Source organism: Sturnira hondurensis, unplaced genomic scaffold (assembly GCF_014824575.4).
Source record: "Sturnira hondurensis isolate 20B ecotype Veracruz unplaced genomic scaffold, ASM1482457v3 Scaffold0000440, whole genome shotgun sequence".
Classification (NCBI taxonomy): Eukaryota; Metazoa; Chordata; class Mammalia; order Chiroptera; family Phyllostomidae; genus Sturnira; species Sturnira hondurensis.
The window spans coordinates 1-51,096 of NW_028073071.1; the positions used below are offsets into that span (position 1 = coordinate 1).

The 51,096-nt window shown below is 40.4% G+C and overlaps 1 protein-coding gene, 1 non-coding gene and 1 pseudogene across 6 annotated transcripts; all 3 read right to left on the reverse strand.

Moving 5' to 3' along the window:
• Positions 1–14,178: 14,178 nt before the first annotated feature.
• LOC118983434 (U6 spliceosomal RNA) lies at positions 14,179–14,284 on the reverse strand. The gene has a single exon (XR_005065724.1). It is a non-coding gene; the product is annotated as a U6 spliceosomal RNA (small nuclear RNA).
• An 8,317-nt stretch (positions 14,285–22,601) lies between these two features.
• Positions 22,602–40,362, reverse strand: PRKAB2 (protein kinase AMP-activated non-catalytic subunit beta 2). 5 transcript variants are annotated; one of them, XM_037040901.1, is made up of 10 exons: positions 40,241–40,362; positions 39,806–39,986; positions 35,899–36,065; positions 35,018–35,111; positions 34,659–34,779; positions 28,715–28,848; positions 26,989–27,057; positions 24,023–24,059; positions 23,202–23,262; positions 22,602–22,972 (listed from the first exon to the last, which is right to left on the reverse strand). In XM_037040901.1, exons 2-9 carry the CDS (start codon positions 39,959–39,961, stop codon positions 23,222–23,224), a joined length of 819 nt encoding a protein of 272 aa, XP_036896796.1. In that variant the 5' UTR covers positions 39,962–39,986; positions 40,241–40,362; the 3' UTR covers positions 22,602–22,972; positions 23,202–23,221. The 5 variants fall into 5 exon arrangements, with proteins under 5 accessions (XP_036896796.1, XP_036896805.1, XP_036896785.1 ...); XM_037040910.1 differs by lacking the exon at positions 23,202–23,262; XM_037040882.1 differs by lacking the exons at positions 22,602–22,972; positions 23,202–23,262; positions 24,023–24,059 and adding exons at positions 25,373–25,707; positions 26,780–26,810.
• LOC118983437 (uncharacterized) lies at positions 22,607–22,709 on the reverse strand (annotated as a pseudogene).
• Positions 40,363–51,096: the final 10,734 nt, after the last annotated feature.

The window sequence follows — 51,096 nt, forward strand, 5'->3', positions numbered from 1 at the left end:
GAATTTCAGGGGAAATAGGGGAGGGATTTAGAGGAACAAATATAAAGGATATCTGGACAACAACTAAGAAGGGTGGAAATGGGAGGGAGAAGGGGAGTGTGGGGGTGGGCTGGGAGTAATAGAAAACTGTACTTGAAAAATAATTTTAAAAATTTTTTAAAAAAGAAAAATAAATAAATTTTAAAAAGTAAACGGATGAAAAAAGATATTTCATGCAAATAGAAAGGAAGAAAAACCTGGGATAGCAATACTTATATCTAGCAAAATCAACTTTAAGACCAAGAATATAGTAAGAGACAAAAAAAGGACCCTACATAACAGTAAAGGGAACAATCCATCAAGAGGCATAACCCTAGCAAATATTTACATACCCAACATAGGAGCATATAAGTATGTAAAGCAAATCTTGATGGACATAAAGGAAGAGACTGACAGAAACACAGTCATAGTTGGGGATTTTAAAACCCCTTTAACTTCAATGGATACATCTCCCTGATGAAAGATCAACAATGATACAGCAGCCTTAAATGACACACTAGATTAAATGGATATATCTTCAGAGCATTTCACCCCAAAGCGCCAGAATATACATACTATTCAAGTGCACCTGGGATATTTTCAAGGATAGACCACATGTTAGGACAAAAACAAACAAACAAAAACAAGTCTCAATAAATTTAAAAATATTGAAATCATATCAAGTATCTTCTCTGATAACAGTGCTATGAAACTAGAAATCAATCACAATGACAACACTGAAAACACACAAACACTCAGAAGCTAAATAACATGTTATTAAACAATGAATGGGTCAATAACAAGGTCAAGGAAGAAATCAGGGAGGCCAGGAAGATGGCGACAGAGTAGGATGGAGGGGATTCCAGCTCCCGTACACATGGGAGAAAATCCTGGCAGATCTGCTAAGGAACAGCACAAGCAACCAACAGTTCCCCAGCATTTATGAAATTAAGAGACCAGAGATTGTGATGGACTTGAAGGACCAGACAGCTGCAGGTCAGTGGGGTCCTGGGGACCTGAGTAAAGACAAGAGCTGCAGCGGCAGGGGCCAGAGCCCTCAGCCAGGAGGCTGCCACCAGGATCGGGGTCCAGAGGCATAGGTCTGGGACCAGTGGCAGGGGCATCTGCCGTGGGAGCCTGGGCTCCCAGCTGCCTCAGTAGGCGACCAGCACTGGGGGCTTCTGCCATGGAGGACTCTTCAGGAACCTAGCACCAGGCGGGGCTACAACAGACTCTTTGGGAGCCTTGGGCCTGCTGCCAGGTCCTTGGGAGAGAGCTGGTACATCACTTCCTTCCCTCCCTCCCGTCTAAGCAAGGCTGGGTAACACTGGGCAGAGACCTGTCTGCTTCAGTTTACAGAGAGGGTAACAAGGACAAAAGGTCATGTTCAACTGCAGACTCTGTGGTCACCAGCCCAGGAGAATTAAGAGGCTCATTGTCATCACCAGTCTGGTTGGGGATTGGGCTGGGCTGAGAGGCAGGCTTTCTGGAGAATTTTTTTTTTGGAAAGTGGACTGAGGTATTCTCCTGTGACACAAACAACTTGGAACCGCATAAGACCAGAGTTGGACCCAAAGAGGGGGCATCCCAACAGTAGAGACAGAGATACAAATTTCACTTTGCTATAGCAGAGAAGCCACAACTTGCTGCATATTTGTATTCTTTTTTTCATTATTCTCACTTCTTTTATATTTTAATAGTATCTTTGTACTCCTCCTCTTTCTGTATAGGCTTCTTTGCCTTGGCTGGTTATATTGTATCATTTGACAGGTTTCCCCTTTTCTCTCCTCCACAATGTATTGCTAATTTTCTATACTTCATACCACTTGTATTTCCTTTGGTATACTACCCAAAGTTCTATACCCCCTATTCAGACAGATCACATAGATACTGTCATATGATTGTTGCTCTAATATCATTGTAAATAATAGCTGTTCTATACAACTGTAAATACTTCACAACACATCTCCCAGATCTTAGTCCACTTTACAGGTTTCTGAATTCTATTACTGTAGTGATTAACTCTATTTGCTCACATGCTACACCTATTTACTATTCTTTACTCTCACTGTACTTCAAAATCTGACCACCTGCAACCTCACTGCTTTCTAGATCCAACTCACAAGCCTTCCCTCCCCAACAAAATACTTATCTTTTGTCCATCCTTTCTTAAAAGTGGGAAGTTGGTTTGAAGACTATGGTCAACAGTATATATAGCCTAAAGATCTTCTATCTCTTCCCTACCAGCTGTGATTGTAAATATCATAAAATACTCTTCTTCTGTCATAAACCATTTTGCCTCCCCCTCCAACTGATCACACACACACACACACACACACACACACACACACACACAGGAGTAGGTGGAAGCGGAGAACACCAAGATACCAGAAAAAAGACTGCACCACTGAACTTCACAGGTATTCTACCACATAAGTTCACACCATAAACCCAGGGAGTCAGAACAGATCAATTTAAGAAGCTGAAGCTAACAAGAAGAGTTTCACAAACAATGGGAAGACAAAGAAACAATCCCAAAATGAAAGGAAAGGAGGAAGCCTCAGAACGAATGTTAGATGAAATAGAAGCAAGTCAACTATCAGGTATTGAATTCAAAGTGTTGGTTATCAGGAAATTCAAAGAGCTCACAGTGAGCTACCAGAAACTACGGGGGAGCTACAATGAACTCACTGCAAACTATATCAACATGAAAGAGGAAATAGAAACTATCAGTAAAGGCCAAGAGGAAGAAATCAATAGATACCTTGAAACAAATGAAAATGAGGACACAACAATCCAAAATCTGTGGGACACAGGGATCTTAAGAGGGAAATTCATAGCATTAGAGGCCTATTTCAAAAAGCAAGAAAAAGCTTAAATAACTAATCTACCTTTATAGTTAAAGAAACTTAAAAAGAACAACAAACAAAGCCCAAAGTTCGTAGGAGGAAGGAAATAATAGAGATCATGGCAGAAATAAATAAGAGTATAAAAAAGTTAATCCAAGAGTATGTTCTTTGAAAAGATAAACAAAATTAAGAACTTTTAACCAGATTTACCAAGAAAAAAAGAGAGGGGACCCAAATAAATAAAATCAGAAATGAAAGAGGAGAAATAACAAGTGACACTGGGCTCGGGGTTAGTGGACCCGCTGCAGGGACAAAACAAGCAAACCCAGAAAGGCTCACAAGGCAGCTGGCTGACCATGGACACACATTCATGTGCAGATAAACCAGGCAATAAAAAATGGGCAGTGAGACAGACCACGTGGTTCAGGGTCCCAGCAAAAGGAAATAAAGCCTAAAAGCACCGATTGGAAAAACTTCCAGGGGTTGAGGGGCCAGAAGAGGCTCCCAGTTTCACAGGAGAGTTTGTTGGAAAGACTCACAGGGTCCTAGAACATACACAAGCCCACACACCCGAGAACCACCACCAGAAGGGCCCGATTTGCTTCTGGGAAAAGGAAGAGGGGACCAAAATACCAGAGAGAGCAGAACACCATTGCTCCCTCTCTGACCCCACCCCCAGTCCCAACCCAGTAACTGGGTTGACCTGCCCTGGTGAACACCTAAGTCTTTGCCCCTCATACGTAACAAGTACATCAAGATGAAAAAAAAAATGACCCAAACAAAAGAACAGATCAAAGTTCCAGAAAAAATACAACCAAGGAGTGAAGAGATAGACAACCTATCAGAAGCACAGTTCAAAATACTGGTGATCAGGATGGTCACAGAACTGGTTGATTTTAGTCAAAAATTAGATGAAAAAATGAAGGCTACAGTAAGTGAAATGAAGCAAAATGCACAGGGAACCAATAGTGATGGAAAGGAAACTGGAACTCAAATCAATGGAGTGGACCAGAAGGAAGAAAGAAACATCCAACCAGAAAATAATGAAGAAACAAGAATTCAAAAAAAGAGGAGTGGCTTAGGAACCTCCAGGACATCTTTAAACATTCCAACATCTGAATTATAGGGGTACCAGAAGGGGAAGAGAATGAGCAACAGGTGGAAAAGTTCTTTGAACAAATAATGGAGAACTTCCCCAATCTGGCAAAGGAAATAGACTTCCAGGAAGTCCAGGAAGCTCAGAGAGTGCCAAAGAAGTTGGACCCAAGAAGGAACACACCAAGGCACATCATAATTACATTAGCCAAGATTAAAATGAAGGAGAGAATCTTAGAAGCAGCAAGAGATAAGGGGACAGTCACCTACAAAGGAGTACCCATCAGACTGCCAGCAGATTTCTCAAAAGAGACCTTACAAGCAATAAGGAGCTGGAAAAAAGTATTCCAAGTCATGAAATCCAAAGACCTACAGACAAGTCTGCTCTATCCAGCAAAGCTTTCATTTAGAACAGAAGGACAGATAAAGCATTTCTCAGATAAGATCAAGTTTAAGGAGTTCATCATCACCAAGCCCTTATTGTATGAAATGTTGAAGAGACTTATCTAAGAAAAAGAAGATGAAAAATATGAACAGTGAAAGAACAGCAAACTCAGTTATTAACAACCACACCTGAAACAAAAGCAAACCAAGAGGAAGCTAGATCAGGAGCAGAACCATAGAAATGAAGAACACATGGAGGTTTAGCAACATGGGAGTGGGAGGAGGAGAAGGGGGGAGAAGGTACAGAGAATAGTATCATAGACGGTAGGTAGAAAATGGACAGGGGAAGGGCAAGAATAATATGGGAAATGTAGAATCTAAAGAATTTGTGACACATGAACATGAACTAAAGGGGGCAATGAGGGGGGAGGGTGTGCAGGATGGAGGGGAATGAAGGGGCAAAATAGGACAGCTGTAATGGCATAATCAATAAAATATATATTTTATTTATTTATTTATTTATTTATTTATTCATTTTAAATATATATTTTATTGATTATACCATTACAGTTGTTCTACTCCCCCCTTCCTTCCCCTCCCCCTGCACACTCCCTCCCCCACCATTCTCCCCCCTTAGTTTATAACCACGTATCTCAAGTTCTTTAGATTCTATATTTCCCCCACTATTCTTGCCCTCCCCCTATCTATTTTCTACCCACTGTCTAGGCTATTTTCTGTGCCTTCTCCCCACTTCTCCTCCTCCCACTCCCCTGTTGCTAACCCTCCATGTGTTCTTCATTTCTATGGTTCCACTCCTGATCTAGCTGTCCTCTTGGTTTGCTTTTGTTTTAGGTGTGGTTGTTAATAACTGTGAGTTTGCTGTCCTCTCACTGTTAATATTTTTCATCTTCTTTTTCTTATATAAATCCCTTTAGTATTTCATATAATAAGGGCTTGGTGATGATGAACTCCTTGAACTTGACCTTATCTGAGAAGCACTTTATCTGTCCTTCCATTCTAAATGAAAACTTTGCTGGATAAAGCAATCTTGGCTGTAGGTCTTTGGATTTCATGACTTGGAATACTCCTTTCCAGCCCCTTCTTGCCTGTAAGGTCTCTTTTGAGAAACCTGCTGACAGTCTGATGGGTACTCCTTTGTAGGTGACTGTNCCTCTAATTTGTGACTATAATCAACCAGTTCTGTGAGCATCCTGATAAACAGTGTCTTGAATTGTGCTTCTGAGAGGCTGGCAATTTCTCGGTTGCTGAGCGTTATCGGCTCTGGGACTTTGAGTTCTTCTTGCGCCATCTTTTGGGCTATTCGTGCCTGTTCAGTAGCAGGATCAGAGCCCTAGGTGTTCACTAGCGCAGGGCAACTAAGTCGCTGGGTTGTGATGCTGTATGTGGGGGTGGGGTCAAAGAGGGACTATAGCATCGCGTCTGCCGCCTGCCGCCGCGGCCCTGACCGGTTCCGCAGCTGCTGCCATCACCGGGCCTACGCGTTTGGTCCCACTGCACGAGAGTGTGCCACCGCTGTCAGCCCTCGCCCCCTGAGGCCTACATGGTCCTTCTCACTGTGCGGGAATGTGCAACTGCGGTCAGTCTGCCCCACACCCCAACTGGTTCCGGGCTGCCTGCTCGTCTGGGTCAGGGGACCTGTCCTGCCCAACCCTGCTCGCTGCTGGCTCCGCCCCTCTTACTGTCCCATTGAACGGTTAGATGTAGTCGGACTTCCGTATAATTCAATTTTCTGTCCTTTGGCTGTGTCTTTGTTTCTCCAAATCTTGTTGTATTCAAACTTGGTTGTGGGAGAAGGCACAGTGTTTCCACCTATGCCTCCATCTTGGTGGAAGTCAATAAAATATATTTTTTTAAAAATGGGCAAACGACCTGAGTAGACATTTCTCCAACGAGGACATGCAGCTGGCCAATAGACACATGGAAAGATGCTTAATGTCACTAATCATCAGAGAAATGCAAATTTAAACCACAATGAGGTATCACCTCACATCTGTCAGAATGGCTATCATCAATAAATCAACAAATAAGGGCTGGCAAGGATGTGGAGAAAGGGGGACCCTTTTGCACTGGTGGTGGGAATGCAGATTGGTGCAGCCACTGAGGAAAGCAGTATGGAGGTACCTCAGAAAATTAGAAATGGGTCTTCCTTTTGACCTAGCAACCCTTCTTCTGGGAATATATCTGAAGGAAACCAAAACACTAATTCAAAAGAACATAAGCACCCCAATGTTCACTGCAGCGTTATTTGCAATTGCCAAGATATGGAAGTAGCCCAAGTGTCCATCAGTAGATAAGTAAATAAAACAAATATAGAAGAAAATAAAAAAAGAAGAAAATAAAAAAAGAAGAAGAAAAGAAGAAAATAAAAAAGAAGAAAAGAAGAAAATAAAAAAAGAAGAAAATTTTACCCTTTGTCATAGTACAGATAGACTTCGAGAATATTATGCTAAGTGAAATGATGCAGGCAGAAAAAGACAAACTCTATATGATTTCCCTCACATGTGGAATCTAATGAATAAACTGAACTAACAAGCAAAATAGAGAAATAATCATAGATAGTAGGATGACAGCTAAGGGAGGGGGTAATGTAAGGGACTGAACAAAATGGAAAAAGGACTTATGGACAGGGACAACACTGTGGGGATTGCAGGGGGAGAGCAATAGAATGGGACTAAATGGTAATGAAAAAATACAAAAAAGATTAAAGTAAAAAAAAAGGAATATCAAAGAACTGTGGGTAGCTGCTTTGAAAGGAAGTCTCCAAGCAGTGCCTGTTGTGCCCGGAGGGAGATTTCAGCTTCATTCTCCTAGAGTGAGCAGAGTTCATCATCACCAAGCCCTTAATATATGGGCTTGGTGGAGGGGAACTCTGTGACCTGCTGGTGTTGTACAGCATGCCCAAGGACAGCAGATGAGCTGAACCTTGCACCCTGCCTGTCTCACCCTGCATGGACCCAGACTGAGTGGAGGAGGGGAGCCAGGCACCCCACAGCTTTGGTGCTGCATACACAAAGACAGTAGTAGGGGGAACTGTGTGTCCCATTTGTCTGGGACTCTGTGCAGAGATTGACTCATACTGTCAGGAGCTGAGTTGCTGATTTGAGCCTGGCAGCTCATGGAAGACCTGGGCCAGAGGCCAGGAAACTGTGAATAGTGTGACCCAAACCTGGTCCCCATTTTCTCAGAACCAAAGGAAGGGAGAAAAGTGAAGCCCAGCCCCCTCTTCCTGTAGCATCTAGGAAGACCAGCATTACTGGCTGAACAGGTTTAAAGTCAGCAGGAGGCTTATTATTATCTTTTTTAAAAGATTTTATTTATTTATCTTTAGAGGGAAAGGGAAGGAGAGAAGGAGAAATATCAATGTATGGTTGCCTCTCATGAGTCCCCTGCTGGGAACTGGCCTGCAACCCAGGCATGTGCCCTGACTGGGAATTGAACTGCGATCATGTGGTTCGTAGGCCCGCACTCAATCCACTGAGCTACACCAGCCAGAGCTCTTTTTTTGTTTTGATCCTCTCTCTTCCTGCACCCCCTTTTTCTTTTCTTTTCTTTTCTTTTCTTTTCTTTTTCTTTCATCTAAGTGAGACGATAAGACACTAATTACAAAGGGTCTAGAGACAAATCAAAAGGGGGAGTACAAGGCTAATCCAAATAAATGAGAAACTAAGACAAATGTCACTTTGCTATCCCACAGAGCTGGCATTTTATTGTGCATATGTATTATTATTAGTGTACAATTATTTTTAACACTTTTATTTTACTAGTATTTTTTAAAATTTCTATTCCTTATGTTTAGTTTTCCTTGATTTATTTCCCTGTTTAATTTCATTGCTTGACTGTTTTTCCTTATTCTATTTCTGTATTGTATTTTAATTTTCCTTCTTTCACTTTACCCATATTCCAATAACACCCAATGCTCAACTGAGGACTTTTTATTCTGTTTATCCAAGTCATTTATTTCTTGTCATATTATTGTTGTTCCAGTACTATTATAAATAATTGTTGTTCCATACAATTGTACATACTACACAGCAACCTTCCAGGATCTTAGCCCACTTCATGTCAATCCTGAGCGTTATTATTGTTGTGGTTAACTCTATTCTCTCTCATACTACATCTACTTTCTATACTTTACTCCCACTGTATTTCCTCATCTAATCTTGCACAAGCACTCTGTTTTCTGGATTCACCTCACAATCATCCTTCTCTCTAACAAAAATCTTACCTCTCTTTCACCTTTTATAAAAAGTGGTTAATTGGGTAAAATATCACAGTTAATAATATACTTATTCAAAGAATCTCCTATCTCTTCTCTACTTGCTGGTACTTTAACCCCATAAAATACTCTTTTGCTGTTTTAATCTATTTTGCATACCCTTTTGCCACTGAGCAAATATGAGAATACGTGGGAACTACAAACATCAGTATACCTGCTAGAGGAGAAAAACCAACAATAAAGAAACCACCAAAAAGTACAAACCCAAGTAGAACAAGACAGCCCACACAAACGAAAGAAAGGGCAAACCTAGAGCATCGAGTCTTGAAGATCAGAAACCATGCCACTGAATCTCGTGGAATTCCTACCATATAAGTTCACCTACAAAGACAGCTAAGAAAGTGAAACATCAGGAAGCAGAGAAACAAACAAAAAGAGTCATCTAAAATGGTGAAACAAAAAAAGAACATGCAATCAAAAGGAATGGAAGATCCCCCACTAAAAAGCTAAACAGAATGGAGGTAACCAAACTATCAGATATAAAATTCAAACTAATGTTGATAAAGATGCTCAAGGAGCTCACAGACAACTATAAGAAACTGAGTGAGAACTACATGAGCATGAAAAAGGAAATAGAAACTACAAACAAAAACCAGGAAGAAACGAACAAAACATCTCAGAAATAAAAAACACATTAGAGGGAATTACAAGTAGGCTGGATAAAGCAGAGGATTGAATCAGCAAGCTAGGGGGCAAGATAGAAAAAATCACCCAGATGAAGCAAGAAAAGGAAAAGACATTCAGAAAGAATGAACAAGTGGTAAGGGAACTGCAAAACAACATGAAATGTAACAATATCCATCCAATAGGGATAAGAGAAATAGAAGAAGAAGAGCAAGAAATAGAAAACCTGTTTGAAAAAGTAATGATGAAAAACTTCCCTAATTTGATGAGAGAAAGAATCACACAGATGAGGAGACACAGAGAGTCCCAATCAAGAGGAACACAAAGAGGCCCACTTCAAGATACATCATCATTAAAATGGCAAAATTCCAAGATAAAGAAAGAATTGTGAAGGAAGCAAGGGAGAAACAGGAAGTAACATACAAGGGAGCCCCTATTAGGTTAACAGCTGATTTTTCAAAGGAAACTCTCCAAGCCAGAAGAGAATGGCAAGAAATATTCCAAGTAATGAAAGCCAGAGGCCTGCAACCAACATAACACTACCCAGCAAGATTCTCAATTAATTTTTTTTATTTTTCATTTTTATTTTAATTATTGTTCAAGGACAGTTTTCTGTCTTTTACTCCCATCCCAGGCCTTCCCCCGGTGCTCCCCACCTCCCTCCCATTTCCACCCCCCTTAGTTTTTGTCCATGTGTCCTTTATACTTGTTCCTGTGAATCCCTCCTCCTTTTCCATGAAATTCTCTCCCCTCTACCCTCTAGTCCCTGTCAGCCTGTTTGGTATTTCAGTGTCCTTGGTTATGTTTCGCTTGCTTGTTTGTTTTGTTGTTTAGCTTCCTGTTAAAGGTGAGATCATATGGTATTTGTCTTTTACTGCCTACTTATTTCACTCAGCATAATGCTTTCCAGTTTCATCCATGCTGTTGGAAAGGGTTGTAACTCCTTCCTTCTTTCAGCTGCATAGAATTCCATTGTGTATGTGTACCATAGTTTTTGGATCCATTCATTTACTGATGGGCACCTAGGTTGCTTCCAACTCTTCCCTATTGTAAATTGTGCTGCTATGAACATTGAGGTGCATAGGTTCTTTTGGATTGGTGTTTTAGAGTTCTTAGAATATGCTCCTAACAGTGGAATTGCTGGGTCAAAAGGCATATTCATTTTTAGTTTTCTTAGAAAATTCCATACTGTTTTCCATAATCGTTGTACCAGTCTGCAATCCCACCAACAGCGAACTAGGGTTCCCTTCCCGTCCCCCCGTCACCTCTCCAACATTATTTGTTTGTCGCTTTGTTTATGATAGCCATTCTGACTGGTGCAAACTGGTATCTCATTGTGGTTTTAATTTGCATCTCTCTGATAGCTAGCAATATTGAGCATCTTTTCATGTGTCTCTGGATCCTCTGTCTGTTCTCCTTGGAGAAGTGTATGTTCAAGTCCTTTGCCCATTTTTTAATTGGGTTGCTCGTCTTCTTAGAGTGGAATCATGTGAGTTCTTTGTATATTTTTGGAGATTAAACCTTTGTCTGAGGTATCATTGGCAAATATGTTTTCCCATACAGTTGGTTGTCTTTTTATTTTTATGCCGTTTTCTTTAGCTGCGCAGAAGCTTTTTATTTTGATGAGATCCCATTTTTTTAAATCCTTTCCTTTATGACCCTTGCTCCAGGGCACATATCAGTAAAAATGTTGCTGCATAAAATTTCTGAGATCTTTCTTCCAATGTTCTCCTCTAGAATTTTAATGGTTTCATGGCTTATATTTAAGTCTTTTATCCACCTTGAAATTATTTTTGTATATGGTATAAGTGGGTGCTCAAGTTTCACTTTTCTGCATGTAGCTGTCCAGTTCTCCAAACACCATTTGTTGAAGAGGCTATCTTTACACCATTTTATGTTACTGCCTCCTTTGTCGAATATTAATTGCCTGTAAAAACTGGGATATATTTCTGGGCTCTCTGTTCTGTTTCATTGGTCTCTGTGCCTGTTTTTATGCCAGTACCAGGCTGTTTTGATTACAGTGGCCTTGTAATATAGTTTGGTATCAGGTATTGTGATCCCTTCTACTTTGTTCTTCTTTCTCAAAATTGCAGCTGCTTTTTGGGGTCTTTTATGGTTCCATATAAATTTTTGAATTGTTTGTTCTATATCTGTGAAATATGCCATTGGTACTTTAATAGGTATTGCATTGAATCTATAAGCTGCTTTGGGTAGCATGGACATTTTGATGATGTTAATTCTTCCAATCCATGAACACAATATATGTTTCCATTTGTTTCTGTCTTCCTTGATTTCTTTCTTCAGTGTTGTGTAGTTTTGTGCATACAGGTCTTTTACCTCCTTGGTTAGGTTTATTCCCAGATATTTTATTTTTCTTTTTGCTATATGGAATGGGATTTTTTTTTCTTGATTTCTGCTTCTGCTGTTTCATTGTTAGTATACAAAAATGCCTTTGATTTCTGGATATTGACTTTGTAACCCGCTGTTTTGCCATATCATTTATTAGTTGGAGCATTTTTTTAGTAGAATCCATAAGATTTTCCATGTACACTATCATGTCATCTGCAAACAATGACAGTTTTGTTTCCTCCTTTCCGATTTGGATGCCTTTTATTTCCTTTTCTTGTCTGATCGCTGTGGCTAAAACTTCCAATACTATATTGAGTAGAAGTGGTGGAAGTGGACAACCTTGTCCTGTTCCTGATCTTAGTGGGAAAGATTTTAGTTTTTACCCATTGAGTATGATGTTGGCTGTAGGTCTCTCAGATATGGCCTTTATTATATTGAGGAATGCTCCCTCTATTCCCACTTTGCTGAGTGCTTTTATTATAAATGGGTGTTGTATCTTATCAAAAGCTTTTTCTGCATCTATTGATATGATCATGTGGTTTTTGTCTTTGCTATTGGTTATGTGATGTATTACATTTACTGATTTGTGAATATTGAACCATCCTTGCACCGCTGGGATGAATCCCAGTTGATCATGATGTATGATCTTTTTAATGTGTTGTTGGATGAAATTCAACAATATTTTGTTGAGGATTTTAGCGTCTATGTTCATTAGCAATATTGGCCTGAAGTTTTCTTTCTTTTTTGTGTCTTTATATGGTTTTGGAATTAGGATGGTGCTGGCTTCATAAGAAGAGTTTGGGAGTTTCCCATCATTTTGGATTTTTTGGAATAGTCTGTGAACAATAGGGGTTAGCTCTTCCTTGAATGCTTTGTAGAATTCTCCTGTGAAACTGTCTGGTCCAGGGCTTTTTGTGTTGGAAGCTTTCTGATTACTGTTTTAATTTCATTACACGTTATTGGTCTGTTCAGGCTTTCTGCTTCTTCTTTGCTGAGTTTTGGAAGATTATATTTCTCTAGAAATTTGTTAATTTCACCTAGGTTTTCAAATTTCTTGGCATACAGTTCTTCATAGTAATTTCTTTCAATCCCTTATATCTCTGTGGTGTCAGTTGTAATCTCTCCTCTTTCATTTCTGATTGTGTTTATTTGGGTCCTCTCTCCCTTTCCTAATGGCTCATCGATTTTGTTTATCTTTTCAGAAAACCAGCTCCTGGATTCATTGATCCTTAGAATTGTGCTTTTAATGTCTATGTCATTTAATTCTTCTCTGATCTTGGATATTGCCTTCCTTCTACTTGCTCTGGGCTGTCTTTGTTGTTGTTCCTTGAGTTCTTGCAGGCGTAGTGTTAGGTTGATTGTTTGAAATGTTTCTATCTTGTTTAGGTAGGCCTGTATTGCTATGAACTTCCCTCTCAGGACTGCCTTTGCTGTATCCCATATGTTTTGGGTTGTTGTGAGATCATTTTCATTTATTTCCAGAAACTTTTTTATTTTTTTCCTAAATTCATTCTTGACCCATTCATTGTTTAACAGCATACCATTCAGTCTCCATGATTTTAGGTGTTTTGGGTTTTTTTCTTTGGGGTTGGTTTCTAATTTCAGTCCCTTGTGGTGGGAGAAAATGCTTGGTATGATTTCAATTTCTTGAGTTTGTCAAGGCTCATTTTGTGTCCTATCATGTGGTCTATCTTTGAAAATGTTCCATGTGCATTTGAAAAGGATGTGCATTTAGCTTCTTTGTGGTGAAGGGCTGTCTATATATCAGTTAAGTCCATTTCATGTAGGCCATTGTTCAATGCTACAATATCTTTTTTGATATTTTATTTGGAAGATCTGTCCATTTTTGACAGTGGGGTGTTAAAATCCCCTACTATAATTGTGTTGCTGTCAATATTTTTCTTGAAGTCCTCTAGGATTTTTCTTATATATTTGGGTGCTTCTATGTTGGGTGCATATATATTTACGATGTTAATGTCTTTTTGGTGGATTCTTCCCTTGAGTATTATGAAGTGACCTTTTGGGTCTCTCTTTAAAGGCCCTTTTCTTGAAGTCTATTTTGTGTAATATTAGAATTGCTACCCCGCTTTTTTTTTTTCATGTCTGTTTTCTCAGAAAATTTGTTTCCAGCTCTTCACTTTTAGTCTGTGATGGTCTTTTGTCCTGAGGTGGGTCTCCTGCAGGCGGCATATATGTGGGTCATGCTTTCTTATGCATTCAGCTCTTCTATATCTTTGTTTTATTTTTTTTAAGATTTTGTTTATTTATCTTAGAGGGGAAGGGGAGGAGAGAGAGAGTGAGAGAAACATCAATGTATGGTTGCCTCTCATGCGTCCCCTGCAGGGAACTGGGAACTGGCTTGCACCCCAGGCATGTGCCCTGACTGGGAATCGAACCGCGATTGTGTGGTTCGCGGGCCTGCGCTCAATCCACTGAGCTACACCAGCCAGGGCTCTTCTATATCTTTTGATTGGAGTATTTAATCCATTTATGTTTAAGGTTATTATCGATAGTTACTTATTCATTGTCATTTTTGTACACGAGTTCCTCTCTGTCTCTCTCAAAAATATGGAACGCTTCATGAATTGCATGACATCCTTGCGCAGGGGCCATGTTTATTTTCTCTGTGTTATTCCTATTTTGGTATATGTGCTGCAGCAGCAAGCACTCCATCCATTTACTTTTAATCTGTGTGTACCTTTCTACCCCAGATGGATCTCTTGAAGGCCGCAATTAAATGGGTATTATTTCCTTATCCATTCAGCATCCCTATATCTTTTGGTTGCAACATTTAAGCCATTTACATTTTAAATGATTTATAATAGATATATATTTAGTGTCATTTTATTATTAGACTATTTTCTTCTGTTTGTTTGCTTGTTTTCCTCCTCCTCCTCCTTCTAACAAACCCTTTAACATTGGTTGTAGTACTTGTTTGGTGCTAACAAACTACTTTAGCATTTTCTTGTCTGGGAAGCTCCATATTTCTCCTTCAGTTTTAAATCTTTGCCTTGCTGGGTAGAGTAGCCTTGGTTGTAGGTCCTTGCTCTTCATCACCTGAATATTTCATGCCATTTCCTTCTGGACTGAAATGCTTCTGTTGTGAAATCAGATGACAGTCTAATTGGTGCTTCTCTGTATGTAACTACCTGCTTTTCTCTTGCAGCTTTTGGGTTTTCTCCTTGTCTTTAAGCCTTGTCATTTTAATTATGATGTATTTGGTGTAGGCCTCTTTGAGACCAACTTGTTTGGGACTCTCTGAGCTTCTTGGACTTGTATGTCTCTTTCCTTCACCAGATACGTGAAGTTTTTAGTAATGATTTCTTCAGATAGGTTCTGAGTCCCTTGCTCACTTTCTTCTCCTTCGGATATTCCAGTGATGCAGATGTTGTTATATTTCATGTTGTGCAGAATGTTTCTTAAGCTCTCCTCATTTTAAAGTACTTTTTTCTGTACTTCCTAGGTGTGTTTTCTAGTTTGTTTTCCCACCTACTGATTTGATCCTCTGCTTCATCTAACCTACTGTTTTTTCCTTCCAGTGTATCATTTATTTCAGATATTGCATTCTTTATTTATGACTTTTCTGTTTTTATGGTTTTTTGTCTTCTTTCATGCTGTTGAGTACCCTGATAATCATTACTCTAAACTCTCCAATAAATTGCTTGCCTCTATGCATCAAGTTCTTCTTCTGGAGAATACTCTTGTTCTTTGGTTTACAGTCTGTTTCTTTGTCTTCCTATTTTGACTGCTTGTTTGTAAATGTTTCAATGTATTAGGTAGATCTGCAAGACTCTGGTACACACATAAGTCAAACTATGCCTGTGACTGGTTCTGGGCAACCTGTTTGGAGCTATCAGTGATTCAAAGTGTGTGTCTACCTCTGCTGGGCCTAGATGTGTGCAGAAAGAACCAGCCTGTGCACAAAGGCTGGCTTTCAGCTGACCAGGTCTGGAGGTGGGTCAGCTGAAGCCTCAGAGCTCCCAACAATCTGCCTTTGCCTGCAGGCTTTCTGTAGGGTTAAAGAGTAAAAAGTCTTCCAGTTGTACTCCTCAGCAGCAGGGCTTAAGCACCACAGGGTGGGGCAGAGTTATTCCTGCTGGTGGGACGGACTATTGCTTCCCTTCAGGCTGATGCCACTTGGAGCGGATTGCTCTGCCTGTGAAAGATGGCTCCTGCAGTATGGGGAATGACTTAGCACAGGGATCTTGGTGGCTATTCCTACAGTGCTCTCTCCAGCCACCAGCCCCAGACTCTCCTCAAGTGTCTCTAACCCACTCTGTCCTTCCTCTGCTGAATCACAGGGTAAATGGCTGCAAATGGAATTTTGTGTGTTGGTTCTCTCAAAGGCTCTCTGAGTCTCCAGCCATTTTCCCTGGCAGACAGAAACCCCACTGGTTTTCACAGTTGTGTTATTTGGGTTCCTTTCCCCGTTCTGTTGCTATAGGCTGATGAGCTCAGCTTGGGGTTAAAAACCCCACGCTTCTCAGGGTGAAACCCCTGGACACTTAAATATCCACCCAAGACTTCAGCTGCGGCCTTTGGGTGTCCGTGGTTATAAGGCTTGTCCTCGGCTAGTGATCAGTTGGTTATTCAGGATGATTTTTCTATAATTTAGTTGTAATTCCAGATTGGTCCTGCGAGAAGGTTAGTGTTACTTCTACTTACTCCTCTGCCATCTTGGGTCTATGTTCAATATTCTTACCTGATGCTCTCATCATAAGCTATCACTAGTAGAAGGGTTTTGGAAGCTGTAATGAGGGAAATTAGTTTAAGAGTAGTTGATAACTCTGTGAGAACCTACTTTTAGGTATTAAAATATCATACAGTATATTGACCTTAGGTCTTCTGATCTCTGACAAAGAATCTTCCCCTCCTCCTTGGAAAGTCAATGAAGAGAAAATTCTTAACTCTCGTATTCTGAGAGTCTCCTTCAGAATACGACTGACAGCCTGAAGAATTCTGATAGAAAAGTATGAAGTTTATCTTCAGACAATGTAAGTGCCCTGGAGTGAAGGAATAGTATGGCAGATCCTGGCCTGCAGGATCTGCCTGGACAGGCTTTTATTGCTTTTCTGGGTACTTTACATGGAGGGTAGTCCTCATTTACTATGCAAAGGTTAACTGAAGGGGACTACCTTTTACAGATAACAAAGGAAAGAATGTTGCTAATTACTTCAAAGAGAAGGATGTTGCAGATCAAGGGGGAAAGTGGTTGAACAGGTCACACTCCATACTTGGGAGGTTTAGCTCAGATTTTAGGAAGTTGCAGTAAGCCCTTTCTGCCTCAATTCAGGGTGAGGGAGTTTTACTGAAAGCAAGTCTCATAGCAGTCCAGGTACAATGCAGGTTTGATTCCCTATGGGAAAACCTCTATGTGGGCGTAGTCCTGCATGCCACTTGCTCCCCTCTGGTTTTCCATGTGGTGGCTGAGCTACAATTCCACACTGAACTACTACTGTGAAGTAGTTCCCTGTAGGTTAGGGAAAAGCAGTGGTACTCTAGACCTGTATATATGCTGCTAGATGAACAGTAACCACACAGGCTGGGGAGGAGACTGACAATGTCTCTGAACCATTTGTCAATGCTGGGGAGTGGGGGGTTTGAAAGGGATACAACTAAAGACCCCTAGCCAACTTAGCAAAATACAAATGCTTTAAAAAGCATGCACTAAACAATGGAAGTTTGAGCCTTGATATAATTCTGGTGCTATTTGTTTCAGTGATTTGGGGTATATATTTAGAACATTCTATGCCAGAGGCTGAGTCCACATGACATCTACCACTCTCTCTATATAATCTTTAGGCATATCTTGGCCTGCTATTAACATTTGAGGCTAACTGTTTTGGTCTATTTCTGTACAGGTCTTCATTACCTGTAGTAGTGTATATCTCTATTTCTCTCAACTATCTATATTCTTTTCACCCTTCAGTCACTCCCATAACATCATTCTCCTCTCCCTGAAGGAAACTTAACTCAGTTCCATCTTTAAAGCAGAAAATATAAAGGAGCCTGGCTGTGCTGTTTTTGGAAGTCCAGAAGCCAGCTATGCACAAACTTTGTAAAACAAAGGGATATAAAACAAAAAATCTTAACAATCATGGCCCTGAACAAAGCCATCTGAGAGTGATTTACTGTCAGAATGAAATATGTTTTCTCATATAGTGAAGCATATATCTGGCAAAGAAAGAATGACAGTGGTCCTCATCCCTGAATACACATAAGAATCATCTGGAGAGTTTACGTATCTTTATGCCTGAACCCCTTACCAGAGATTTTCATTTGACTGGAGTAAAGGTAGTAGACTGGGCTTCAATATTTTTATGGACCCTGCATAGGTTACATGAATGTGTAGACAGGGGTGAAAACATTAGTCTGGGACCTGAACTAATCCAGTCCTGGATAGCTAAGTGTGCAGTTCACAGAAATGCTGAAAATCAAATCACTGGGTTTGCACTTCTCTAGTTACTGTCAGCATACCTTGGAACAAAGAGAAAAAGTGGCAGATGTAAAGATGATGTCACTTGTATCCTACCCCCGACTTCTCTCTTTATTCAAATGTGTCTGTATGGCAAGTTACATTCTTTAGGTCTGAGATTAACAAGGCAAATAGATCTTGATAATGTAATTAGTAATCAATGAAGACTTCAAACATTGCTGTGTAATACTTTTATTCAATAGCTTTATGGAAAAAGTCACATTTCTGTATGTTACATCACATAATTTTCAGACATGTCAGTGTACAGTGACAAATTACATTTGAATAAAAGTTTTAAAATCCATTCTTGAATGCTACTCCTCTCTTAAGTATTGAAAAGCAGCTCCACATGTCAGCACGAAGGATACAAAAGCACCATTTAAAAGACTCCTACATCTTAATTCTCTTCATATTATAGTATTATTTTCCCTTTGTAACAGAGCTTCACTCATTCAAAATACTTCAGTGTAGTAACAACCAGCATCCTCAGATTTACCAAACTTCAAACAAGTCTCACATATGGGGCCTGGTAAGGAGATTAGGCCTAACAACATGAGTGAGCTCAGCTGTTCTAAAACCCAGGCCTGGGTAAGGTTGGATGTTCTGTAGACAGAAATAGAAAAGTGAGATGATCAGTATATAATGCAATACTTATGGTAGTTATCCCTTGACCTTTTAACTTGACTACAAAATCCAGTGTTTAGTATTTCATGCCAGTCTTGCTGCAAAAGCACTGTGCTACACACAATTAATCTCTAATTGATGTTGAATCTAATAAAAATTTTTATTTTTAACAAAATTTATTCACTTCAAAGCACGATTGAGAAAAGCAAATCAAGACAAAGTCCAAATATGAATCCTAGATATTCCATTACTAAGAATTGGATTTCATAAGTAGCAGACTAGATTGTTTTTTTTCTTGAAACCTTTTTAAAAATAATTTTAAAAGATATTTTTACTTTTTGCATAAATCACAGCCCTTCAAGTTCCAATTATGATTGATGCTTAAGAATAGGCAAATGCCCAGATCCAGAGTTTTAAAAGACCTTGACCCCTAACCCTCCAAAGTCCTCTATCCCATTGGTAACTGGAATCAGCAGTTCTCTGGTAGAAGACAGTAAGAACCTGGCTTTAAGGATGAGTCAGAATAGTGTAGGAACAAGCTATATACGTGCTAGTGAACCCATGCCTAAATCATTAGAACATGAGGATTTAGAAATCTCTGAGAACAGAATGTATTTCAGACACACACAGACTACTGCATATCATTTTTACTTGAGGTCAACATTTCAAAAGCCCTGTTTTCCAAGTTAAAAGCAGGGATTTCTATCATTAGTACGTCTCCTTCATTTATAACCCAGATTAATATAAACCCAGTCTGAAGTAACACTTCTTTGCAAATTTAACTTCATTTTAGCAGCATACATGGAGTACTAACACTTTTCAAAGGTTTTACCTCAGACTGATTAGATCTACAAGAGACTAGAAATAATTGAAGGAAAGTGAGTGATCCAGTTTGTAGGATTCTCTCAGAAAGTTCTCTTGGATTCTTATTTTACAGGATTTCCTTACCATATAAGCATTGTTTTAAAAAGCCAACACTATTAAGCCAAGTATGCCCTTCACAGGTATTGCCTATAGTGATTAAATACCATTCAACTCTAGCTTCATGCAAGCTAATGACTATGACTGTAAGTTCTCCATACCAGAAAAATGACTTAACATTTATTTTAGGTTAATGCTTGACTTGAGACCCTGGTAAAGTGTGCCTGACAAATGAAGTTAAAGCAGAATATAAAAAAAGGGTAGAGAACAGGAACAAGAGTAAAAGGAAAGATGTTTTATACAGTAAATTCTGTACAATGGGATCCAAGGACACTAGTATGTTATGCCTGGTTTTAAAAAGCATAGTTCTGAGTTACTCAAGTTATTTTCTTAGTATTATTTCTCAGCTAAGTAATTTTTTCCCACAACCCTCAAACCATGATGCAGTTCTTTAAAAAGGTTAACCATCCCAAGAGCTATTTTTTTACTCTTCTGACTCTGAAACTCCTATAACTCCCCAACACCCCCAGAAAAAGCCAAAATTTTTTCTTGCTTTTATGCATTTTCAAAATCTGCCAAACTCTCTTTTGCAGAAATAAACTATCTCTTTAATCAATATAAAAGAATGGGTGAGTTGTACTTCGGGCTACCTTCTTCCCTCCCTATTTACCTTCTAAAGCAGTTTCTTGGGGACAGACTGAAAGTGTGATAGGGCTTCTCAGGGCCATGGGATGTATTAGCAGTATAAAGAAGGAAAAATACTGAAGGAGTTGTCCCCTAGTTCTTCCTATCACCTTCCACACCAGCTAGTAGACTCCCATTTCATGTCTGGCTGAGAGTCCCTTAGAACTGGGGAAGCTGACACTCTCTGGCCATTTCCCAATTAGAAAGATGTGAAGGTCATTATCATCAAAACCAACTGTCATTGCAGCCAGACCCAATTCAATGGAGCCTCTGGCCTGAGAGACACTGAAGGGATCTCTTTTCCTGCCCCACTCTACTGATATGCCTGTGTGGAGTAAAAATTGTAATACATGAACTCATAGGCAATTACATTTCAATACTGTTGGCAAATGTGTGTACAACAAAATCATTTATGCAACATCCAAGATTTTTAATCCTCCTAAATGGCCCACTTATTAATGGGTATTAGAAAAAAAAAACAAAATTCTAGTTTAAGTGAAGATGACGTATATCCTAAGAGTTGGTTAAAACAGGATTTGGCCTGGATTTTTTAAATGGCATACCATTCATAAAGTGGTTGGGACCATAAGTTCTCCACAAAAGCTTCAGAAAGAGGCCTGTGTGGCTAAAACAATATTTACTCTCAGCAATTAAGCACCAAAGAACTTAGCAATCTGCATTCCCTGCAAAACAACCCCACACCCTGCTGCCTCACAAAGGGAATCTAAGACATCTACATACAGGAAGACAACTCTGTCAGCTTTGTATGGGAAAGTAGGAGGCAACTAAACTGACCTGTGGGTGCCCTTTCAGTGTGGCTGGGCTCATCTTAGCAGTCAAGGTATCAAGTTTGCCATTCTCTCAGGCATCAAGTTTGGCCTCCTTCAGTGTTAAATGTTTGAGTCACATTTATCTGTAATGGAAGAGGCAGATACCTAGAAAATGTTCTATACACCCCAAGAGTAGGTTGAAGAACTACTTTTCATTCCACAAATGAAAGTCATTGACCCCAATTCATCATCAAACATGTCCTTAAAAAGGAGGCAGAACAAAATGATTCTATTAGCACTTAGTGCAGAGAAGCACTACTTTTCATGGTTTAAAACACCAAGGGGGCCCTGGCTGGTGTAGCTCAGTGGATTGAGCACAGGCCTGGGAACGCATGAGAGGCAACCATACATTGATGTTTCTCTCCCTCTCTCCTTCCCCTCTAAAGGTAAATAAATAAAATCTTTAAAAAACAAACAAACAAAAAAAACACCAAGGGTATGTTCTTGCTTCTTCTCCTAATGAATCTTTAACTTGAGGGAACCTTTTAGGTGTATCAAATGAGCCTGAATAAATCTGTATCTAGAATAGCATTTAATGTAACAATGTGCACAGGGTCAACTACATTAATGTAAGGTTGTAAAGGGCTAGACTAGGGAAGAAAATCCTGAGAATCATTTATCAAGAGCCTGAATTCTATGCATTCTCTTAAGACCAATGAAGAGAGACATTTTTAATTGAAGAAAAATGTAAGTACATAAAATCTTCCAAAGATGAAAGACATGCAAATTTTCCTTGGTTCACTCCTACCTTGAAAGTTGTCTGCTTTGAGAAAGAGAACATGGAACAGGGCCAGGCCTATGGGAAAACCCGTGGGAATGTTCCAATATACTATCCTAAGCTATGGCATCAGACTAAAACAAGAAAAGACCTGCATTCCTGCCTTTTTTATAATGCTGAGCAAAGTGGTTAACAGGTAGCCTGGGCCTGTGCTGGGATCAAAAAGGAGGCTGACAGCCCTCGTCTCCAAGGTGGGTCAGATATCACACAGTCGTTGAAAGGGGCCATTTACCCAGTGATTTTTTTCTGTTAGGGGAGGGTCAGGTATAAGACCTGAAATAGTTTATCAAAGCAAGAATGTGAAATGAGAGGAAAAGGTACTTATGGGCATCTGGTATTATAAAAAACACTGATTGTGCTACATACTCTGGGAATACAGAAAAACCATGCAAGCAAAGCAGCCCCTGCAAGCAGGCAGCTAGCTGTAAGGAGGGCAGGACTCTAGCACAAGCCCATCCCCTGGAAAGCCAAGGTAGCAGTGATAGATTCTCCACCCATCATGGAACCTGAGTTTGCTCTCCATTCATTGTAGGAAAAGAGCTTCCTTTTACGAAGGTTTTTCCTGCAGCTTCCCTAAACAGTTCTTGGTGAGTCCCACAGGCAGACAGAATACATCCAGCTAGACTTCCATTAACCTCCTTCCCATATGCATATATCTATGTAACTTTTTTTAAAAACACTGTCTAAGTCTGAATAATGGCTTGACCCATGGAGGAGAGAGCGCCAGAATAGGTTAGACTCTGTTGCTATAGCAAGCTCGAATTGTGTCAGACAGTATATATGTAACTTTTTACTTAAAATAAATTCCAGGAATTTATAAAACTCTCATCTTCAATCAAATGCAAAAGCAGAGCATCCTACTTAGAGGCTCTGAAACACAATTATCAGCTTGCAAGCAAATCAGCCTTCCAGTCTCAGGTAGACAAGGGAGATGCTTCTGAAGCCTGGGAGGCAGGAGGGATTCCTTCAAATGGGCTTGTACAGCAGAGTAGTGACATACTTCTTCTTGTAGCGATGGGTTGCGCTAAGGACCATCACACTGTCCTGCAAGGAAAAGAAACATGCAACTAACTCATTAGTTCAGGCAGTACACAGTTCTTCCCAGCCATCAGTCCTTCACTGTTGCTTACTTTTAAGAGTCATGGTTTGATATTATAGAAAGAGGATGGTTTTGGAGTTAAATTAACTTAAGCTGATTCTGAATCCTACTGTTTGTGGCCCTGAATAATCCACATAACATCTTTTTTCTCATGATTAAAAAGTTAACACCTACCATTAAGGTGGCTCTGATGATTACATCTGAATATCTGACACAGTACCTGACAAAATATGTGCTGAAAAAATATTAGTCTCCCATTTCACATCTGAATATTGGGTTTAAAACTGACAAAGAAAAAAGAAAGAAACATTCTGGCATCCACTTCTGGAAGGAAGTCTTAAATACAATGATAAGAGGGCAGTGATCCTTTTAAAAAACCATTTCCATGTCCTGAAGCAGGTTTGATTTCCATGTAAAACCAAGAATGAACTTAAAAAGTCTTCTCTGATCAAGAGGAGACTCAGGAATCCTCTCCTATCCTTGAATAGAGTGGACCCCAAAATCTTCCTAGGAAAACAGCCCAAACAATCTGCGTCAAGGACGAGGTGAATTACTATAATCAAGACCAGCATGAAAAGTATAGGGGACAATTTCCCAGGTTTGTGACAGGTCACATGTATACCATAGGAGAAGACAGCAGGCCTGTGAACATCCCTTGATAGCCAAGGAGCAATTACAGGAGGCAAAATTAAGTCAGATCCCAAAGAACCCAAGAATATCCAGTTGAGAACCCAGTGCATCTTCCTATTTTCCCCAATACTGTTTATCCACAGTGAATGCTTCCCAGATTAACATTCTGTGATCAGAGTATGGTGACCATAGCCTAAATATGAAAGAATCAAGACAGGTAAAAAGTTCAACTGGAAGGGTCTGGTAGAAATGAGGAGCAGGTAAGAGAAAGACCTACTTTACTTTGAAAGACCTGGCATAATCTCTAGGAAAGAACGTGGAATAAGAGCAGAGGAATGGACTTCAGTCCTCTCTCTGGTACTTACTAGCAATTTGAACTTCTCTGAGCCTTAGTTTCTTTATCTATAAAACAGGGGTTAAAAATAATACTTACCACACAGGTTATTATAAAAAATAAATTCAATAATATATATTTTGAAAATACTCTTAGTGATTTCCCTTATCTGATGCACACTTAACAAAAATAAGCTTAAAAAGATGACCAGGGCCCATCCTAGTGGACTTATTCAGAGTCCCTGAGGACACAGTCTCTGAATCTGTACGTTTACAAACTTTCCAGGTGATTCTGGTGATGATCATCAGCCTAGTCGGGTAATTGTAGAGCAATATAAACTTCATTCCAATAGCCAAACCACAAAGACATTACTAGACTGAACACATACTTTCAACCTAGATTCTAAAGCACAGGAAAACCAGGGACTCTAGGAGGGGACACAGTAAATCTGATCATGTTTCTCCCAGACGTAGTACATATAGAAGAGATGCATCCACTCAGGTACATGTGACTGAGGCACCAGTAAACAGCTGTGTCCACCTTTAAAAAAAATGGAAGCCTTAATATCACATTTAAGCATTCTTTGAACTGGAAGCTAAACTTGCTTATTCTGCAAGTGAAATTTTAGTGCTATGAATTCAAAATTAAGTAGATAGTAAAAAGGTTATAGCTACCCATAAAGAAACCAAGGAGTGAAAAAGTTCAATCACAGGGAAATTCAGCTAGCCTAAGATCTAAGACTAATAAAGATTAAGATCTTTTTAAATTAAATTTATTGGGGTGATGCTGGTTAATAAGATTATACAAAGTTTAAAGTGTACATTTCTATGATACATGATCTGCACTGCATATGTGCCCACTACCCAAAGTCAAATGATCTTCCTTTACCATGTATTTGACCCCCTTTACCCTTTACAACACCCCAACCCCCTTCCCTCTGGTAACCACCATACTACTTTCTGTTTCAGTTTTATATCCCACAAATGAGTGAAATCATATGGGTTCTTAGCTTTTTCTGACTGACATTTTACTTAGCGTAATATTCTCAAGGTTCATCCATGTTGTCACAAATGGCAATATTTCATCTTTTCTTATGTCCACTCTCTATATGTACCACATCTTCTTTATCCAATCATCCACTGAAGGACACTTTGGTTGTTTCCATGTCTTGACCACCATGAATAATGCTGCAATGAATATAGGGGTGCATATATCTTTGCAAATAAATGTTTTCAAATTTTGGGGTAGATACCCAGAAAAGGGATTGCTGGGTCGTATGGTAACTCTATTCTTCATTTTTTTGAAAAGCCTCCATACTGTTTTCCACAATGGCTGTACTAGCTTTAATTCCCACAGTGAGTAAGGGTTCCTTTTTCTCCACAGCCACTTCAATACTTGTTATTACTTGTCTTGTTGATAACAGCCATTCTAACAGGTATGAGATGGTATCACTCTGTAGTTTTGATTTGCATTTCTCTAATAGCTAATGAAGTTGAACACACTGTCATATATCTGTTGGCCATTTGTATGTCTTCTTGGGAGAGGTATCTGTTCAGGTCCTTTGCCCATTTTCTAATTGGATGGTTTGTTTGTGTAGTGTTGAGTTACATGAGTACATGAGTTCTTTACATATTTTGAATATTATCACCTTATCAGAAGCTGTTGTTGGCAAATATTTTCTCTCACTGTGTTGGTAGCCTTTTTGTTTTGCTGTTGTTTTTTTTTCCCCTTGTGATGAGAATTTTTAAGGTCTACTCCTTAGCAACTTTCATTTTTTTTTAATTTTTTAAATTTATTGTTCAAGTACAGTTTTCTGTCTTTAACTCCCATCTCAGCCCCCCCCCCCCCGGGGCTCCCCACCTCCCTCCCATTTCCACCCCTCTTAGTTGTTGTCCATGTGTCCTTTATACTAGTTCCTGTAAATCCTTCCCCTTTTTCCCCTGAAATTCCCTCCCCTCTCCTCTCTGGTCACTGTCCCCCTGTTCTCTATTTCAGTGTCTTTGTTTTTATTTTGCTTGTTTGTTTGTTTGTTTTGTTGTTTAGCTTCCTGTTAAAGGTGAGATCATATGGTATTTGTCTTTCACCACCTGGCTTATTTCACTCAGCATAATGCTTTCCAATTCCATCCATGCTGTTGCAAAAGGTAGGAACTCCTTTCTTTCTGCTACATAGAATTCCATTGTGTATATGTACCATAGTTTTTGGATCCATTCATTTACTGACGGGCACCTAGGTCACTTCCAGCTCTTGGCTATTGTAAATTGTTGCTGCTATGAACATTGGAGTGCATAGGTTCTTCTGGACTGGTGTTTTAGGGTTCTTAGGATATAATTCAGCAGTGGAATTGCTGGGTCAAAAGACAGGTCCATTTTTTAGTTTTTCTGAGAAAATTCCATACTGTTTTCCACAGTGGTTGTACCAGTCTGCAATCCCAATGACAGTGGATTAGGGTCCCCTCTTCTCCACAACCTCTCCAACACTTGTTGTTTGTTGCTTTGTTTATGATGGCCATTCTGACCAGAGTAAAGTGGTATCTCATTGTGGTTTAAATTTGCATCTCTCTCATAGCTAGTGATTCTGAGCATCTTTTCGTGTGTTTCTGGATCTTCTGTATGTCCCCTTTGGAGAAATGTCTGTTCAAGTCCTCTGCCGATTTTTTAATTGGGTTGCTTGTCTTCTTGGAGTGGAGTCATGTACGTTCTTTGTATATTTTGGAGATTAAACCCTTGTCTGAGGTATCATTGGCAAATATGTTTTCCCATATAATTGGTTCTCTTTTTTGCTGTTGGTTTCTTTTGCTGTGCAGAAGCTTTCTGAGACTAAGATTTTAAAAAAATAAAATAATAATACTCACTAGTTAAAAAAAGCTCTCTATAATTTGACAATTACTGCCAGCCTCAGCTTCAGTGAAGCAGCAGAACAAGTAACCACTGGAGAACATGCTACCTGTCCCTCCCATTTAGAGGAGCACTCTGAAGAGCCAGCCCCACCACTTACCTTAATGGACAATGCATAAAGATGGTTTAGCATAACATGATTGGGCTCAGGGAGCAAGGCTGGGTCACACTAAGAGACAAAAAAAATGATGAATGGAGTTAAATGCACAGTCTTAAATCAAGCACTTTACCCTTCTTCCAAGCCCTTTGAGATCATTGAGAAACTCTAAACTAGTATGTATTATTTCTTTTAAATACTGAACTCACCCTTGTATATATCAATAATACATTCTCATTACAGGAAATTAGGAAAATTCTGAGTCAAGGGTAGAAACTCTAAGCCTCAGCATCTGTTCATCTTCCTTAATACAGCTAAGACAAAAATCCTTCCCACAACACACAGAAGATTCAGGTTAAGAGAAAAGTAATCTTAATAGGAATCAAGTGAACTGACTAGAGACAGAGATTATTTTTTTAAAAAACCCTTATACTTCTTTTCTATATCTTCAAATGACAAATATTCTTTATCTTGTGTTGGAATACAAATCCCCAAAATCATTTCTCATAATCCATAGCTCTGGGCCTGAATTATTTGGACCAGAAAGCAACTATGAATTTTGACATCAGTCACAACTCACACTTAGTAATGATAACACACACACACAAGATCTGTCCAGAAGGTACCCAGTCATGTACTATGAAATATGGAGACATTCACTGAAGAAGATACAAGATACAAGGAACATTGTACACAGGATAATGATGCCTCAGTCCCCTTCAAAGTAGGCACCTTGGGACCTCACACAGTTCTCCCAATCACCATCAGCTGCCCTGTCATGTTATCTCATGAATGGTCTGAAATCTTTTCCCTTTCAAGGATGATTTTAGTTCTGGGAAAAGGCGGAAGTCACAGGGTGCCAAATTTGGGCTATAGGTGGGCTGAGTCATCTGGGTGATTGGATGTTTCACCAAAAAAACTCTGCACAAGATGTGACGCATGAGTGGGTGTGTTGTCGTGATGAAACTGCCAATTCCCAGTTGCCCATAGCTGCGGCCTTCTGAATTATCCAAATAGTTTCCAAACTTAATGCAAAATTTGATGCAGATTCATTGCTGTACTCAGTCATTTGGAATGCAATGGCCACACAGTATACATGCTCACTCAACAGCATCTACTGCCCCCATTAGTACAGTGAAGTTGTCATTGTTCATGTATTTGCATTCCAGTCCACAATCCTTGGCTGCCAGGTTACATCAATGTTGTGCAATCCATTCTTATTATATTAATGCCTTGACTTTTTCCACATGTGCGTTTGTGTATGCGTGTATGTACATACATAGTTTGTTCAGAAAAAGTCCAGCATTGTGAATGGTGACTCAGCCTGGCTACAGCCCAGATTTGGTATGCTGTGACTCCTTGCTTTTCCCAAAACTAAAATGACCTTTGAAGGGAAGAGATTTCAGACTATCAGTGAGATTCAGAAAAATATGACAGGTAGCTGATGGTGATTGGGAGAACGGTGTGAGGTCCCAAGGTGCCTACTTTGAAGCGGACTGAGGTGTCATTATTCTATGTTCCATGTTTCTTGTATTTTGTATCTTCAATGAATGTCTTTTGTATCTTCAATGAATTGTCTTTTTCATATTACATGGCTGGTACCTTCTGGACAGACCATATACACATACACACATACTTGTAATAATCCAAACCTCTAGGGCTACTCAACTTTAGCTCAAATGGTTCTAGTGACCCCAAGATGCCCCAGCAATGCTCTCAGGATACTCACAGAAATATTAGTGTCCTTGTTAAGAATAACTTGAAGAAGGTGAGGAGGTAAGATGGGTGGGGATTTTAATCTCTCCTCAGGTCGAAACACATACATTTCTTGCCCATAAGGCCCTGGGGGTGAGCTAGAAAGATCTGGAAGACATTTATCCAAATATAAGGGAAAGTTGGAGAACAAGTAAAAAAATGCATGAATAAAAGTCATTATCATGGTAGCAAATAATAAATATACAAAAGTTATAAGAGTCATGGATCATGAAGTTGTGACATGTTGGGTCTACAACTGTAAGGCAACCAAAAAAAAAAAAGTCTGAATCGCCCTGAACACAACCAAGAAGTTCCTCAACGTGGCAGTATGGTATGGAGGATAGAGGAGAGAAGAGATAAAAGATGTAGCTTTGGGGAGTACTCCATTATAGCTGTATGAGTGGGCCAAACCCTGCTACTGCAGTCAGTTTCCCCATTCATAAAATAAAAATAATCTCTGGCCTATTTCACAATATTTTTAAAGGAATCAAATAAGAGAATAAATGTGAGCCCTGGCCAGGTGGCTCAGTTAGTTGGAGCATCATCCCATATACCAAAAGTTTGTGGGTTTAATTCCTAGCCAGAACATATATCTAGGCTGTGGGTTCAATCCCCAGCCTGGGTATTTACAGGAGACAACTAATCCATGTTTCTCTCTCTCTTTCCCTACCCCCAATCCCTTCCTCTCTCTCTAAATCAATTAAAAAAAACATATCCCCTGGTGAGGATTAAAGAAAAAAAGATAATAGATGTGACAATGCCTTGTAAACTGTCAATATGGAAAGATTAGATTTCTTCTTTTTTATACCCAAGCAACAGACAACAAGGTTATAAATTCTAAGACTACTGATACTACCATGATTTCAATAAGGACAAAATTACGAACAATGTAGTAGTCATTAGGGAAATGCAAATAAAAATGACAATAAGATACTACTTAACATTTATTAATATGGCTATATAATAAGACTGACAATAATAATAATTGTTGGCAAGTATGCAGAGAAACTGGAAGGAACCTTTGTACTATTCCCATTGCTCAGGAGTATGTAAAATGGTGCAGCTGCTTTGAACAACAGTTTGGCAGTTCCTCCAAAAATTAAACATAAAGTTACCATATGACCCAGAGACTATACTTCTGGGAATATACCCAAGAGAAATGAGAATATATGTCCAAAACTTGAACACAAATGTTCATAACAGCATTATTTATTACAGACAAAAAGTGGTAACAATCCAAATGTCATCAGCTAATGAATGGAGAAACAAAATAATATATCCTTATAGCAGAATTTTATTCAGCTATAAAAAGGAATAAAGTACTAGTACATATTACATCCAGGATGAACATACTAAGTGAAATAAGCCAGATACAAAAGACCACATAGTGTATGATCCCAATTACATGAAATGTCCCAAGTAGGAAAAACCACAGAGGCACAAAGTATTCACAATGTGGTTTCCAGGGGATATAGGAGGAAAAAATGAGAAGTGACTGCTGATAAGCACAGGGTTTGTTTCTGGGGTGATAAAAATTCTCTAGAATTAAGACAGTGGTGATGGTTATATAACTCTATGCATACATGAAAAATTACTCAATTGTACACTTCAAAAGGATGAATTTTTGGGGGGGAGGGCTAGGAATATAAGACAGAAAACTGTACTTGAACAAGAATAAAAAAGGATGAATTTTATGGTATGTGAATTATATCTTAAAAATTGAAAAATGCATTATGCTGAGTGAAATAAGCCAGGTGGTGAAAAACAAATACCATATGACCTCACCTTTAACAGGAACCTAAACAACAAAACAAACAAGCAAGAAAAATGTAACCAAAGACATTGAAATACAGAACAGGCTGACAGGGACCAGAGGGGAGAGGGGAGAGAATTTCAGGGGAAAAGGGGAAGGATTCACAGGAAAAAGTATAAAGGACACATGGACAAAAACTAAGGGGGATAGAAATGGGAAAGAGGTGGGGAGCGGGAGCACTGGGGGTTGGGCTCGGATGGAAGTTAAAGACAGAAAACTGTACTTGAACAATAATTAAATTAAAAAATGCTTAATAAGCCCCTGGCTGGTGTAGCTCAGTGGGTTGAGTGTGGGCCTGTGAACCAGACGATCGAGGTTCAATTCCCAGTCAGGGCACATGCCTGGGTTGCAGGCCAGTTCCCAGCAGGGGATGCACGAGAAGCAACCATACATTGATGTTTCTCTTCCTCTCTCCTTCCCTTCCCCTCTAAAGATAAATAAATAAAATATTTTTTAAAAGTGCTTAATAAAAAAATGTATACAGACAAAAAAGGAAGAAATATACAATAATGAAAAGAACTACAGGGCCAAGATGGAGGCATAGGTAGAAACATTGTGCCTCCTCACACAACCGAGTTTAAAGACAACAAAGTTTTAGCAACAAAAACGCAACCAAAACACAGAAAATTGAACTATGCGGAAGTCCGACAACAATGAACCGTTCAGCCAGACCGGTAAAAGGGGTGGAGACAGCGGCTGGCGGAGCGGGGTTGCACGGGAAAACTCAGCCAGACCGACCCAGGTGCGTGGATGATGGTTGGCAGATCCCAGGCATGGGGTTGCAACGGGCAGACTCAGTGAGGGTGCAAGGCGGCAGGCTGACCACGGTCACACATTCGTGTGCAGATAAACCAGGCAAAGGAGAGAGCAGTGAGACAGACCCCCAGGCCCCAGTGGTGGGAAGCAGCTGAGGGGACTGCCATTGCTCCTCTTTGACCTCGCCCCCACATACAGCATCACAAACCAGCAACTGGGTTGCCCCGCCCTGGTGAACACCGAGGGCCCCGCCCCTCATACATAACAGGCACAAATAGACCAAAACTTATGGCTCAAGAAGAAATCAAAGCCCCAGAGCCAATAATTCTAAGTGACCAAGAAACAGCCAACCTATCAGATGCGCAGTTAAAAAACACTGGTGATCAGGATGGTAAGAGAACTGGTTGATTTTAGTCACAAATTAGAGAAACACATGAAGGCTAAACTAATTGAAATGAAGGGAAATGCACAGGAATCCAATAGTAATGGAAAAGAAACCGGAACTCAAATCAAGGGAGTGGACCAGAAGGAATAAAGAAACAACCAAACAGAAAAGAATGAAGAAAGAAGAATTCGAAAAAATGAGGAGAGGCTTAGGAACCTCCAGGACATCTTGAAACGTTCCAACATCTGAATTATAGGGGTACCAGAAGGGGAAGAGGAACAGCCATGAGTGGAAAACTTATTTGAACAAATAATAAAGGAGAACTTCCCCAGTCTGGCAAAAGAAATAGACTTCCAGGAAATCCAGGAAGCTCAGAGAGTCCCAAAGAAGTTGGACCCAAGAAGGAACACACCAAGGCACATCATCATTACATTAGCCAAGATTAAAAGGAAGGAGAGAATTCTAGAAGCAGCAAGGAATAAGGGGACAGTCACCTACAAAGGAGTTCCAATCAGGCTGTCAGCAGATTTCTCAAAAGAGACCTTCCAGGCAAGAAGGAGCTGGAAGGAAGTATTCCAAGTCATGAAATCCAAAGAACTATAGCCAAGATTGCTCTATCCAGCAAAGCTTTCATTTAGAATGGAAGCGCAGATAAAGTGCTTCTCAGATAAGATCAAATTCAAGGAGTTCATCATCACCAAGCCCTTATTATATGAAATGTTAAAGGGACTTATCTAAGAAAAAGAAGATGAAAAATATGAACAGTGAAAGGACAGCAAACTCACAATTATCAACAACCACACCTAAAACAAAAGCAAATCAAGAGGACAGCTAGATCAGGAGCAGAACCATAGAAATGAAGATCACACGGAGGGTTAGCAACAGGGGAGTGGGAGGAGGTGAAGGGAGGAGAAGGTACAGAAAATAAGTAGCATAGACGGTAGGTAGAAAATAGATAGGGGGAGGGCAAGAATAGTATGGGAAATATAGAATCTAAAGAACTTGAGACATGTGGACATAAACTAAAGGTGGGGGAATGATGGGGGAGGGGGTGTGTAGGGTAGAGGGGAATGAAGGCGGGAAATAGGACAACTCTAATGGTATAATCAATAAACTATATTTAAAAAAAGAAGTATAACCTTTTGCTTAATAAATTTTAAGTATTTTATAATCCCTAGTAAAAAAGATTTTGATAACCAGATCAGTATAATAACTCAGATTTCAGTTGAATATGAGAGGCAAAAGAAAAGAGTAGCAATAATACCGTTATGTTAAACAATACCTTAAAAACACACAGAACTTTAAACTTTTCAAAACAGTGTTATCTTGTCATGTGATCCACAAAACACCCCTAAGAAATACTACTGAGAAATTTTTTGTTTCCTTTTCATCTAAAGCAAAAAAAAAAAAAAAATGGTTAAGTGATTTGCCTAAAGTCACATCCACAGTTATGATGGTCATAGAGTGAAGAATAAAACCCACTGTGTCAGATTCTAAATAAAATGTATTTTAAACCTTAGTTCAGTGGATCAGCAAATTGGGTGAAAATGGAAGAAAGAAATATCAAAAGTATGCTAGCCCTCTCTCTCTATATTATTATGATTATATGCCTACTATTTATTGGCTGCTTTGCCAAAATCATGTAATGCAAAAATTTACTCACATGTGGCCTCATGATTTAACTCAATATTTTAAAACCCTTTTTAATCACTGGCCCACCATTCAAGAAGAATATCTAGCTTTACTTTCTGAGCTTATATAATGAACACAATAGTTTTATAATGTTTCTAAACAAACAAAAATACTATTGACTATTCTTTTGGAAACTGCTCTGAGATTCTAATATGCCCCATTTAAGGTACTTTGTCTTGTCAGCTGGGAATCACTGAGAATATAAGTCTCCAGTTTTACTCATAAGGAACTGAGAACCAAAAAGGTTAAAGGATTTGTCTGCAATGGCAAAGCTAGTAAGGAGCAGATGCAGGCGCTGAACCCAAAAGGGAGAAGTATGCTCACTAGGAACACAGTGCACACAGTTCTGTAGACAGTTCTCACCTCTACTACAAAGTAACAAAATGGTAACTGTGAGTGTGGTTAGCAAACCGCTCCTCTACTGAGGCAGCAAATGCAAATAGAGATGAAGGCCTTGGAAAAACTAATATTGGAAGAAACCAAAGGATACAGATCTTTTACTCTCCCAAAGAATGTTTTCAAAATCAAAATACAAAATTTCAGTTAACATACACACAAAAGACTTGTGGGTTTTTTATTGCCCGCCCTTCCCTAGAGACTGCCACAGCTATGGGGTCCTATAACACTGCAGGACTGCCAACTGAGCTAGCAATTGGAAGGGTGAAGTTGAGGCAGCTAAACAAGGCAAACCAGACAATACCCAGCCTCTGCTGGATGATACCACCATCAAGGTCAGTGAAAACTTTGAAATATTATTAGAAATAGCTTTCTAAACTGTAGGACATAACCCATTAGTGACTTAAACAAGAAAGGATAAAATAGAAAATAGAGTGCATCACATGTAATAAAGGCAACAACTGTTCTGTAAGACTTGTGTTACAGTTGTGTGTGTGTGTGCTGGATTGCAATGTAAAACAAAAACCTTCCCATAACCTAGTAACCTTTCCTGGTTAAAAAATTTGAAATCAAATACTCTAAACTGAGATTTTTTTGGTCTCAGAGAAGGAGACCTAAGTGTTTACTGGATTATATAGGATGGGGCAAAAAGCAAGTTTACAAGTGTTTGTATGGAAAACAATACAATAATTAATTAATAAATAGTAATATAAGAATAAACTCTGTGTGTTTTATGTACTCACAGCTGTAAACCTACTTTTAACCCACCCTGTGTATAATTCAGAAGATTTTTCAGGACAAAAAACAACCACCCTTGAGAAGGAACATGCATTATTAGAGAAATACATCAAGAAAGAGTAAATATTACAAACTTACCTCGACAAGATGTCTCTGAGCTTTCCATTGAATCTAGTTTTAAAGCATCAAATACCTCAAAATCAGATTTTTTGACATGGATCAAATTGTTAATTGTGCCAAGCTGACTGGTAACAACAGGCTGAAACAGTGAATGGAAAAAACTTATGAGTCCCTGTTTCAAATCCATCTCTTCCACTCAACTCTCCTCTTCAAATAAGATCATACTCGCCACCTCTTTTATCAAGAGAAATCCTCCAGTATAGGAAAGCTGCTGCCTATGGATCGATCCTGATAGTAATGAAGTTTGACACAAAGGGGAATAATAGCTAAGAGGAGACCGTGAAGTCAGTGATTACCCTCAGAGATCTAGGTCTTACCTCTGACGGATCATGAACCCACTGTCCATCCACAAAGAACTTGTATTGGTGCTCTCCCTCAGGGAGGTCCAGGATGGCCACAAAGTCATTATGGCTACAGAAAAAAACAGAACGTTAAACAGTCCAAGTTCCTATCAGAAGACAGAATGTAAATGTAGAAACCATGAGGCTATCAAAATATACCAATTATCTTTCACATTGGTAAGCAACTATATCCCCTGGAGTAAAAAAGTAATGTATAAACCCAGTTTCTTTTCCTATATCATGTTCAGCATGTATTTGCCACCCCCTCCCAATAACTTTAATTCTTAACTAAAATCTAGAATAGAATAAAGATGTTATTCTCCCAAAATGGTTCACCTTAATAGAACTATTTTGCTTCAGCAGAACAGATCCCTCACAAGTGTAAATAAGGTATCAGTAGGTTCAGGATACAAAAGTGGCTCCAGGTACCCTTCCATATTTTGATAAGTATCTTCTGGAAAATTACATACTGATAGGTAGGCCTTTCTGATTACCAGGTAAATAATTTATTACTGTTCTGCAGGCAACAAATAATATTACTACCTAGAACTTCACAATATATTTTTTAGTGTAGAAATCAGAGCAACTAGACTCAGCTACTTATAGAATACTTGCTACAAGGATAGAAAGGACTTGAATTAAGAGTCCTAAAAAATGTACCCACAAAGCTATAAATGTCTCTGAGTGGTTAAATACCTAAGTGGTAAATAACCCTGACTCACTATGAGGTTAAAAAAAAAGTTGCAGATATAGTCACTGGTCACAAAATGCTCATGTCCCTAGCAGATGGAAAGGAGTGATCCAGCCAGGTCTCTACTCCTGGACTCTGTAGACTCAATCAAAATGCTTGTCTTCACCTCTTAATCAGTGGAATCTTGGTGCTCCAATTGTTGAAGGACCCAGAGATGAAGACCTCCTTGCCTCCTTCAGACCAGCGGATAACAGTGGGCCGGGCCTGCTGTGTGGGCTTTACGGAGTCCTCCAAATCCTGCTGCCATGATACAAACTCTTTGTCCCCAGGGAGCTGTAAGAAGGATTAGGTCATCCCTAAATTGTGACCCAGGAATTCTTAAAAGGTCACTCTACTCCTTAGGGCAGAGAGGGGTGCTAGGTTTCTGCTAGGAATCAATGAGCCCTGAAATTAGCAACTAAATAAGGTTTTGAACACACTAGAGAAAAATAACTCATCTGGGACCAAAATGGTCAAATGGCTTATGTTCAAGGGCTGCCCAAGTCACGTCCTAACTTCCAAGTCTATTTCCTGTTATCCCATTCACTCACAGGTGGGCAATTATGATATGCCTCTGATTGCCTATTAATAGAAAAAAATGTAAAAACAAAATATGGTTCTATAAAAATAATTAAGTTAGCTGTATATTTTTCACATGCAAGTATGAAAAGCTCTCAATTATTTTTGGAATGGAAGTTAGAGACACTGAAATTCACAACTCCAATTTAGCTAATAGGTTACAAAGGACATTAAAAACATAAAAACTAAATAATTGGTTTCTTAAGTTTTTGGTCGTCATTATGAAGCCTATCTGCTCACCTATGTCAGGTTTATACTAATTATTTCAAGAGTATGAATGAAATTTCTGGAGCCTAAAGGAACATCAGATCAAAAGTACAACTTCCTTCAACAAAAACAGTTCCAATATTAAACGAGGTCTGCAGGATGCTAAAAATGGACTACTTATGTAGTTTCTTTTCATTACCATGTTGGGAAAATTTCCTGGGGCAGAGAGACTGACGAGGCTGACAATGCCATCATTACATCAAGAGTTTATTAAAGGAACTTAACATGAGGCTCATAGCTTGGGCATCAGCAAGATATGGTAATGTGGATATATTCCAAACCTGATAGAGCAGACGCTAAAGACTTATACAGAAAAGAGCAGAATGGATAGAGTTACTGGGGCAAGAGCTGCCCCAAATAAGGGAAAACAGACTTAGTGTCTGCCCAGGGCAGGGCAATGGCCTATTCCAGGGACCAGCACATCTGGGGCATAGGGCAGGGGTTGATCAGAAAGCCTCTGAGGGGATTTACAGAAAGCAATCTTTGTTCTGGCCTGGATGGAGGTGGATCTAGCTCGCAGGTCAGACAGAGGTTATGTCTGGAATAGTCTCTACGCCACAAACCATTCTTTACAAGAAGAATTAGTAAGCTATGGCCAGTGAGCCAGATACTTACATGAAGTTTTATTGGAAAATAATTATTACTTACTTAGTATCTATAGCTACTTTCATGCTACAGTGGCACAACTGGGTAGTTTTAAGAAACTCTATGGTCCATACAGTTTAAAACACTTACTATCTGGCCCTTTACAGAAAAAGTTTGCTGATCTCCACTTTGCATTGGCTTAAATATGTTGGTAAGTAGGTAAAAAACACTGTACAGTATTGAGTCAAAATATTAACAAATAAAATAATGTGGGTTTAAAAATAGGACTGGCTTATTCATTTGGGCTTTATTTTCAAGATGGCTGGGGTATTCTCCCTTCCACACTGCCACTCAGTATTCCTTGAAGCTGCACTCAGACACTAATCACAGCATAATCTGAGGTAAACACAGAAAGAGAATTAAAGGGACTTTCTCACTATATAAGTGGCTTAAGAGAAAACCTGATCTCCATATTCTTAAAGCAATGCACTCTTGTCCGACAGGCTGCATTACAAAAATTTCTACATATGCCTAAGAATAATCCTCAGATTATAATTAGATATAGGGCCTGGGAATCTCTTTAAGTTTCCCATATAATAATGCTATGACATATTAAACACAGAAAAAAAACTCATCTTTAGAGATACATTCTAAAATATTTAGCTAAAACAATATTTGGTAAGTCTAGAACTTGCTTGAAAATAATTGGTGGGATAATAAATAAATAATTGGGTATAAATGAAATAAATTCATTCATGAGTTGATCATTGTTTAAACTGGGTGACAGGTATTTAGGAATTCATTAGACTCTTCTCCCTATACTTTGAAACATGAAAAATGTTTTAAATTTTCCATAAAGTATTTAAACAAATCTCAGGTGATTTTAATGTGTGAACAGAATTGAGAACCGAAGAAGGCAGGCATTGTAAGCAACACTGGCCTCACTACCACTGTTTCTATCAGTTACTTTTATGATTTAGGATTTACAATTTAAAATTTGAAAGCTACAAACTACTGATATGCCTAGCTTTGGAAAGAAGCCCTTCCAGGTAGGACATACACTTCTGTGTTAGCAGGAGTACAGCTAACTAGCAGAAAGACTGTTTATTCCAAGTTAAATAGCAAAGTCATTAGGAAAAGAGACAAAACAATTAGAAATTACAGTTTGAAATGTTTAAGTAAAACAGTGAGAAAAAAGTAGAAATAGTTTGAGAACTATAAAATCTTAGAGTTGGAAGAGACTTTAGGAATTATCTGAACCAATTTTATTATTTCACAAATGGCAAGAGTGAGATAAAGGAAAGAATGATCCAAAATAGGCTCCATTTCAGAAAAAGCAATCTGGCTTTTATTCAGGACACCAATCACCGCAGTCACAGTTTGACAACTGAACTTTATTTTAGTCCTGAGTCATCAATGTAAGAAAGGGGTAAGAATACAGTGAGGTAGATCACCTTGACAAAGTAAATTCAAATGGCCGGGTGGACAGCCCAAATGATGAGAAAGAAGTCCTGAAGTGGGAGAAGGAACAGAGAGGAAATCCCCCCAAATGGTCATTCTATCATCCTCACTCCCCCTTTCTCTTATTACATTCTCAGTTGGGATCCAAGAAAATAACCAAATTCCACGTGCTACCAACTTGGAAAATCATTCTCTATTTACTTTGTGAAAGAGATAAGAAACATCAAACACACTCCAATCTCCTCAATCCCTGCATTTTTCCACTTCATCCCAGTTGGCCTTAATGCATTTAACTTAATGCTAAAATGATTAGAAACATTTGAATGTTTCTAATCTGTAAAAGTGATTAGAAACATTTGACTGGTAATCACATTGTTAGGTCCCTTTAGCCTTTCTATAGAGTGAACACAAGGTGCTGTTTTCCTGAAAGTTCTTGGAACTGAGATCAAGGTCTTCTGAAGGGCTATGGGTGGTCGTTTTCAGCCATGGTAACATTCTCAAGTACTATTGGAAAATGGAGAAATCCTGGGATTATGTGCTCTGCCACTGAGAAAGAAGCACAACCTTAGCCACCACTGCTATAGAATATGAGACAAAAACTGAGCAGCGATGTCCTTTATTGATCTCTGTGGCTAAGAGAAAGTATTCAAACAAGCAAGTGGTTGTTGCTTACACTCAAGCCAAATGGGGAAAGGATCAGAAGTGCTGAGCTCCTAAAAGGTCAAAAAAGATACTGATACCTGGAAGTTGTCAGGAAAAAATCTTTCATTTACCCACCTCGGGGCAAATGTGAGAAACTGAAGTTTTCCACCAGCCCTTACAACCTATATATTCATCAATACTCTAGAAGAGGACACCCTGCCTGTTAGGAGAACCGAAGATGGGGGTGGGGTGGGGGGTCCTACTGTCCTCATCCTGAAAATGTAGCCAACAGATTACTAGGAAAACAAAAACTTTTACTTCTATTTTGGGGCAGTACTGCAAGAGGAATTGCCATCCAACATCCCCATTCCCGAAAAATCCCTTTAATTCAAGAAACCGTAACCCCAGGTCAGTGTGATAAGAACCAAGAAAGGGAGGAGGAACCCTGACACCCAGGCCGCTGCAGAATCGCCACCAACTGGGGGCGTGGGGACGCTCACCTTGGAGTCCGGTAGGCTGAAGAGGCTGGGGTCATCTGTGCTGCCCACCATGATTTTATGCTCCCTGTCCAGGCCGTGGCCGCTGGCGCCCTCAGCGCGTGCAGCCTTGGCGCCATGGCGTTCCCCAGCCACCCGGTCACTGGTGGTGTTTCCCATGGCTGCAGCACCAGTCGGAGATCACCTGCCGTGGGGAATAAAAACACCCCCGCAGCGGAGTCAGAGGCACCCCTGGCCTTGCCTTGTCGTCTGGGGACGCGATGAAGGGAATCTCCGCCGAAAAGAAGCCGTGTCCCGTGTCCCCTCCCTCCTGAGCCTCCAGGAACTCCAGAAACGCGGGGAACCCCGAAACACTTCCGCTAGCCGCAGCTCAGGAAACCGGCTTTCGGGGACTCCCCTGCATACTCGTACCCGTGCCCACGCCCACATTCCAGTCACCTTCCGTGATGCGCTCCCTCTTCCCCCAGCTGCCGGTGCGATCGGTGTTCGGATGATAAAGCCACCAATAAAGTTATTGAAATTGAAACCGTGCCCAACACTAGCAAACTGCGTTTCCTCCTAAAATGGCTACAAGGCCTGCGGTGCGGACCTCCCAGCGCCTGTTAGGAGCGCTGCGCCTGCGCCCGCGCCCGCCAGCCTCCCTAGCCACCGCCACCACCCCAGTGATGGACAGCCCACTGCAGCCTCCAGCGCCTGGCTGGGGCGCCCGCCTGCAGTCAGCTATGGGCCAGACCGGAGCCACCAGCTTGCGGGACCGCTCGGGAAACCGGGTTCGCTGAGTCCCCGGGCCTGCCGTGTAGAGGACACGAATGACTGCTATGAATGACACTCGAGGCTGTCGCCCTGACTTTGGTGTTCAGTAACAGGAGAAGTGGCGCTGCTTTCTTCCTGACCCCCTCCCGGGTTTCCTTGTCGTTGGCGCCCCTGAAAGGTGGGTTCTTGGAGGGAATAAGAAACTGGACTTCCCACTTAAGGCTGGATTGCTCATGGTTAACACTTTACGTGCTCTAGGGAACCTTCAGCCGAACTGGGGGCCTAGGGAAGGAGTGATCAGGGGATAAACTTCAAATTAGTAAAATGTCAGTCTAAAAAGAATGAAAAAGCTATTCCAAGTTAAGAAACAGTAAACGGAATGAGCAACCCCCAAAGAAATTAAATTAAAGAAGGAAAGCAACGACAAAAACAACAGAAGGAATACCAGGCAGAAAAGGGCAAAGACAATCCTGGGTTTGGAACAAATCCAGGCCTTTACTGATAATTAGTGGTATTTAATAAGTCTTACTCTGTATTATAATTATATGAGTGTTTCATTCCCTAATAGCAACCATTGTGCTCAACATGTATTACACAGACCAGCAGCACTGGCTCACTTAGGAGCTCTTTCCAAATGCAAAATTTGGGCCTCATCCTATAGAACTGAAATCTGCATTTTAACAATACCCCAGGGGAAAGTGTGTGCACAGTGAAGTGTAAGGAACACAGCTTTGACAAGTGGCAGAGAGAGTATCTCAGTTTGATTCCTCTTCATATTCAGCACATGTTTTGTACAGAGTAAGCTTTAAGAACAAATTTCAAACAAAGATATGTTTACTACTTTTCTCACAAGATAATGCCACTTGGGCTTAAACACAGCCATTGTTGAGGAACCACAAGTCACACAAGCACACCCTTTCTGAATGAGTCGCTCTATTTATAGAAAAGTTCACTTTTATGTTAGGTTGAAAACCCACCCACTTATGTCCAACAAATCCACTGTTCTGTGCTCTGCCCTTAAACTCAGTTGTTTTCTGGTTCTTAATCAAAGACAATTTGCATTAAAAGGCCCAATTATTCAGTAATGTTTTGCTTACCCCTCCCAAATCTTGACTGCTTACTTCTTATTTGGTTACATCTCCTTCCCTCCCTCCTTCCTTTCATCCTTTCCGTAGGACTCTGAAGCAGTGCCCTTGAAGGGTAACACATTAAACTCTTCAGAACTCCAGGGTGGTTTCTCCATGCCAAATAATGTCTCTGGTAGGTATTTCCTTACAGTGGTCAATCAGCATAGGAGAAGCAAGCAAGTATAATATTAGTTAATGAAAAACTTATTAAGAAGATAAACTGTTTTTGTAAAGCTAAATAGAAATGATTTTGGATTATCTGATTTGGGAGTGTTAAATGAGAAACTTTCACAGCCAAAAGCTTTTCTGAAAGAGAGAGCTTGTTGAACCAAATACTAGCTAGAATAGGACCAAATACTAGAATAGGACCAGGTCCTGAGGCATGCCATCTGAACCATCAAGAGCAGGAGTAGGTGGAAAAGACAAACATGTTTGCAATATTGAAGTTGCTGGGCTCCTTTAGAACACAAGTTTGGGGAAGAAAGATGTAAGTTGTTTTGAAAAAATGTACATGACTATAGATAAATGGGGTGGCGTGGGGTTAATGCTGGACATGCCCCATACCCCTGCCCAGAAGGAATGTGTATTGTCCTGAGGAATGGAATGTAGTCCCTCCTTATCTTCCTTGAGGATGGGTTTCCTGTCCAGTAACTGCTTCTTGACCCTTCCCTCCTGCATGTACACACTGATATAATGTGATTCCAGACTACATGCAGGTTTGTGCAACTTGGACCCATGACACCTTTGTCTAGAGCCCCTTATAATGAGCCTCAGATGGGGGTAGGGGTGGGGATGGGGGTTGTTCTGCTTTGCCAATTTGTTGCCATAGGTGCTCCCTGTAATGTGAGTAATAAAGGCTATGTCAGCTCTATGAGGTCCTCCTTGTGGTTTTTTCGGTTCATCCAAACAAGTAGTTGAGATCCCCAGGCTTGACCTCCTGTATTACATTAGGTGTAGGCAGCAGGATTCGGATACTCAAAAAAACCCCTGAGTTTAGTCGACCATGAACAACACTATGCTGATTGGGGAGTTGCCAGGGGGAATCCTGGGTTGGCCAGAAAATTCTGTGTAGTTTGAGATGGTAGACTTCTTGATTCATGGGGACCACCACAGGACTGGGGGTCACCTCTGAAACTCCCGTTGGCATCCTACAGGCCTTGCAGCGTGTAGGAGCACACTGCACCCTAGGGAAAAATAAAAACTTCTGTCATGTTACCACTGCCTTTGTTTGGCTGATGCTGCCAGCATTGCAGAATATGACTGAGAAGCAGATAGAGGCAGAGACACATGCTGTACATATGAAGAGAGACTGGAACTAGAAGGGGATATGTGTCTTTTACCAGCAGAATAAGGACATCTTAGGGAGAGAGTTAGAAAAGACCATTGAGCAATTGCAGGACCTAGCATGCCACTCGCCAGGGTATGGGGGTGGGGTGGGGGTGCCTAACTAGCACCCACCAGTATACAAGTAATTGTGGTACAATATGATTGGAATCCCTGCAAGAGGGATCCTGTGGCTGAAAGTGAAAGTGACTAGATGGAGAGATCATCGTGGATGAGGACGGGGAGGATATGAAGGTAGAAGGAAAGTTTATGGCTCATCCTATTATGACCCAGAAGATTAAGACCCAACAGCCATGGGTGCCACAGGGTGTTCAAGCGCTACATTCCCAGAAGACCTTGCATACCATGGTATTCCCACGTACCCCCACCAAACTAATAGAGCTGGCTGCAAACTTCAGACAGAGGTGTTTGAATCAATTGCAGGGTGGCTAGTGTGGCTGTGGGAAACAGGGGCTGATGGCATTTTGCTTACTGGGGATGTGTTGTAGACTGCTCGGCCTGGTTTTAGGAATTGTATCTCTACTCCTTGTGGCTAAGGGCGAGGGATGACCTTTGGAATGCAAGTCGCAAGAGACAAAGCTTGTACCCTTCTCTTGTGGCCAATGGCTGGCTGCAGAGCAGTATGGCCTAATGAGGAAGCTCTACCCTTTTCTAATCCACACTGGACCAGTTTATTGGAGCTCTAGCAGTTCATCCGGGAGCTAGGCATGGGACACGCCATCTATAACCCACAGTCTAATGGGCCATATATGGAGAGGTTTACTGTAGGAATGAGGGATCGGGTTGTGCAGACAGTGCCTCTGAGTTACTCTGGCATCCTGATGCCTATTTTGCCCACCAAGGTGGGTGATCATGTACAGGAAGTAGCACATAGTTGGTGACTTAAGGAAGGTAGAATTACTGAGACGCAGAAAGGAATACGACCTGTAGAAAAAAAAGGACAAAGAAGGAAAAAAGGGAGAGAATTTAACTGTGAAAAGTAAGGAGAAAGGCCCATGTGAAGCTAATCCACAAATAGCCATGGAATGCCAGGCCTGGCAAAGATGAAATAGACCAAAAGTTCAACCATGTCCTTGTAAGCCTGTGGTAGCAACTGAAACCTGAGCAACAGTTCCAGCCTAAAGTGATGTGCAAATGGTGGAATGGACATCGTCCAACAAGACAGTCCCGTCAGCACCCCCAGAGCCCACACCCTGTTTGACTAACTTTATGGCTGCTCCACTTGTAGAGTTGCTACTGGCCTACCCAGAGGATGACCCATGGGGAGGGACCTTTGCATAGGGGGATGGCCGAGGGACCTGCTTACAGGGACCCAGTGGAGATTGGAGACCACATGTACAACTTGCTATTTATTGGTCCCCAAAGAATGTACAAAGAGTGTTTGCTTTAGTTGATACTGGTACAAAATGTGCTCTTATTTATGGTAATTCAGAGAGGTTTAGAGGACCCAGAATGTCACTGATGGCTATGGAGGACAATCTGTTCATGGGAATTGTGACATTAACCCTTGAGATAGGGCATTTACCACCATGCCCCTCTAAGGCATATGTTCCCCCTATTCCAGAGTATGTCCTAGGAGCTGACATTCCAGCCAGCATGTACTTATAGACCACTGTGGGTGAGTTATGTGTCTGAATATGGGTTGTGAAGACTGCTTTTTTTGGGGGGGGGCATGCCAAACACCGCCATGTGTCACCTCCCATTCCTCATAGGGTAGTGGCCACCAAACAATACCACCTTCCAGGTGGCCATAGGAAATCGGGGAGACCACAGAAGAGTTGGCTAGGGAGAGTATCATCAAACTGACACACAGCCCTTACAACTTACCTGTGTGATCAGCCCCAAAATCAGAGCATGACACATGACTGTAGATATACGGAACTAAATAAGGTAATTCCCTCTCTCTTTGGAGCCATGCCTAACATAGCTAGCCTCCTAGACCAGCTCATCCATGAACTGGGCACGTACCATCATGTGTTAGATTTAGCCACTGCCTTCTTAATAGGCCTATAATCCCAATAGCCAGGATGAGTTTGCCTCTACCTGGGAAGGCCACCATTGGACATTTATTGTTTTGCCCCAGGATTACTTGTATAGCCCTACTGTTTGTCATGGTCTTGTGACTGCATGGACTACACCATCCTCTATGAAACTGTATCATTATGTTGATGACATCATGCTAACCTCTGATTTTCTTACAGAGTTAGAACACTCTGCTCCTCTGTTGTTGGCTGAGGATGGACAGCAGATTCCAACAAAATCCAGGGACCTGGATTGTCTGTCAAATTCTTGGGTGTTGTTTGGTAGGGTAAAACAAAGGTGATGCCTGCTGCCATTATAGATAAGATTCAAGGTTCCCCATCCCCCCAAAGCCAAAGCTATTACAGGAATTTTTAGGGTTGTTAGGATGCCCCTATACCACAGGTTTTTATACCACACTTAGCTCAGCCAGTGTGTTCTCTTTATTGCCTAACCCACAAAGGAGCCACCTGGGATTGGGGAGAAGAGACTAACCAGGCCCTTAAAGCTGCTAAACAAGTGGTAAAGACTGTGCAAGCACTGGTGTCATAGATCAATCTCAGGCATGTAATTTGGACATACATGTCATCTCTGAGGTCTATGCATGGGGCCTCTGCCAACAGCAAGGAAGCACCAGAGTGCCAATTGGCTTCTGGTCCCACTGGAAGGGAGCAGAGGCTCCATAGGACAAGTGAATGCTGTTTGTGAAGCTCTCCTGTCTACTAAAGCCATCATGGGACCTGCTGAGGTTTGAGTACATACTACCTGCCCCATTGCTCGTTGGGTACAGGATCTGGTAAATTGACTCTAGAGTTCAGTAGCACAGACGGCCACTCTGACAAAAAGTGAATGTCTCCAGCAGAGAAGCAAACTGGCAATGAGTTCTTTGTGCAAAGAATTGCAGCAGCTCCTGGGCCTGATTACTTAACAAGATGCAGACACAGAGGTCCCCACTCCCCTTCCCATGCCTGGACCTACTATTAAGGAGGGATGAGCCCCTATACCTGAGGATGCCTGGTCCATTGATGGCTCTTGCCAGGGCCAGCCACCCACTTGGAGGAAAGTAGCCTATCAGCCCAGCATGGACAGCATATGGATGGAAGATAGGTTAGGACAAAGTAGCCAGTGGGCCAAGATGAGAGCCATCTTGATAGTTATAACCTGAGAACCAGGGCGGGTAGCAATTTGCACAGACAGCTGGGCCATGTACAGAGGACTGACTCTATGGTTGCCCTGTTGGCAACAAGATGACTGACAAGTGGTTCAGTGACTCATAGGGACAGGACCTATGGAAGGACATTTATGGACATAGTCTGGAAATGGTAATAACCCTTTACCACATCAGTGGACATCAACCTCTCTGCAGCCTTGGCAATGCTGAGGCCAATGACCTGCCCCACATATGCTGGCTAGGAGAGGCTCCAGCAGAAGACATGGCTGAATGGCTCTACAGAAAGATCATCATGCAGAGAAGACTCTGTGGGAAGTGGTAAAGGCTTGGGGCCTACATTGGCCCCCTACCACTATTCAAAGGTTCCTGCTATGCCCTGACGTGTGTGGACATGACTACTGGTTTATTGCAGCATGCCCATGCAAGTGGGCCACACAGCAAGCCACCATTGAGGCCTAAAACAGCTATGTGCTGCCTATGGGACCATGGACATCATTGAAAGCAACCAAAGCACCCATTTTATGGGATATCAAGTATAAGAATGGGCAGTTGCCCTCAATATAGATTGGAGATTCCATCTTCCATATAAGCCTACTAGAGCTGGCCTCATGGAGAGATATAATGGCTCTTGAAAGATGCTCTGAAGACTGACTCTGGCTCATCTTTCTGACTGCCTACGAGCTTTAAACAAACAGCCTGGCATAGGACAACCATCTCCTGTCAACCTCAATAGACCTTGGGTGGCACCTATCTGCCTACAGTTAAGCACCCAGGAGGCTCTGCTGTGCCCTGGCCTGGGCAACAAAATAACATGCTCCTGCTAGTGCCCAAAGACATTCCCCTAGGAAAAGTACCCTCATCTGGCCTTGGAAGACACAGGTAGAGTCCCATTGGTATTCCTTGATGGCTCCTTGGGGAGAGGGACTTGTAATGGGGTTATGACTAGCACCCATGGTAACAGCCTCCTGGCCCCTTTCCCTTGTTTGTTATAATCCACAGAGACCTCACTTCCTAAGGAACTTACATAGCCTCAGTGTGTCAGGTACATACACCTTCCTTGGCCCTTTGAGTACCCTGAAGACATTAAGTTCCTAACAAATCCCACTGCAATAAACAACCCCTAATCATACCAAGCATGCTATAGTCCTTATTTTTGAAGAAATAACTCAAGTTAGGAAAGTTGTGCTGTAGACTTACTTACTGCTGCCCAGGGGGAAACCTGTGCCAATCTGCACACAGTGTTGTGTATATATTCCTGATAACACCTACAATGTATCCCAAGCATTAACTGCCTTAGGAGCTGAAATCAATAACATAGGCCATAGCTTCTGATCCCTTTATGATCCCTTTGATGACTTGGTAGAATTCTTTAGGTTCATGGTGGTGTACCCTCCTCCTAAGTCTCTTTGGTTTTTGTCTTGTGCTTTGTAGTCTTGGGGTGTAGTCTTTATTGTATCTGTGGTATATGGATGCAGCCAACATGCTCACCACACAGGTCCCCTATCAGAAGAATTAGTAGAAAGAATGTGAAGTGGAAGAACAATGTTGGGGTGGAGTGTGAAGTTAATGCTGGACATGGCCCCAGAGGGCCTCTGGCCAGAAGGAATGTGTATTGTCCTGTGGAACAGAATGTAGCTCCCTCTTTATCTCCACTGGGGATCAGTTTCTTGCCCAATGACTGCTTCTTGCCCTTTCCCTCCAGCACACACACACACCAATATAATGTGGCTCCAGGCTACACACAGCTTTGTGCAACTTGGACCCATGCCACTTTTCTCCAGAGCCCCTTATAACGAGCCTCAGACTGGGGTAGGTGTGGTCCTGCTTTGCCAATCTGCCACCATCAGTGCTCTCTGTAATATGTGTAATAAGGGCTATGTCTGCTCCATCAGGTCCTCCTTGTGGTTTTTTCAGTTTATCCAAATGAGTGGTTGAGATCTCCGGGCTCAACCTCCTGCATTACAGGTGGGAAAAGGTGAAAAGGGCTTGTTCTGGGATAGGTGCACAGTCTGTAAGAAAGAAGTGTTTGCTTTTTATCTATGGTTGTAGGCAACAGTCCAGAAAGATTATGCATAGCAAGATGTGGAGATGTAGGCGGTCAGTTATACTAGATGTTCACTACTGGCTATTCTCTTTAAATAATTGTGGAAATAGACACTTAGAAGTTAATTCAACATTTCAACATTCATTCAGGAACATAGACATTGTTTTTTTGACATTTTTTTCCTGCAATTGTTAACCGATTAACCTCTCTTGTCTCTTCTTTCCATCCTCTGGCCTGCTATAATTTAATTTAGGTACCTCAGAACTTTTTTTCTTATGATAGAGTTATCTATGACACTGTTCTACTGTAATAGCACTTGTAAGTCAGTCCACAGTTAATAACAAAAGTCAACTCTGCATATTGCATGTTTGGCATGTTTGGGGCATAGAACAAAAATACTTTGTCACCGTGGGAAGGATTAATTATTTCTCCCTAGTCTCAAGTTGTTTTTTTTCCTTAGACACAGAAATTGCTTTGTATAGAAGCAAGATTTCTTACCTAATACCAGTATAATGGTTTCCTTTGCTATGTACAAGCTTTTTATTGTAGTTTGATGTAGTCCCACTTGTTTATTTTTGCTTTTCTTGTCAAATATAAAAAATCATCACTAAGACCAATGTCAAGGAGTTTATCCCCTGTGTTTTTTTTCTCTGAGTTTTATGGTTTGGGGTCTTATGTTCAAGTGTTTATCCATCTTGAATTAGTTTTTGTGAGTGGTATAAGATAGGGGTTCAGTTTCATTTTTTGCAGATGGATATTCATTTTTCCAATATCACTTATTGAAGAGACTCTCCTTTCCCCATTTTGTGTTCTTGGCACCCTTGTCAAAGACTAGTTGACTGTGTATATCTGGGTTTATTTCTGAGCTCTCTACTCCCTTCCATTGGCCCATGTATCTGTTTTTATGCTGATACCATACAGTTTTGATTACTATAGCTTTGTCCTATAGCTTGAAAACAGGATGTTTAATTGTCCCTGTCCCAGCTTTTTTGTTCTTTCTCTTGATTTATTTATTTGGCTCTTTGAGGTCTTTTGTGGTTTCTTGTTTTTAATTTCAAATAGCTTTTATATATGCTGAGAAGTGATAGTGAAGTTCTTACAACCTGCCTACCCAAAGGAAGAGGGACTGAATTCAGCATCCAGAATTTTCCCCAAATGTCACCATAATTCTGTTTTTCAGATTCCAAAGGATTTGTTTATGAATTGTATCATGCAATCTCTAAAACTGGCCTGTAAGGATAGACAGATGACCATATCTCATTTTATAAATGAGGTTCAGGTTAAATATTTAGCCAGGAATTTTGAAATAATATGTATAGTTCGTTTATATTAACAAACTTTGATGGAAGGTCTAGTACTTGCTGGGCCTATGCTAAGTAGCCCCTGCTATGGAGTTGTTCATAATATGGAAATCTCCAAGGATCCCACTAAGACTCCAATTAGGTATGTCCTCAAACCTGATAATTATAGACACATAAATATTTATAGGTGACTAAACATCAACTGTAAATTTCCTCCAAAAGTAAACACTTATATTATTGGAAGAATTAGTATATCAATTAGCACCTTAATTAATATGCATTAATCGAGCACATAGTATGTATACAGCATCATCACATGAGTATTGATTTTGTGCAAATAGGTAGGTATCTGTACATTGTATGCCTTGGGGCATCTTTATTTTCTAGTTGTAAATTTTCTCACATATCAAATGAGGATTATGCATGTGATCAGTAAACCCAGGATTAAAGTTGAAGACATCAGTATGAATTCATGTTTAGTTTAATGTAGATACAGATGCATAAATGAGAATAATTATAAAGGTATGTATTCACGGGTTAGTATAGACATGTACATTTGCAAGATCTGCCCTTTGAAGTGCATAGGAGCAATGACAACTCAGTAGCATCAAGCACACCTAGCACCTACTTTTTAGTTTTCTACCCTATTGTGTAATCAAAGGAACCAGGAGAAATGGGAGAAATGGCTGCTTCTAAGACTGGACAGGGAATATACAAGATAGTCAGGAGGATCTTATAGTGCCAGAAAATAAAGAAATATTTAAAATCAAACAAACAAACAAAACCTAATGGGGGTATGTCAAAAAGACACAGGAGTCAATGAAACAGTTATAATGGCTAAAGCTAGAATAATTTGAAAAGTAAAGCAAGTAATTCAATATTGGATTATAACCCAAGTTATAAAATAAATATATGTGAGTCCATACTATTATAAATATATGATTAAGTAAGTGAATGGGGGAGAATTATTCCCATACAGAAGAATTACAAAAACTTTATGTAGATCCTTCGGCTGAGCATAGTAACTTCCCTCCAAAGAGTACAGTATGGAAAGGGGGAAAGAAGAATGATTGTGTAGTGGAGAAACCCAACAAACACTACTTTAAGGTTCAAGGTTAGCATCATTAGTGATAAACATAATAGTATGTACCCTTCATGTGATGAAAATAGCACTTTGCCTCTGAGGTCTTTCTCCCCCAAAAACCATAATCCCAGCTTACTCAGACAATCACAAATATCAGAGGCAAATACTAGACAATCACAAATTAAGGGATATTCAATAAAACATGTAACCAGTTCTTTTCAAAATCGTAAATGTCATAAAAAACAAGGAAAGTCTGACACACTGTCACAGTCTATAGGAAGCTAATGATGAGAAGTAATGTGGTATCCTGAGTGAGATCCTGTGACAGAAAAAGAACATTAGGTATAAACTAAATAAATCAGGATAAAGTACGGAGTTTGGTTCTTTTAAAAAGTGTCAAGGCATAGAACAAACACTTCAAAAATTTATATGGAACCATAAAAGACCCCGA

Excerpts from the sequence above, each read along its gene's own strand:
- PRKAB2 (XM_037040882.1), bottom strand. The coding sequence starts at position 39,961 with ATGGGAAACACCACCAGTGACCGGGTGGCTGGGGAACGCCATGGCGCC. Across the intron at positions 36,066-39,805 it reads TCAGCCTACCGGACTCCAAG|CTCCCTGGGGACAAAGAGTT; the intron begins GTGAGCGTCCCC and ends TCCTTCTTACAG. Across the intron at positions 28,849-34,658 it reads CTCAGAGACATCTTGTCGAG|ATCTTTCTAGCTCACCCCCA; the intron begins GTAAGTTTGTAA and ends AATGTCTTCCAG.